Source organism: Coptis chinensis, chromosome 2, assembly GCF_015680905.1.
Source record: "Coptis chinensis isolate HL-2020 chromosome 2, ASM1568090v1, whole genome shotgun sequence".
NCBI classification, from domain to species: domain Eukaryota; kingdom Viridiplantae; phylum Streptophyta; class Magnoliopsida; order Ranunculales; family Ranunculaceae; genus Coptis; species Coptis chinensis.
In genome coordinates, this window is record NC_141457.1 from 76,642,571 (window position 1) to 76,708,637 (window position 66,067).

A 66,067-nucleotide genomic window follows, 5' to 3' on the forward strand; every position below is an offset into this window, starting at 1 on the left:
ATTTTCATATGCAAATTTAAATTTACATAGGATTTAGGACAAAATTAAAATTGAAGTGGACTTAGGGCAAAAATATTTGGGAAAATTGGTCTCCTTGCCCAATTACTTGTTTCATTTTTGGACGGAGGGGTAGGTAGGGTTTTAGGGAAATGAAACAAGAAAAGGTTGTGCGTTTAGGACTTTAGGGCCTTGTGCTTCTTTGGGCGCAAAAGAACAAAATTCGAAGTTACAAAGGTATGTTCGTTGAACTGGGCTCACATTAGCCTTTCTGGAAATAGTAAGGCCCAAACGAGTAAGATTGGAAGCCCACAACCTAGCAGTTTTCTTTTAAGCCCATCAAACTTCAATAGAATCCCTGGCAGATGAAATCAATTGATACCGTTTCGACAATGGAGGAATTTTCAATGTTGTGTAACGGTTTGCCACATTGCATTCTCTTCAGACCACATACCACCACATCAGTTTTACATTTCAACCAATTTTGTTCTCATGGGCTTCGGTCCTCGACCATACTTGTGCGTCTGGCAATTATCAAAAAATGAGAATCCTAGTTACCAGCCCAATCCAAGATATCTCCTTAAATTAAATTCCTAGGAGTCTCACAAGTCACATCTGCCCAACCAGTGCAACATTATATTGCCATGATATATCTACTAGCCATGCAGCCCGACTTGTGGCCGGGCCTGTTATTCTTAAACCCATCATGTCTGGGCCTATATTTAAGGGAAGCACTTGGAAGTTTAACATATCCATATCCAATAAGTAATCCATATCCATATCTATTAACTAATACATATCCATATCTATTAACTAATACCAAATACCTGCATTGCATAGGGATAGTGAGATACCATTTTATTCCAATAATCCTCCAAATCAATCCACATAAATCACAATTGCTAAAGAAATTGAGATGAATAATTTACCCCCATTGACCTTCTTTATCATATTGTTTACAAAGTCCAACCATAACTTTTTCTTCATATCATAAACAAAAAAGCATTTGAGTGAAGACTGTCTATCAGATGAATCGGTTGACGAAAGAATTTTCAGAAAGAAGCTTCACTCTTTCTCTTGAAATCTCTTGTTAACTACTATTGTCTAAAGAAGTAGTCAATTCTTCATCATACACCATTTTATAGCTAAGAACGTATTCCTAAAGCATATTAGCCACTTCCTTAATTCGAAAGAAGTGTTCTAGAATTGAGTTCCAATGCTACTTCATATCTAGGCGAAAGTGCAAGTGCTGCAACAATAAGATTAAGTACTGTAACCATCTCTAATTGATCTTGTGTTGCAATAAGAGCTCTTGCATCTTTGACATTTCTATCTAGATCTTATTCACATCATAACAAACAAGAAAAATTTTGTTTCTCAAGTATTTGAAGCTTAACAAAGCCAAACGTACACTGTACCTTAACAAAACCAAGCTTAAAACTTAAAAATGAAGAACACCAATTCTCATTTACACATTAAATCAAAAGCCCAACATCATAAAAATCTAACCTTTTTCTTGCTAAGCCACTAGTGATTCCTTTCTTCATTACCCAAACATGGATAACAAATTTATGTTACCCAAACTTTTTCAATTGATGAAATCACATATCACGATCTCAAACTCAATAAAAGAGAGATTTTTCGAAGACAAACTACAATAAAAACTAAACAGAGAAGAAAAGGGTAAATTTGGTATTAGAAGAAGCTAAAGGAGGTGATCTAATTGGGTCAATGACCTTATTCCATAATTTTAACGTATGGAAACTTTTAATTCACAACTTAAAAAAAGGGGTGGGCTTTAGCCGTAATTCAAAAAAGTCAATGGGTTTTAAGCTAATAAAGACTCAAATCAGGGTTTTTACCCCAGTTTTATGTTTTTTTTTATCCCATGCGTACATTTGAAATAATGAAATAATGCGTAGCTTTGTTTTTTGTTTTAGCATAACACATGAAATGACAATTTTAATTTATATTAAATTAGAGAGCAGGCCAAATTCAGGGTTAGTTTGGTAAGAAGGCAAATAATTATTTTTCAAATAGGGACTATTTTAAAAACTTTGCTGATGTGGCTCACTATAAGCATTTTGGGAGAAACGGATATTAATATACTGGCTTTTACCATTTACGGATCAACCTTCAATAGATGATATATCTCTCATATAGCTTTGCACACTAATTGACTTTAGCAGCAAGCAACTGTGTTCAATGCGTTGGTCTGTTTATTTGGTGGAGACTCCTCTTCAATATCAGTTATCACAGATAGTTTAGATGGTCATTAGACTTCACGAATACATTAATTTATCAAATTTTCTTTTCCATTATTACAATAAATGCATGTGAAATTTTAAATCACACTCGGTAAAATATCTCTTTATAAAATCCGTGCCGAAAGCACGGGAATTAACTAGTAAATTTATATATGAAAACATAAATTTATATAAATTCATGTGTAAATTTATATTTTCATATGCAAATTTAAATTTACATAGGATTTAGGACAAAATTAAAATTGAAGTGGACTTAGGGCAAAAATATTTGGGAAAATTGGTCTCCTTGCCCAATTACTTGTTTCATTTTTGGACGGAGGGGTAGGTAGGGTTTTAGGGAAATGAAACAAGAAAAGGTTGTGCGTTTAGGACTTTAGGGCCTTGTGTTTCTTTGGGCGCAAAAGAACAAAATTCGAAGTTAGGCTAAGTCCAATGGTGCTGCAAATCATCAAATTTAACGTAAAATGTGATCCAATGGTACGTTAAAACGTTATACCGCCAACGCTATCTTCATAAATTTCTCTATTTTTGCAGTCAATTTTAACGTTATAGCGTATGCTCAGAATCAATTGCCAATGGCGGGCAATCAAAAAATCATTATTAGTGTTGCATGCCAGGCCGGGCGGGTAGGAATGTGAATTAATTTAAATAATAAGTTACACGCCACTCACAATGGCGTACAGAATTCAATTATTAATTCAAATAATAAGTTACACGCCACTCACAATGGCGTACAGAATTGATTCTTTTTTTTTTTTGTTTTTTTAATAACTTAATTTGTTCAATTACCATTCTATCCTACCCTTTTAAATTTTTTTGAGGATTTTATACATGGAATTTTTTTGTATACCCTTTTAAATTTTATACAAGTTCAATAAAAAACATGGAAAAGAACCACTGTGAGGATTTTATACAAACTATGAATTAATTTGCAAATTAAAATTGGAATGTAAATTGTGAAATTGATTTCTTTATTGTCATATCTACTTACCAACGTAAGTAGATCGAACCACAAGTCTCAAAAATGGCAGCCCACGCCAAAAGTTGAATTTCTTCAAATGTAACATATTCTCAAGTAATGCAAATTTAAATTACGTAAACCTACACAAATTCTTCATCACTAAATCCTATGTAACAAAAGTAAAACTAGCTTGATCTTCCTAACATATTGAACATAAAACCAGTTGCTTAAACAATGACAAAAAACCTGTGATATCGAAGTCACATAAAGACATAATTACGGTGTGTGGAACACATGCACCGTGATATGGTTTTGGTTTTTGGTTTGCACTAGACATAATTCGTGTGTGAACACATGCACCGATACCGATTGGTTTTTGGTTTTTTTTTTTACTTTATGGCGCATAAGGTTTTTTGGGGTTTTTTTTACGCCACTCGGTGATGGCGCATAAAAACTTTTTGTTTTTTGTTTTTTTTTTTTTTTTTTTTTTTGTTTTTGTGTTATGGGGTTTTTTAAAGGGCAATATAGGAAGATAAATAACTCCACGCCACTGGTGATGGCGCAAAAAAAGTTTGGTTTTTTTTTATTTATTTCTTCCCCGCCACTGGTGATGGCGTACAAAAAAACTTGGTTTTTTTTTAACCGATATTTAATATTTTGTGTTGGACGCCATTGTCACTGGCGGCTGGAAAAATAAACCATTGGATTTGATTTCGCTATCTCACTAACTGTATCTACTGTGTTATTGTGGTTTGGTGTTTTGGCGCACCAAACCATTGGAGTTAGCCTTACAAAGGTATGTTCGTTGAACTGGGCTCACATTAGCCTTTTTGGAAATAGTAAGGCCCAAACGAGTAAGATTGGAAGCCCACAACCTAGCAGTTTTCTTTTAAGCCCATCAAACTTCAATAGAATCCCTGGCAGATGAAATCAATTGATACCGTTTCGACAATGGAGGAATTTTCAATGTTGTGTAACGGTTTGCCACATTGCATTCTCTTCAGACCACATACCACCACATCAGTTTTACAGTTCAACCAATTTTGTTCTCATGGGCTTCGGTCCTCGACCATACTTGTGCGTCTGGCAATTATCAAAAAATGAGAATCCTAGTTACCAGCCCAATCCAAGATATCTCCTTAAATTAAATTCCTAGGAGTCTCACAAGTCACATCTGCCCAACCAGTGCAACATTATATTGCCATGATATATCTACTAGCCATGCAGCCCGACTTGTGGCCGGGCCTATTATTCTTAAACCCGCTCTCATTATTTTTTAAACTTGTGCGGGCAATTATCAAAAAATGAGAATCCTAGTTACCAGCCATCCAAGATATCTCCTTAAATTAAATTCCTAGAGTCTCACAAAGTCACATCTGCCCAACCAATGCAACATTATATTGCCATGATATATCTATTTTCATGATATATTAATTCTTAAACCCATCATGTCCTACCTATATTTAAACCCAAGTTTAACATCTGCTTGTGGCGGGCCATATATTTCTATGGAAGTTTAACATATCCATATCCAATAAGTAATCCATATCCATATCTATTAACTAATACATATCCATATCTATTAACTAATACATATCCATATCCATATCCAATAACTAATACATATCAATTAACTAATCCATTGTTTTTTAGATTTTTTTTTTTTTTCCCACGCGTACATTTGAAATAATGAAATAATGCGTGTAATTTGTTTTTTTTTTAAAGATAACACATGAAATGACAATTTTAATTTATATTAAATTAGAGAGCGCAGCCAAATTCGGGGGTTAGTTTGGTAAGAAGGCAAATAATTATTTTTTAAATAGGGACTATTTTAAAAACTTTGCTGATGTGGCTCACTATAAGCATTTTGGGAGAAACGGATATTAATATAGGTAGGATTAGAAGTTTACCAAAGGGGTTAATTACTTTTCAATAGATATTTCTTATTTGGATAAGGTTTGATTTCGAATAAATAAACAAACTGATAACGATGACCAAAATCCTCTAATACTGTTATTATACTAGTAATAATCAGCTTTCTTTTTCTATATGGATAACATTTTGATTAAAATAAGCCTGAGATGATATTATCCTTCGAGAATTGAGAGGTTGTATATGTCAAACTATTTTTTAGATAAATTTGGTAACTGAAAATGACTCTCCATCGGTAAAATGAAAATTTTACAATGAACGGTATATATATATATATATAGAACGTGAAAAAAAAAAAGAAAAAGGAAACCTACTTAAACACTTAACAGTTTGCAACTGTTCAAACTTGTTACATTTCCTTCTCTCTCCTATGTTTTTTGAAGAACCAATACGATGATGATCTCTACTTCTCTTTTCATGATACTTTTATTGTCAACAACTTGTTTAACTAGCTCGGTTCGTGTGCTACCTTACCTTGAAATTAACGAAAAGCCTTCAACTCTTAAGTTATTCGACACTTCCAATTATGGTAAACTGCAACTCAACAATGGATTAGCTCGAACTCCTCAAATGGGGTACCTCATTTTTCTACTCCTGTTTTTTTAATGTTTATTCCCTTAGATTGTGGTTGAAATATTTACTCCTTCCAATGTGGATGCAGATGGAATAGCTGGAATTTCTTCGCGTGCAATATTAATGAAACTGTCATTAAAGAAACAGGTTGCTACTTGTATTTTACTTGGCGTGTACAATTTATTTTTGTAATTCTTGTCTAAATTGCTAACATTTTCTTCCTTGACAGCTGATGCACTTATCTCGACAGGGTTGGCTCGTTTGGGTTATGTTTATGTCAATATAGGTAATTCATTTGAGCTAACATTGTTATCTAATCTGAAGTCAGCTTTTACTGCTTTTTAATACTTATATATTTATGTCTAAGCTCATTTTTTCATATTTGATTGCAGATGATTGCTGGTCTAAGCTAACAAGGAATTTAAAGGTTCATTTGTTTCATCAACATCTTATACTTGTTTACTTTCTAACAATTTCAGAACTGCAATTATCACATAAAAAACTTAACCGAGTATAGATCATGTGTTCAATGAAGAATTAAGTGTTTTTAGTTGTATACGGAAGATTGGGTAGTTTAAAATTTATACTTTAACCAATGATGATGCTTTTAGCTTAGTTCAATCTTGAATTCTATTTAGGACTCACAGAGGTTCTACTAGTACTCTAGCTGAGCATTAACTTTGGTAGTTACTATTTTTTGTCAATAGAGCTAGTCTAAGCTGTTGTCTATATCTATAGGATGAGTTACATAACAAGAGATTTAAGTGCCTCCAAACCATAACGATAGAAACTTTCGGATTTACCTATTAATTGGTGTTCCTAATTACTAAGTTTGTTATGCAGGATGATTTGGTCCCTGATCCAAATGCATTTCCATCTGGTATTAAAGCTCTTGCTGATTATATACATGAGAAGGGCCTCAAGCTTGGTATCTATTCTAGTGCTGGGTAAATAACTCTTACTATCATACGTACAAGCATCAACATAGTTCCAGTTTAGACTTGAAGCAGTGAACAAAGAATGATATCGTGTGTCTTGTTTTTGTTGTAATTTTTGTTTAACCCTACTCAAAATTCCAGGATGTTTACATGTCAAGTCAGACCCGGATCTCTTTACCATGAACATGGTGATGCAGAACTTTTTGCATCTTGGGTAAGGATTCAAATGTTGTCACAGCGAATTTCAGAACCCACATCTCATTGGTTTTAGATGCACACATAAAGTAGAGTGGAATTTTTCTCTATGTTATGATTTGAAACATTTTCAAAATTTGGGTTTTGAAATTGTTTTGCTTTAAAGTTTAAACTTGAGTATTAATGTATATGGTCACCAAGTTGTTTTAGTATTTTCACAGATGTAACTGCATCCTTGGTTGTTCCATTCAGGGAGTGGACTATTTGAAGTATGATAACTGTTTCAATCTTGGGATTGAGCCTAAAAAACGGTTTCACCTCTTCCTTAAACTTTACATTGGTTGTTTAAGAGGAAATTATGTATCTCCATAAGTGACTTTGTCTATGCCTCCATTCTAGATATCCCCCAATGCGTGATGCTCTATATGAAACTGGTCGCTCAATTTTTTACTCACTGTGTGAATGGTAATTCAAAGCTCCATTAATTTCTTCCATTCAAGTTTATTCAACTTAATGCCATTCCATATCATAATTTCAATGTTTTCCTTTTGGCAGGGGTGTAGATGACCCTGCTCTGTGGGCCTATAAAGTTGGCAATAGTTGGAGAACGACAGAGGACATCAATGATACATGGGCAAGGTTAGAATTTTGACTTATGTAGCCATGACGTGTCAATCATGCACCTCATTTAAACCATTTAACTATCCATCAAAAAACAAACAAAAAAAGTCTACCATTTAACAATGTGTCGCTTCGCGGAGCTTTTGTTTCGGTAACCAATATTGCTAGTTGTCAGCCTATTCTTTGCACTCCTATTTGACTAAACCACTACCATAAGAACCACAATGATTTGTATTGGCACAATAGGCTCTACTCTACAGCACAGTATTCTTTAAGGAAATTTTTGCTAATTTCACAAAAACTTGAGAATTTTACCTTGTCTTGACTGGTCTGTAAAAAAACAAAAATCTTACCCATTACCCAGTAAGTTGAAAGAAATAATACCCAAAACAACCATTAATGGTTTGCATTTTAATGTCCCTCTTCTGGAAACCTATCTAGGAATCTTTTATCCTCCTAGTATCCGTCAGACGAGCCCATCATGGCATCACCAAGAAAAATCTTCTCACATGGCAACAAGATACGGAAACAGATTTTTCGCAACACATTGATGTAATATTGTCTTTCATGTACCCTGATGTACAAAACTTATGGTTGTTTGTCAATATCAGATGTAACATTGGTACCCTTATTTCTTCCAGCATTGCGCCAACCTTGCATATTCATAATATGTCCATAATGCAAGCCCATTTATGTCTAACTTTTCTTGTTTGGGTAATATTGACATTGACCAAGTTTGTTTTTTGCCCAGTATGACCACTATTGCTGATGAGAATGACAAGTGGGCTTCATATGCTGGACCAGGTGGATGGAATGGTGAGAATGTGATTAATGCAAGCTTACATTTGTGTAGTTCTTTTGCCAGTTTTCCTCTGGTCATTGTTCCCAAACAGATTTCACTTTCTTTCCATAATTCCTTTACTTGGTATCTAATGGTTTCAAAGTTTTTCCATCATTCTTTCTGGCAGACCCAGATATGTTAGAAGTTGGCAATGGAGGCATGACACTTGAGGAATATCGTGCACATTTCAGTATTTGGGCTTTAATGAAGGTAGCCTTTGATTTTTTGTGTTTCTTTCCTGACTCTTAATTCGAGAAAATTACTTGTCAATGTTTGTTAGTGGCCATTTACAACTCTTTCTTATATAATGTACTTTGTACTGGGTATAAAATTCCACATTCCCATTACTCGTATTAAATATTTGAAGTCAAGTAATATCTTTTTAAGATTAAAGGCAAATGCAAAATATTATAACAAGCCTTGGCAATTCAATGTATCACTATGAGAAAGATTATAGCCCGTTTGTACAAGTTATCAGCCTTTGGCCTTTTGGCACTTTATAAGAATTTGGAAAGTTTAGATTACACGTTATGAAAGTGAATTATGTAAAGTACAAGAAACCGACACGACTTTGAGCTCCTTTGACGAACTTTTATGTTTGCATATGTATGCAGGCTCCACTTTTGATAGGTTGCGACATAAGAAACATGGCTGCAGAAACTATGAAAATTTTAAGCAATGCCGAGGTCATTGCTGTAAACCAAGGTAAGTTTTTCTCCATAATCTCTTGCTGTTTGTAAAGAGGTACAAGAAGCAACTAATTGTGTTTTACTTTGCTTCCGTGGAAAAATTTATTAGAGTTTTGTATAGCTTGTCGATACGTAGAACTAAATGGAAAAGTTGATCTCTCAGTCTTATTGCTCCCTTATAGCATATTGTGTTTTACAAATAAGAACCCTTTTAGATTTTGATGGTAAAGTAACTTCTGGTTTTTGAGTCTCTCATACCTTTTTGTCACTAAAAACATTCATATGTCCACACTGCTTTGCAGATCCACTTGGTGTTCAAGGGCGAAAAGTTCATGTGGAAGGAACAGACAACTGCAGTCAGGTGTTCACCTAAACACATTAATTTTGATACCTCTATTTTTAATATCATTAGGATAGCCATGGTTATTTCGTTGCGAGCATGACCCTTAAGCACTTTGTTTTGAAACCTTTCATAAGTCATTAATCTACAAGTTTCCCGACCTACATTTGTAAAGTAGTTTTTCCAGTTCCTCAGTTGACTTGGTTGAGATTTCTCAAGATTGGGAAAGTGACGTAGCGGAAGCGATATTAAAAGTTCATTAGAACATTAAAGAGATAAATTAAAACATAAGTTTATTGATAATATTGAAGAGTTGATTACAATTTTCATCCATGAAGCTTTTTATATAGAGAAATCCATCAAATCATCTTAGAAACCTACTAAAACACTAAGAAACACTTTCCTAATCTATCTATATCATAATACTAACCATCTAAGACTACTAGAACTCACAAACTAGACTTCTAGACACTTCTAAATTACAAATTATGCTTAAAGAATGAAAACGAAAATTACTTGTTTTTAGTAAATCTAGATTTACTAAAACAATTAGACAATAACCATAGACTCTATGTTCTACATCATTCTCCCTTTCTTTAAAATAACTCGCCCTCGAGTTATGCATAAGAATGACAATTCTTCGATTGGAGCAAGGTGAAGTAAACACAATAGCTTGATTTTTCTATTGTTTCTTTTGATAATCCGACACAAAATTTTTGAGGCAAACACAAACATCAATCAATTTTTCACAAAATTTCAAGTATCGGTCTTCAAAAATAAATTTCTTTGGAAAACTGAGATATACCATATTCTCCTCCTCTTTAACAATTAACTTGTCCTCGAGTTCTTGCTCAAGATAAGAAACATTAACAACCTCTTTAGCAATAAGTGACATTATCTCATGCAAATCAACATCTCCTAAGACTTTAGCAACATTAACCTTCTTTTGAATATTTTTCTCATCCTCAAAATAAATATCTATAGTTTGTTCATTCTCCACAATTGATTTGATACTAGAACAATTGTAAGCACTTGAACTTCATCTTTCTCGAGAATAGAATGCACTATACAATTGCAAATTTCAAGAGTGGATGTAGAAAATACCTTTTCACATGGTGGTAGAGAGGAAGATGACTTAATAGTAACAGAAGCTTGACTTTCAGAAATCACTCTTTTACTCATGTCAAAAAGTCATTGTCTTTGTTCCTCTTGTCTTCTTCTTTCTTTTTCTTTTTGCAATCTACGATGATTCTCTTATTTTTCTTGTTGCAAACGACGATAATTCTCTCCAGCAATTTGTTGTGCATACATATGTTCTTCAGCAACTCTTTGTGCATAAAATTGTGATTGTCTAATACTTTCTTGACAATGAAATACATAATCTTGAAGTGCTTGAGAATATTTTTTATAAGCAGCTTGTAAGCGAGACAACTTGTAAGAACAATCATAGTAATCATGGTGAGGAGATTTATAACACTCAAAATCAATATCTCGAAGATCGTCTTGTAGCTCACATATTTTTATTTCAATAGCTAAAATTTGAGCGTGAAGTTGTAGATTTAACTGAGAAATTTCATACATTTTTTTTTTGTTTGCGTGGTGGTGGTGGTTTAATGAAAACAATAGTGGGTAAGGATCGTTGGTGGTAGGGTGACGGAGGTGGAAGATGAAAAACGTGGATGGTAAAAAATCAAACCTGAAGATGTAAAGGTTGCACTATGGTTGGTGTGTTGGAATTGATTGAAAATTCCTACCTTTGACTTCTTGTTGATCTTCAATGGGGAAAATTATATAAACACTATGGGTGGTGAGACACAAATAATTTAATAAAAATCTTCAATCCAAAGATACTCTGAACAGAAAAAAAAAAAAAAAACTAGTATTTACGTCCTAGGAACGTTCTTCAACTTCGAAGTAGATATCAACCCTAGAGCATCGTCAGAATCTGATACCAATTGTCGTAGCGGAAGCGATATTAAAAGTTCATTAGAATATTAAAGAGATAAATTAAAACATAAATTTATTGATAATATTGAAGAGTTGATTACAATTTTCGTCCATGAAGCTCTTTATATAGAGAAATCCATCAAATCATCTTAGAAACCTACTAAAACACTGAGAAACATTTTCCTAATCTATTTATATCATAATAGTAACCTTCTAAGACTACTAGAACTCACAAACTAGATTTCTAGACACTTCTAAATTAGGCTTAAAGAATAAAAACGAAAATTACTTAGTTTTAGTAAACTTGGATTTACTAAAAACAATTAGACAATAACCACAGGCTCTCAACATCAGAAAGTGTGCTGATTAGTATAAAATTTGAGTTTGAAGTGACTAGGCAAGTAGCTAGAAAGAGAAGCCTAGCCAATTTCCAGCTTGGCTATTTTTTAGTCGGAATGGGCAGAAAGAGAGCCTGTAAACTTTCATTGGGGTTTTGATCAGCTGCACAAGTTCTTTGACATATTCTCCATCTGTGTATTCTTTCACTCGTAATTTACAGTCATGTCTCATGTTGTTCCAGGTGTGGGCAGGTCCTCTGTCTGGAAATCGTTTAGGGGTTGCCCTTTGGAACCGATGTCCACAAGCAGTCACCATAACAGCCAAATGGGAAACACTTGGCCTTCATCCAGCTACTAATGTTTCTGTGAGGGATCTATGGGAGGTATGAACCCTTACCTTTAGAAACTTAAAGATGTACAAATCCGTGCAAATATACTTACTGTTATGTTACGTTCATGCATGGAGAAAAATTATTGTGAGATGATAGCAGATTGATGCAGAGGCTTTATTGAAGTCTAAAAATGCCGTTTATTTATCAGAATTAGGTCTACATGTTATCTCAGAGATTTCATTCACAGATCTAAACTAGTAAAGAGATGAGGTCCGAAATCAACCATCACTATCTCCTCTGTAATGGAACTATGGCTCTAACTACCCGTCATTGACCTAATCTTAGTTCTTTATTCTATCCTCTGGTCCTATAATGGACAAAACCTCTACCCCTGTAGTTGACAATGTCGTCATGAGCATTTGATACAATTTTTCTAAGATCGAAAATTTTGTCGTTGTGATCATGTTTCCCAATTTCTCTGACTTTTATAGGCCATTTACAGCATAACTACATATGAATTCGTAGCTAGTATGCATAAATCTTGAAGGACGTCAAGACTAAAGAAATGGTGGAAAACTAGGCGTGTAGCCATTCTACCACTGTGCCAAATACCCACAAACCATTTTAAGCTATTTACACCTACACACCATGCAAACCTGTAACAACTAAGGTCCCCGTGACACCTAGTTAATAACCTGAGTACCTGACATTTTCTGTGGAATGTTTACGAGTCCAAGGCCGTGGGTAGGGAAGGTGACAAATTTTAGAGCTTGCTGACTTGTAAAAGAGTATGATTTCTCAACATACTTTTAACCAACTCTGAAATGTACGATTGCAGCACAATATGGTATCACGAAATGTGGCGGCAGCTTTTAGTGTTAAAGTTGATTCACACGACTGTAAGCTGTACATCTTCACTCCAGTCGCTCTGTTGCATTTGCCAATGTAAGTTCATTGATTTATGGCTGAAAATGTGGCTTACTGTTCATTGCAAGTTGCAATCTGAAGGTTACTGATCTAGTCCTCAAAATGTTAAGAGGTTGGACCGTTGGAGAGGGGGAAATCTATGTTTACTTTGAATGTAATACTGATGACCAAAAGAAAATGCCGAGTGTAAATGTTTAATACTGAGTATGCCCGACAGATCAATCTCATGTTATCATACTTGTACAAGTAAATTAGGAGTCAAGTGAAAATAGAATGTGATCATCCTGTTCTATGCAGTTCTGGATTTTTTTTCCCCCAATAACGGTTGTAAGCGCAATAGTACTCTCATATGTTCTATTACGCTAAATATCGAGTGCGGAGATAGAAACCAGTTACTGCGGTACAGTGTTAGTGTGTATTCAGCCCTCTCCCTTCCAAGTTGCCTATGCAAATTTACTCTGGCATGCCTCTTTAGACATCCAAGCACATGGGCTATAGGTGCGCTTCGATTCCGTTGTTTCAGACTAAGCGAGCGGATTCTTTGGTTGTTTTACAGTTGGTTTGGAGAGACTTTAAGGTATTCGAGTTAATGGAAAGATCAACTATCAGTCGCCAATGTCGTAGTAAGTGAAAATGCAAAGCAAAGGAAAAACCACATCAGACTATCCGAGTACCAGCATCCACCATCTTTTTCTAAATGCATGTCTGTAATGTTAAGCCACAGCTCCACAAGGCTATAAAAGTAATTACAACTAATACATTCCTAATTAGTATATGAAAAATAATACAATATGCTCACTAATACCAATTAACAGTTATGAATACTACTTGGAACTTCTAAGTAGGGGTGTTCATGTGTCGGTTTCGGGTTTCGGGTTCGGTTATATTTTTAACGGTTTCTATTAGGTTTGGTTTTTTCTTACATTTAGAAAACCGGAACCATATCCATTAATTAAGTCGGTTTCGGTTTCTTTTCATGTTATACATTATTATTGTTAAAATTACGTTTTTAATTACTAATTACGTAACCGGATATAAAAGTTGGTTTTTTGTACGACAATAACACTTGTAATGGTTCTAAATTCAATAATCTTTGAAAGTTTCCTAAAAACTTTAAATACATCTCATAAATTGTACTTATGCTGTATTAACTTGCATTTCAAATCAAACACGTGCATATTATATACTATACTTACATACAAATGTCCTATATAAATATATATCACACACTAAATTTTAACATGTAGAATAAGTACATAGACTACAATTGTTACCATTGCATGCATTCATTTTCATATATATACATGTATATACGTGTAATATATCAAGTACGTGCACTTATATAAATATTATCATGTACACATTTATTAGTTAATATATGCAGCGTATTAATTAATTAATAGTATACATGCGTGTAGTCGTTGATATTATTATAATATATTTATAATACACATGTTCAATGTAATATTACAAAATATGCATTTAATAACATACATTCACTATTATGCTACTTTTATATATTTAAGTAGATTTTTACACTTAAAAAAACAAGAAAAAATTATATATTATAATATTTGGGTTTGTATTCATTTAGTGTAATATAATACTAAACTTTATATATCAAAATCATAATAATCGGTTTCGGATTCGATTCAGGTATCCATTGGTTCTTTTACTATTCGGTTCTAATGGGTTCAATTCTTTATCTGTTCGGTTCCGGTTCGGTTTCGGGTAATCGAATACCCATACACACCCCTACTCCTAAGTAGGAGTGATAATTTGGCTCTTAGGCCCTCAACCCGACCCTCATGCCTATTAGGGGCGAACTAGGGCCTAGGTTCTGGAACATGAGCTCGACCCTCATTAGGCCCTCACCAGCCCTCACTTGGCCCTCATAATTTTTTTTGTTATTTTGTGTTTTATATATATTTCTAACTTAATTATCTAGGTTATATCAACTTTTTCACTACAATTAGTATTCAATAAGGAGTATATTAGAACATAACATATATATTTTTCGTAATTAAATTAAAGAGAGGTATATAGGTCATATAAAGGTAAAGTAAATATGCAATTCTAACGTAGCAACATGGTTAAGTATTGAAAGTGTAAGACTCTCATCTTTTCCACCATCTCTATATCTTATTTTCTAAAAGTATAAGAATAAGTTTTATATCCTTAGTTGAAATTGATATACATAAAAAAAATCTTGTCCACATGAAACTAGTTTGGATGTTGATGTGGGCTATGACAAAGGACCAGGCCCAAGCCTAGGTGAAAATGGTAATGGGTTTACTTATCAGTGGGTAAGTTTTGATCATCCTTCTAATGGGGCTAAAGAAGTGGGTTGTGGACTAGATAAAAATGATATGTTGGGATCTTTGGGCCATAATGATAGGGCTCTCTTAGACAAGTTGGACTTTTTGGCTAACAAGATTAAAGAGAAAATATAGTTATAGAGATCTTCATGCAAGAGTCAATGAGCTTATCGGAGACATAGATGGATGAATAAGATAGATAAGTTGGAGAGAAGAGCCAGAAGTAGTAAACCGCAGGAGAGTACATCGATTATGCTACTTAAGCAAGGCAGTACTGAAACAGATTTTGGGGTGAACACGGAAGGTGAAGCACAGTCTAAACAACCCTCTCTTTTTGAACCAGTCTCAAGAATTGTGGGTGATGTTGCTCTGTCACGGGTTGTTGGCGGTATAGAAAATGGAACCAGTCCAAAAGACACGTGTTTTAGTACACAATTATAGGGGAGACCTGGCTATGAAGGTGAGCAAAACATGGGTGTTGCAAGCTACTGAGTTTGAGGCAAGTGAGCATAACATGCTAATGTTATCAGGCTTTGTGGAAGTTGGTGAGGTGGCTATTGAAGGAGTGGGTGAGATTGAGCTATGCGGTGGTGCTAATTTTGCTAAAGTATCATGAAGTGGTGGTGTGGAGCCATAAAATATTGGAATTGGAGGAGGGATAGAAGCTAGCTCAAAGGACAATATCGGGAGGAATGATCACTCTCAGGAGATGTGAAATGGAAATCTTAATGAAGGTAATGTGGGTGATATTGCGAGTAGTATTTATCAAAACATTGACGACCCTCGTGATTGGATCAAGTACATGGTTGTGCCACTAGCAGGGGGTTTGGGGACATCATCTGGCATGGGAAGATCAGGTCTTGAAAAAAAAATTGGCGAATTACATGGAAATAACATCAATGAGTGTGAGATTGGGCATACTGGGGATTGATTTGGTCACTAATCAACCCATTATGGAAAGGGAGAATGAAGGCTACCAAGTAGTTTAAATATTTTATAGTATGTGGTTTCACTTTCGCTAGGGACTGGGTAGTGGGTAGTCAATTGGGAGCTTGTTTTTGGGTTGCTAGGGGGGTGTTTTTGTTTTAAAGGAGTGTTTTAAAACGAGCTTTAGGTGGTGGTCTCTCGGTAGTACCGGGTTAGTGAGATTTTCTATCACATCTGTATTCTATTTTTTTTTTTTTTTTCATCCTAATCAATAAATATCACTTATAAAAAAAATGATATACATAATCAAAAGTATAATAAAAAAAATCAAAACCACCAAAAAAATTAAGTAAATTAGTAGTGTATAATTTGATCGGACCCGGTCCAGCTCTCATTTGACCCTCAAAATTGAGGGCTGAGGGACAGGTAAGGGCTTACGTATTCATGTCATGGCCCTACTCAACCCGGCCCTTAACACTCAGTCACGAGGACTTTTATATATAGTTTGAGGGATGGGTCGGCCTTTTTAACACCCCTACTCCTAAGGGAGCACGAGTAAAACATCTAAACCAGAAGCTTTTCTCAATTAGCGACGCAAAAAGCACATGGAGTGGAAGTACGACTACATGGAGAGGAAGTGCAACTCTCTATGTACAAATAGTGAAATACAATGAGAGGAGTGAGAGAAGCAAATTTTGCAACTGATATAGATGCAAAGCGTGGGGATACTTTATCGCTGGACTCCATATATAGTGTACGAGGGGAGACCACCATTAACCTATAAATGGGAGGACCCTGCTTCTTTCTATTTCAGATTTGTAAACTCTTATTAGGTGCATTTTCTTTAGAGTCTAGGAATCTCTGTAAACCTAAAAGTCCTTGGAACACCTATCACCTCGTGCTTTTTATTCGATATTATCTATTCTAATAAGAAAGCGAACTCCCTGGAATAACCGTTTTTTGGTTCAAAAAGTTTGGTTATAAAATTATTCGCCTAATATTTCGCCGAACTTATTACATATATTTCCCAAAAATATCGTTCTAAAAAAGCACCTCTTGCTCTTTCAAAAGATAAACACTCTTTCACAAACTTATTAGTTATTACAGTTTTTTTTTTTTTTTTTTTTTTTTTTTTTTTTTTTTTTTTTTTTTTTTTTTTTCTAAACGCCACTTCTTCATGTTTTTTTTTTTCTTCTCTACTTTTGAGCGATGCACTCGAAAATGGTAAATATTACCTCTTACTCTTTAATTCTTTATATGCCTTTTAGAATTACCTTTTAAATTTTGTTTTATATTCTTCATTGTTACGATTGTTTCCTTACCAAAAATTTCAAATTCGTCATTCGTGTCATTACAAATGTCACTTTTACTCTCCTTCTTATGACCAGGTCGATTTCTTTCAATAATTTTTTCTATTGTTATTGCTCCATTAGATTTCCTATTTTTTAGGGTCAATGAGATACTCCAATTTAAATAAGAACTTTTTTTGGGTACGTATCTCAATTTAAGGCTTTAATTTCTTTTATGGGGGTTCAATCAATAAATATTTTCATGCTCTTTAAATTTTTTCATTGTTACTTATTTAACTTTTTTTTGTGAGTCGTCCATCTTCTTTTGTTCCAACTGAATTATTTAATTTTTTCATTGTTGCTGATTTGTATTCATTGTTATTTTCTTCTTCTATCATTACCAATTAACTTTTAATTTAATTTCTTCATTCATCTATTTATTTATTTGGAATTACTTCGACCTTCATTTTGTTTCAGATTTTTTTTTGCTACGTGGGATTGTATTGTATTAAAAACAGAAGAAAAAGAAAAAAGCTACAGGTATATATAGAAGTAGAGAATTCAATCTTTTAATATCACACCCTAAATTTCTAGAAAATTAAAATAGGGAATTATTTTCAAGATATAAATATCTCAATCGCCACCCTATTTAATCATCTGAAAACCCAAGGCGAAACGAAACCCTAATAACATATTATCAACCACGATATTAAAAATCTGATATCAAATTAAAACTAAAATGAACAATCCTTCATTCACATTATTAAACTACAAAGAAACTAACCAACTCTATTACATCTGTCTCAAAACAAAATCGTACACTTCAGAAAACTTAAACCAGAAGACCCAAGAGCAACTCCAAACCACGTGTCCTCATCCACTGCACTCTACCATCTATGTTCCCAAGAACACACCCACGTTGCAAAACAAAGCAAACATGGGTCAGCAAATTGAATTTGCTGGTATGAGTAAAACTAAAATAAAAACAACATATTCAACATTTCTAATAAAGGAATATACTATTACAATTATTTCAACTTGAAAGACAAGTTAGTTCCATTTTCTCAACACGGCATGTAGTTTCTTCCCAAGTAATATTTCAACCCCCAATATACATTTCCAAAAAAACCTCATATAACAATATTCATCATTCTCACTTTCCAAAACAACTCACAATATAATTTCCACTTACATTCCACTTATTACATACACATATGATAACTTATTTAAATATGAGTTTGGTATACTTTACCTTTAAGCCAGCACGTCGTCTTAGGGTAGGACAATGTCTCTGCATAAAAAGTTAATAAGGCCTACCCTTCTGCAAAATAAAGTTAGATTTCCCAAACATAATCATTTATAATATACATCTATTTCACTCTCATTGCAACCATCATAGGTATATATAATCTGGCATAATATATCGCCAATATTAACATTCATATCACACCACCATATCCATTATATCATAATATATCACCAATATTAATTAACATTCATATCATACCACCATATCCATCATACCACGCTAACCCTATTCACATTCCTTCGTAAGAAATTATATGCAACATATCATAATATATCATCAATCATATCCAACCGCTCGCTCATACTTAAAGCCAATATTTTTCTTAAAAACCACTCGTCTACTTATGAGAACGAGGAAATATATCACAACTAGGGAGTACATTCATCCCTCGTGAGTATCAACCCACACAAACCATGCATGCATTTCCTTGTAAGAAAATCATGTACATAATAATGCATAAATATTCATATGCATGCAATAACTCAGTCACACATAAAATCAATATTTTACTTTAATATCACTCGTCTACTTATGAGAACGAGGAAAAAGTCACAACTAGGGAGTACATTCATCCCTCGTGAGTATCAACTCACACAAACCACATAAACTACATCATATGCAATAATTCCATCACACGTAAAATCAATATTTTACTTTGCTTATTAATTATCTCGTTGACTCATTTATTAAAAGACACAGCCCAACCTTTAGTTCCTAATTCACGATTTACACTTCACACATTTGCCAAATCACATATATCTGTGTGCCTCACTCACACCGAGTACCATTACAAGACATATATCCCAAGCGAGGATATCGCCTCCAGGAAACATATTTTCATCTTGTAAACTCGTAACTTGTGAGTCACAGCCATCTCTGGGCTTTCCATACACATAATCACAAAGCCTCTTTTGGGCATAACAAAATATTAGGTCATTCATGGCACATTCAATGAATACCTTGGGTTATTCCCGCCACATTCAAGGAATATCCATCATAACACTAACATGTCATTCATGGCACATTCAATGAATAATTTGGGTCATTCCTGCCACATTCAAGGAATACCCATACCTACATTCTCGTACACTCAAGGAATACAGCCCACCCGCAAGGCGAATGCCTTAGTTCCTCTTTAAGGCGGCTTTTCACATGACATCATTAGTCATAAACATTTCTTTTCATCAAAGAGGCATGGAGAGATCTAAAGATGTGGGTGACACATTAAATTTTCACCGGACACTTTTACACCAGATTTTAACACTCAAGAGTTCTCATTTATTATAATATTTTTATTACAAAACAAACACCGTCTCAAACAATAATTCCTTACTAAAGATTCCAAACACAATAACTAATAAACTCACCTCATTATCAATTATATAAATCATAGATATCAAAAGGTTCAATCAGGAATAAGGCATTTGTTAAATGTCTCGTGAATACATTTTAAACAACCACAATCACGTACATAATTAAGTACTAACATTGTTCACATATAGTTATCACAATAACTAATATATAATATAGTGTAGTGTAGTGGCTGCACTCTGCCTACGTATCCAAATCTTTCAAGATTAGAATCAAGCCTTTGTAGTTCTTATAAGCCACATTGTCAAAGTCAAAGAACAATAATAATTCATGCTTTAAGGTTGCACACTTCATTTCCCTTTCATTCCTCAATTATATATATATTAAATATAAACTTTAATGTAATATGTCACGTGATATAACATAAATCTATACTAATATTTAGTGTATATGCAACAATTGTACTTGGAATATAATACAAATGTGAAATTAAACAATCAAAATTCAAGACACTCGTATGTCTAAGTAAAATCATTTATCTCATTACAGTAAGAAAAATTAACTAGACCTCCCCTAAAAAGAAAACATGGTAGGTTATCTAGTTAACTTGCCAAAACAATAACATTAAGTTTCCTATAGCCATCCAAATGATACCCCACTTGATTATTTGAAAACTAGGATATGTATACTTACTTTTTTATGTAGAACTCGAAGTCCCAATGTTATTCTATCTCGGAGTAAAAATAGTTCAAAGTTGGTAAAAATCTTAATTTTCAGCAAATTAGATTTCTGATGGACTATCTTCTGAATGACACAATGCTTTCCACAGGTGTCCAAATGCATCAAGGCTTTTTGATTTGAAAAGCTAACACACAGAAATTACTTTCTTATGTTTTACAAAAATACTCAATCTGATTCTAAATGTTGGAAAACTAGGCTCGAACATAGTGCGCAGAAACTGATTTCTGACGACTATTTTTTGCCAGTCAAACTTCCAGACACCATAATTAATTCCACAAGCCTTGGAATGCGATGAGGCCAATTGGAATAGAAATAAGACTTCTAAATCTTACTTTTTCATGTTTTCATAAAAATTTAGTTCAAACTCTAACTAAATTAAAACTGGACTTGAACACAGTGCGCAGAAACTGATTTCTATCAACCAAACTTACATACATCATATCTACCACCACAGACCTCGGAATGTGACGAGGCCAATTGGGTTGGAAAGAAGACTCAGAAAACTCATTTTTTCATGTTTTGGCAAGAGTTCGAATCAGACCCTAACTAAGTGAAAACTCAATTCCAAACTAGGCACATATTCGGCCCAAAACAAACTCTAACCCAAAGCCCATCTAAATTAATAGAATCCAGTCCACTTAAAATAAAAAGGACCCGACCCACAAAAATAATAGAAACTAGACACCTCCCATTTATAGAGCCATGGTTTTATACTTAACTTCCACGATGCAAACTCAATCAAATCTATAGTAAGTTAGATCAAACACCTCCCATTTATAGAGCCATGGGGGTTTACCTTCACATAAAAAACTATTGTTACTAATACTTATAATGTGAAATACAGATTTGTAGCTTTGAATTTGAGGAACAATCTGATGAATTGTAGGAAGTATGTCTGATGAATGGTAGGAAGTATGTCGGGCTGTGGGCTTAAGTAGTTGATTTTGGAGTTTACCTCAAGTAATGGTTTTTTTTTGTCCTATAACCATTATATCTTGCCCACCTCAACAACACTATTTTTTTATTATTATTTTTTTTTTAAGTGAAAATTTTATTGATAATAAATGATAATGAGTTTTACAAAAATTATGACAAGCGTGCAACAAACTGCGCCGCAAGTCTTTTATTTTTTATTTTTATTATTATCAACATCAATACATGCTTGTCTCCCTTAGACCAACTTTAAATCAAGACATCTATTAGTTGAAGTTTAAACTTTAAAATGTTATTATATTTTTCGATTGAAATTTTATTTTGTTATTAGAGCATTGTTAGTTATATTGTTTTGAGCTAAATGTTGGAATAGACATATTGACAACTAACACACTTGCAATGTATAATTTGTTAACCATTTAGTAATGTGTAAAGGGCATCGTGACGAAGTCATGGGTTGTTTTTTTATGTGTAAAGGGTATTGTGACAAAGTCATGGGTTGTTTTTAGTAAAAGCACGTTAAAAAAACGCAACAAAGTTTAGCTTACCATCAAATTATTGTTATCATTTAGATTAAAAAACATATAACATACAAAGTTATGTTACAACTGATGCAGTGCAGGAATGTGCATTCCCACAATGAAAGAACATTGAAGTAATTATTGTTTTGGGTGTTAATATAAATTTTAATGCGAAATAGGGTACCATGTATCGCATCGTAGGGTATTTGTGTTATATGTCTAACACTCTAGCAGACTACTAATTTGCCCAACAATTTGATGACATGTCACCATTATAACATTTGCAGATTTGGAATTGAAGACACATATGCAAGACACAACATTCTCCACAATAAAATTGAAATGCCGTATTTTTTTTTCCATCAATTAAGGTGAAAGGTTAAAATCGGCAATTTGAAACTTCCAACAAGCTAATTAAATTCCCCAATTCATATTTATTTGATTCATGAAAAAAAAATCTAATATGTCCAATTTATTTGAACTCTATTAGATTTTTTCAAAATCAATTACTTTCTTAATTTTGGAATACAGGTTACATTTCCAGCTTGCCTCATCAGATAAAGTGGTGGTGTTTTGAGCATAAATGATAAGAATTGTTCTATTGTCTAAAAATATGTGGAGCAAATTAGTTAATGATAAGGTAATTTTTTTGTTCTTTGTATTTTAAAGTATATGAGTGCCCATTCTAATGAATTTACCATCTTTGTTTCAGATTGGAGCTTTTCGAGATGATGATGTGGTTAATGTCTCTAATCATTGATATGGCAGTAAAACTATGTGACCGGGCATAAAGCTTAGCTCCTGAATTGATTCTACTATGCAGAGTATGTTTTTACATATTTTTTTTTAATATATAATTAGTTATTTTGTAGTAGGTTTTATTTGGTATAATTTTTCTCTCTTTCTATAGGATATGAGTGTTCCTAAGAATTTTGATATAACCCGCTATTTGGAGATTGGTCTCATGCCATGCCATAGTATAGGCAGAAGGATGTCGTAGTATAGGCGGAAGGATATGAGTGTTCCTAAGAATCTTGATATAATCCGCTACTTGGAGATTGGTCTCATGCCATGCCGTAGTATAGGCGGAAGTAATGTAACCAAATAGAACAAGATATGTTTTTTTTTTTTGGTTTTTGATTGTATCCACATCAACACATGCTTGTCTCCCTTAGACCAACTTTAAATCAAGACATCTATTAGTTGAAGTTTAAACTTTAAAATGTTATTATTTTTTCGACTGAAATTTTATTTTGTTATTAGAGTATTGTTAGTTATATTGTTTTGAATTAAATGTTGGAATAGACATATTGACAACTAACACACTTGCAATGTATAATTTGTTAACCATTTAGTATAACTTGCAATGCAATTAAACGTGTAAAGGGCATTGTGGCAAAGTCATAGGTTGTTTCTAATGTGTAAAGGGTATTGTGATGAAGTCATGGGTTGTTTTTAGTAAAAGCACATTAAAAAAATGCAACAAAGTTTAGTTTGCCATCAAATTATTGTTATCATCTAGATTAAAAAAAACATATAACATACAAAATTTATATTACGACTAGTGCGGTGCATGAATGTGCATTCCCACAATGAAAGAACATTAAAGTAATTATTGTTTTGGCTGCCAATATAAATTTTAATGAGAAATTGGGTACCATGTATTGCATCGTAGGGTATTTGTGTTATGTGTCCAACCAGTGGCGGAGCCAGGGGGCCAGGGTATGCCCTGGCATACCCTCACTTTCCAGTTTCCACCAAAAAAAATTATTTGTCCAGTCACTTACTATTCCCTAATAGCTAAAACCCAAGCAAATAGGAAAGGAAAAAATAAATCAAACCCAGCCCAAAAACCCACTGGTTTGCATACTCTTTCTCTCTCCCAAAAATAATAAATTAAAAGTAGAAACCCACCCCAAATATTAACCTCACGCACTCTCTCTCTTATTTAAAACTAGGTAATGCTTGTGCCTTTGGCACGGATTGTTTTTGAATTTCTTGATTTGCATTGATTTTTTTAATATTATTTATTTATTTATTATTATTTTTTCTTGTTTAGATTCACTAATATTTCTCCTAGCCACAGTTTTAACAAACATCATCTCTATGTTCGTCTCTTATTTAAATAATAATTATTGATTCATTATTTTATGATTTTGGTACAGTTTTTTGTCTTGAACATATATATTTTAATTCATGTATTTTTCACAATTTCAAGAAATAAAACAAAACAAAAAGTACTTGTGAAAAAAAATTTATCCAACCTAAACAATTTTGACTAATATGATACATTAAATGTGCTTGTCCACAAACTTTATACATCACACATGTTTTGGCAATATGTATCCCTAGCATGTATATACACCCTCCTAATGATTTAGTTTCCGATATTAAAAAATAAAATAAACTACAAATAATAATAATAATAATAAATAATAATAATATAAAATAAAAAAAATAAAATATATATATATATATATATATATATATATATATATATAATTACAAAATATGAATATGATATACGCTCCAGCTAGCCATGAAGGCACAAATTATGTTGTCGTCTTTTATCTTTGGTGCTATCTCTACACGTCTATGAACACCATGTCGCAAAGAATTTTGGCAAAACCTTCTTTGTGTTTGTTATTTTGGGATATTGAAGCAATACAACCACTGTTGACATTGAAAATGTAAACAGAAAACCTATGCAAATTGCAAATATACCAAAGTTATTGGGCAGGTAATTGAACCATACTATACAATTGAGAATATTCACTGCAACAGTTAACTACACTTTGAGCAATCCTTTGCACATTGTAAGGTATATCAACAAATGTTAATTTGCTCTTGTTCGACTCATGACGCACACCACACTCATCTCTTACTTCAACAGAAACGGTAAAGTATAAGACATGAAATAAAAAATAGAAAAAGATTTGTGTCAAATTCACTCTACAAAAATTATTTTGAACATACTTCAACGGACTGAACATGAAATTTTGTAGTTCAAAAGAAACTTCAATATATATATATATATATATATATATATATATATATATATATATATATATACAAACGGTGACTACATGCACGTGAGGTAATGTACTTTCCTAAATTTCATAATTTGATTTCATTTTATGGTTTTGAATTGTTTTTGTTTATTTCATTTTCGTTAACTCATAGTCTTTCTATAATTCCAATCGTTCATCGAGACGATGTAAACCAACTATCCATTTTAAAGTGTTGCATAATGGTTTTGTCGTCCTCATATTTTAACGTCTCGCATGTTATTGACTCAGATTGAAATCCAACTATTTTAGAGTATGTCTCATCCTATATTTTAACCAATTAACTCTGTAGTAATATCCAATTCATACTTGTCATAACTTTCCGATCCGTTTTTAAATTCTTGTAAGCTATCAATTAAGAAATTAAAATACCCATGAAAAAACCTCATTGAACTGTTGATCATCTCTGTAAGAACTTCTCAATAAATTTGTTATTTTTTATTTTGATTTTTTCGTAGACTTGTCTTTTAATAAATTGCTTTTGGAAAAATGGTAGAAACCTTAAATAATTTGCTAATTTTATTTTAGTATTTTAGATAGTCTAAATCTTTGGCATATAGTGTAATACCCGGCCCGTGTGGGAATATACTGCATCGCCTAGCCCGTGAAGCGAGGTTGAAACAGGTACTTGGAAAGGTGCCTAGCCCGTGGGGCAAGGGTCGCCTCATGTATGAATTCTAGCATCTATGAAGTTGTTTGAGATATGAGACATAAGTAATTCATTCGCCAAATCCCAACATAGAGATTTTTTTTTCCGGATTTATGGATTCATGGAAACTATGTAGTGAAGTTTGCTCATGTAGGAGTAGTCATAGGATGGGTGGCCTCTTGAAAACTTGTTGTCGGTGTAAAAAAACCTTACACTGTGGTGACTATGTGGGAACAATCGATGTGTAGGATTTTTGATTCCTTAAATATCAACTTTGATAATAAAAAAAAATTTTGAAAATTTTGGATAATAAAAAAAAAAATTTGAAAATTTTGATTGAACTGAGTTCTTTATTTTCATTTTTGAAATATTGCAAAAGCATTAATTAATTTGATATTATTGGAAAATTATTTTTTGATTACCTAATTAAACCATTATTTATTGATTTGCAAAATTAATAAAAAAAATTTAACTATCATTATTTATTGATTTAATAAATTAATGAAAAGTTTTAATTACCAATTAAACCATTATTTATTGATTTGCTTAATAGAAGTCTTAATTACTATTATTTGATTTGGTAAATTAATGGAAAGTCTTAATTGCCATCAAACTCCAACACGTGGCAGAACGGTGGCCCTCGATTTATACCCGCTCATATTGAATCCCAGCCGTAGGTCATAAAACTTCCCTCCCTTGTTATATTAGATAAATAAATAAATAAAAACCAAAAACTCTTCACGTACTCTCTCTTTTGGTCTTTTGGTGACTCGGTCTCTCATTCTTTTGAGGACGCTGTAGTAAGTTTTAAATTAATTTTCTAAACTATTGGTGTTTTTTTTATTATTATTATGGTATTTTGTAGGTTTAAACTTGATGCTTTATTTCTCTTGAAATTTAAAGTAATAGATTGCATTGATTAATTGCTACTTAAGTATTGTTTAAACAACTATGTTAAAATATTTGATCAAAGAAAAGTCATTGCTAACTCAACCAATGCTGAACTCGAAAAATGTTAGTAATGCTTAAATAAGATCCTTCTCAAAACGAAATCACCAAGAAACTGAAGATGGTAGTTGAAATATTAGTTAAAAGAAAAAATAAACTTTGTGATTGGGTTGAAATATTAGTTTTAAAAAAATTGTATGCTTGGTTGTGGTGGCTCACCCTCATTTAATTTCCTGGCTTCGCCACTGTCCAACACTCTAGTTATTAAAGAAACTCAACTGGCTCGAGTAACAGAAAGTGCAAGCGGCTTTTAGGACCTCGCTAATGGGTGGCCAACAACTATTCGAAAACAGCTTGTGCCAAGCTCATTTGCCAGGTCTGGTGACGGCCTTCTGGAGAAAACTTCTGTCAGAGAGTACAGCAGCCAAATCATTGCCACGGTTTGGTGTCTGTCACTGACCCTGGTGCCAACAGCTTCGGCGATTCCTCCCCCTGCAAGGCAAAGGTGCGTACCTTGTAACTATGATCACTCTGCAAGATTTCAAGCGTGAAAAAAGTTTTACATGGGAGTCCATTCCGACAGTTCAACAAGACATTAGAAGAATTACCACAGGTGAATCATTTTTACTCATTCTTCTATCTATATATGTCTATCCAGAAGGATTATGACAAGCACCACTCATATGTGACTTATGCTTCATCTGTTCACTACTTCACTGTTGCCTAAAAGGCTAAAAGTAACTATCAAATGATCATATATGTAGAAGTTTGTGAAGATTTATAAGTTTCGGGCAAAGGAACGTAAACATGTGACTCATGTAAAGAGTAATGTAACTTTTCATTTATATATCCCATACTGGGTTTTTTTTTTCGTATAACATTTTTACAAAATTGGGTAATGCACCCTCATCAATGAACAATATCCTCACTCAATTTTGGAAGCGGAAAATTGTTGGTGAAAAAGGAAACACAAGCGACTTATCGTGCCACGATCAAAAGAAAACGAATCCTCTTTGTGGAAGCTTCATATATATCATAAAGAAATCTCAAACTTGAGAAGCACGTTCGTTCGGTGGTTATTGTGTATTATCTCCTAGCTGGTACAGCTACCTCCTCTTGCCCTTCCTCATATTTTCAGCAGACAGTGGGGGGAAGTCATCTTCATTTTTCAGATGGTATGACTGTCCTGCATCCCTGGATTGTCCAAAAGAGTCATCAGTTAGTTGTATCTTAGATTTGTACATGAGTACACAATCAAATATAAACCGTGACTACATACATTTCCGGATTTTCTGTTGAATCCGTTCTGGTTTCCTGCTGTTCAGGTGAAGATGGTATGCTTGTTGTAGAATCTTGTAAGGTCTCATGACTTCCTTCTTCAGGGGATCTCTCAAGCAGCTCGATAGCTTGATCATTGTTATAAGTCTGCCCCTGCGACTCATCATGATTTTCTGGCTCTGGACTCCTTATTGTAACAAGCACACGCTTCTCGTTGCAGAAATCGTTTTTCTACAAAATTGGAAAAGTGAACAGTTTACTATGAAATCAGCACTCAGATGTTTAAAACGTTAGAACAAATCAAACACAAGTAAAAAAGAATGAAAGATCTAGAGTAGAGCTTGCAAATTAAATTTCAACAGAGAAACTAAATTGCAAGAAATGGAATTAACTTTCACCTTATTGGCAAAGAATGTTCCTATTCCTCGCGGCTTTGACATTTTCTGACCATTGAAAGCTACACCAGGATATGTGGATGGGTAGAATGCTAATCCCCGACGAAGAAAGCTACTTTCATCTGATCTACTGGGAAAACCAAATGGTGACGTGGATGCTGGACCAAACCAATTACTACCGAAAGTAGGCACATGAACTTGCACATCTAGCCTCTGCCCATTGCCATTCCTAACCATTGTGTTCTTGAAGAACTTGATCAGTTCATGCCCATAGTCTTTAGGGAACAATAGAATCTGACCAAGCTCTCTTGCCCCATATGAGAAAGCACTACGTATTCGATAGAAATTGGCTGTAATAAGGATAGTTGGGATGTCAGTAGTTGATTTATAAGTGAAAGGCATCATCTAAATTATATGTCTTCAATATAATAAAGACTAGAGACATAATACAAGCTTTAGCACCCTAGAAACTTGTTTAACTAGCAGAACTGTCCGAATATTGCTTAGGTCAACCTAATAATACATTGAACACTTAGGTATCACATAAAAAAATCTTGGAATTCTATGAGAGTAGGTATCTGCCATATGCTCACACCTACAACTACAAAAGAGCCTAACTGGATATTGGCAGCGCGATTCGTTTTTTATTCAGTGAATCCTTGCTACCAAATCGAGTCTTTAAGATTGTCAATACAGTTAGCTAAAGACTCATCTTTTAAGCTGATTCCTCAGTAGGTAAAACAAGTTATGGACTTCTTATGGTTGCAATGATCCAGAACATTTCTAGGTTTTCTATTGGTAGTTGAGACCAAATGGTTTCCAAACCGGGATCAGGGGATTTTTGACAGATTGAGATACATAGACAAAGTATGGATAACTTCTGTAAAGAGTGCAGAGGGGAAGGAAAATAGATAAATAAATTGAAAAAACCGCATACCTTGGTTCACACTGCGTCCTAGGTTGTTGTTTGCTCTCAGTGGATCCATGATGTTAAGATGCTTCTTCGTGAACGCCTCTTGACAGATATCAGGCGCCATTCTCTGAACGCTTTCTACAAATCGCCTGAGACCTTTGTTGAGCAACGGCCCACCCTCATCATTTCCTGGTTTCTCAACTAAAAACCAATAACAAGAATGAATGAGTACATAAATAAAAGTCGAGATTTCATGTGAACAAGAATCAACTACGTACGACTATACTCATTAACAGGACCAACCTACTTAAAGCATAAGCAAAAGTAAATGGTACAAGCTACAAGAAAATTATCGCTTACCCACGATTTGTGGCAGAGAAGATAGGCAGACTGGACCATTCAGACTGATACAGTATTTATCCCAGTCAAATTTGCTGAAGTAGTCCAGAAACCTATACAGCACCTGCAGAAAAACACTAGGCAATCAATAAAATTTTCCATGTCCATGTACCTTTCTACATTTGCATATTTAACAGGAATATTTGCTTCAAATACACTTACCTCTAGAGGGCCTGTCAAAGATGCCCCAAAGAACTGGAAGATGTACAAGACCATGGTCTCTAACGCATATGTAGAGATTAAACCATGGTGAGCGCCAAGAATGTGGCTCTCGTAATAACACCATGCTTTAATCAGTACAGTACTGCGTTTGAAGAGATGGTCGTGGCCAACAACAAAATCTGCCTGCAATTGAAATGTAAAACAATAAGTACTCAAGAATAGGGGGGACTGTTATTTCAACATGATTTAAAATTTTACATCTAGTAATGGGTGCATTCAATATTTGGATAAAATACTTAGTATTATGCGTACCTGCTCGAGAAAGCATAATGTACTGAGTCCTCCGTATTGATTGAAGGAAATGTCTATGACAAGACTCTGTACAATGCATTTTACGAGCTTTACCTGCCAACAGAAAACCCAAGTTCAATTCTAAAAGTTGAGAGCCTAATTAAACCCTAGAAGTACAACTATTTAGATAGAAGAGCATATATTTATACAAATTTACTAACCCTTTATGTGCACCTCTTGCAAATATGTTAATATAAATGAAGAAGTGTGGGAATGCTTCCAATGGTTTGTAAGGCTATATACATATAAAGGGAAATTTCATACAAACGTAAATTCAGAGGTTCGCACTGCCCTTTATTATGATAATCTCACCCTCATGACAGATGCTTAATTTATGTTGATGGAAGTTAAATGGTAGTGCCTTGTTCAGGAACATTTGATAATTTTCTAAGACAATGAAGAGTGATTAATAGAGTAGATTCTACAGTGACAGTAACTACAGAAAGGAAACTGAACTCATATTTCAACTTTAAGAACAAGAAATTATCATTTAAGTAATATAAACTTATAAAGTTGTAGGAGAATGTTAGAGTTAAATACCTCTGCTGCACTAATGTATTGGATGTCCTGTACTTCGAGTACAGCAGCAGGGTTTTGCTGTTCTCTTTCAAGAACAGCAAGGACGTTGTTGGCCACATCTCCCACGTTTTGTCTGCTGAGAGCAGTCAAATCAATATCTCCGTCAGGGAGGTATGTCTTCAGGGGCACCGATCCGAATGGGAGTACCTGTCAAAAATAAGTATTAATCAAAATCCAAAAAAAAAAATGATTATATAGGATACTGCAGGTTGAAACTAGCTGAGACATGGTGAACAAACAATGACCAATATAACTTAATAGTTGCATGAATATGATGTGTTTGACAACCGTAAAATTAGACAAAAGTAAGTCACGCGATATGAAATGTTTGAGAACTATAATGGCCAATGGATATTCGAGTTAGGGCAGGTCAATGGAGAAACCTCCTGGAACTGTCATTATCATTATCATTATCAAATCAAATATATATGAACTCAAAAGCAAAAACTTCCTGTACTCCTTTAATTTCTTTTTAATAAAACAGTTCTGCTTTAAACATGGATTTTTCACAATTACTGATCTGAAAATTTTCTGTCTAGAAAAAAGCATTTGAATTACAAGAGCATTGCTTGTTCGGCACTTCTTTTTTCTAGCTTTTTCAGGTTAACAGTAAAAGGAACAATATATTACAAATTAGATATGCATTAAACTAATTGAAAAGACATAAGCATATATATATATATATATATATATATATATATATATATATATATATATATATATATATATATATATATATATATATATTGGAACAAAAATGACAACTATACATGCAAGAAGCAGTCCCAAGAATCCATAAAACAACTCAATTATCACTGAAAGGTGAAACAAGCATCTCAAAAGCATACGAGAAAGGAATAATGTGAATAGCTCGTAAACATTTATAAACTTATATACAACTAGTAAATTCAACACAAATGTGAATGACTGAGACAATGTAGGTGGAAGTTTTCACCTGGATGACTAAAGGGCCATTAATAAGCCTTTGTACATGATTGGCTATTGCCCTCCTAGTATGCTCAGAGTGCTCTGTTGGTAAAATCCGACATAGTATGTGTTTAATTGCTTTTTCTGCTCTATGCCAATATTTTCGAGGAATCGAGAATGGGTGTGGATTTAATAAGGAGTGAGGTGAATATGAAGACGAAGTCGATGGGCCGTCTTCAATTGAGAAACCATTTTGTTGTGGTAATGGAAATCGAATACTGTCCATTTGGTCTTTAGTTTAAGTGAACCAACCACCCCTACAACGAAAACTTCAAACTATAGAACAGAACACCCGAGTGACAATTTCAATGCCACTTGAAAATCAAACAAGCTATTAGAAAACAATTGGAAGTTGGTAGTTGTTTTGCATGCAAAGATCAATGAAGCCTGAAAATGGTAGAAAAAAGAAGTTTTTAACCAAAAAAATTAATCTCTGCAAAAAACAGAACAACGTAGTGACTATTTCAATGTCACAAGTGAATCTAACAGCTTTGAAACAACAATGGAGACTTGAAAATGACTTGTTTTAGATTAAAAATATCCAATGCTAGTATGAAATGATGCTAGAAAGTGATAAAAATGACAAAAGAATTTCAAAATTCTGCACGAGGTTGTTGAAAAGAAGTTTTAGAGAAGAAAAAAAAACGTCAGAGAAGCTCTGAAGTTAAGAAGAGAACAAGTTGACGGGTGAGGTACTTCTAATGGCGTTTAAAGACAGAACAGAATACACAGGACAAAGCAGCTTTCTGTCTTTGCTCTCACTTTCTCAATCTGTCTCTCTTGGTATGAAAAACAGGCTGACTTCACTACAAACTACACAACGTACCCACACCACATCACTCTTCAGCCTTTTATAGACACTTCAATCCCCCCTGCCCCACCTAACGGGTACTTTTGTACGTATTCAGACAGGGTCTACTGTATGTATGCGTATGTATACCATGATATACATGGATAGCCTTGACTCGATTTTGACTTGCGCTTGTTTGATTACTTTGATAGACATGGCAATGTTGCCTGAATTCTGTGGAAATGATATTTTTTCAAATTATAAAATTATAGATCGTCTTGACAAAAAAAACATAAAAGAGTCATGTTTGAGTTCCTGGTGTTTATTTTATTGTAAATGAGTTTTCATTGTTTTAAAAAACACAGTAAATTGAATTTCCTTTTAGTATTGATTTGTCTAGACTGTTAATTTATAGATGCTTAGTTTATAATCACAATTTAGACTCTCAATTTCACTGCAAATTACTTGATATTTAAGAAATAACTTCAATACATTACTTCATTCTTACAAAATAAAACAAATTCATTAATTTTCTTAATGCATTTTTTATGCTCAAAAGTAAAGAATATGGTCATTTAACACCTATGCAAGTATGATGCCATACATAGTGTTTGCTTTCTAGACATATGGATATACATAGATGATAGATAGATACATACATACATACAGGATACATATTGTACTTACATATGTACATACAACAAATTTCTAATGTTATTATTTATTAACCTATTAATTACAATTTTAAATTGACTTAATAAAACTTATGATATAAGATGCTTTTGACATGCTTTGCTGCTGCTATTAGAGAATCAAAATTGTCAGTTTCAGAGGAATCCTTGCCCAACAGCATCTCTTACTTGTGGGGCTCAACTTTTTATTTGAAAATTAGGCGTTACTTTTAATGTGTAATCTTTTGGAATTACTGCACAGTAAAAATTGTATTTGTCACTCATGCCCAACTCGTGATTCCTCATTCTACATGTGGGAAAATATTAAGAGTTTCTATTTCCTTTTTAGATTTGACATATGTCAAAATCTTGCAAGATTGTGTATTATTTATTGTTTTAATTCAGGAAATTTCTATTTTAAAATTAAAAGATAAAAACCATTTAATGTATAGAATTCATATCTTTTTTTATGAAATAATAAAAAGTTCATATTTTGACAAGGCAAACATTCTAAACATTATCATGTCTTAATGTGTGGTTCATCTAACCTGTGATGTTTTTTTTTTTTTTTTTTTTCTAAATACATATATGACACCTTAGAATACCACATTTATAAGATTGAACAATGTCATATTTAGACATGATGACATTCCACGAGGTTTACCTTTTTCCAATGAATTAGATGAAGCTATATATTGAACCTAAGCCATGGACATTGTAATAGTAGTTGATAATTTAGAGATGATTTGATTTTAGCAATAAATACTTCATCTTATTAGAATTGAGGATGATATATCTAAAAGAGTCTTGACTCAGTTTTGACTTGCGCTTGTTTCACAAACATGACAATGTTGCCTAAATTCCGTGGATATTATCTTCTTTACAAATAAGCACAAAAGAGTCATGTTTGCATCTCTAGACTTGATTTACAATAAATGAGTTTCCATTGTCCTAAAAAAGCACAATGAATTGAATTTCCTTTTAGTTTTGATTTGTCTAAAAGACAATGTTTAATTGATAATCACAATTTGGACTCTCATTTTCACTTCAAATTATTTGATATTTGAGAAATTAAAGAACTTCCATACATTAGTGATTCTTTCTAAATAAAACCAATATTCATTAATTTTATTTCCAACTTAGTGCATTTTTTATGCTCAAAAGTAAAGAGTGGTCATTCAACACCTATGCAAGTATGATGCCATACATAGTGTTTGCATTTAATTTTTGACATATTGATATACAAAAATAAATATATACATACAACAAAATGTCATTGTTATCATTTAATCTATTAATTACCATTGTAAATTGACTTAATAAAGCTTATGATGTAAGATGCTTTTGACACGCTTTGTTGCTGCTATATCAGAGAATCAAAACAGTTAGTTTCAGAAGAATCCTCACCTAGCAGCATCTCTTACTCGTGGGGCTTAACGTTTTGTTTGCAAATTAGGCGTTATTTTTAGTGTGTAATCTTTTGAAATTAATGCACAGTAAGAATTGCCTTTGTAGCTCACGCCCAACTTGTGATTTCCCATTTTACTTTTGGAAAAATATTAAGATTCTCTATTGCCTTTTAAGAGTTGATATATTTCAAAATTTTGCAAGATATTGTGTATTATTTATTGTTTTAATTTAGGAAAAACATATTTTGAAAATAAAAAGACAAAAAACCATTTAATGTACAAAATTAATATTCTTCTATAAAATACTAAAAAGTCCATATTTTGAATAGGCAACCAAACTAAACATTGTCATGTCTTAATGTGTGGTTCACCATCTAACATGTGATGTTTTTCTAAATACATGTCGTCTTAGAATATCACATTTATCATATTCAATAGTTTCATATTGAAGTATGATGGTGTTCAATGAGGTCTGCCTTTTTCATTAGATAAAATGAAGCTATTTAACCTAAGCCATGGACATTGCAATAGTCCATGATTTAGGAAGGATTCGATTTTACCAATAGAGACTTCATCTAATTAGAATTGAGGATGATATGCATAATAATTTTGATAATTTGGAGAAAGAAATGGTATTTCATTATATACACCAAAAAGGAAATATCATACAAAAACCTATTATAAACTCCTAATTATGAATTGTCCAAATCAAGCTAAAAAAATAATAGCTATTGATATTAGTGGATTTGGGCATTTTAAATTTAGTCACTTGACATAGTATATGTTCTTCAAAATACTACAATGATGTGAATTATAAGTCAATAAAAATTTTAGATTAAAAAAGAAAAAGTTGGTTTGGATGTCCTTACCACCGAATGGTTGGGGAAACTCGGCAAGTGGTTCCTCATCTGGATCTTTGGTGATCGCCCCCTCATCAGAAAATGACTTGAATCTGAAAAGAAAGAAAGAAAAATTAAATCTGAGTTTATAGTATTTGATGTGACAAAAGAAAAAAAAATGTAAAAGTGACAAAACAATACATACATGACATTATGGACAAAATTATTCATATTGATTAATATTATAACCAAACAAGTCTTACTTTGTGAGAGGGGATATCGCACGATCACCATATGTACCATACCCCAATTGCTGGAGATGGTAGCATAACTCCTATTTTGCCATTCAACTCCATTTTGATTAATACTTTCAAAAGACACACAAATATGCATATCTGGAAGGTATATACTATCAAACGAAAAGACGTCTCTAATAAACTATACCAATAGTGTACCCGTCCCCCTGAAAAAAGGGGGACGAGACAAAATCAGATCAAAAGAAGAAGTGAATTTAAGGGGACGGGACAAATCGGAGCAAAAAGAAAAGGAGAAAGGGTGGAAAAACAACTTAATTAGAAACAATCAACTCAACTTTTTAGGTTTCAATAACATCCTAACTCGTTCAATCTATTTATCAACCAGAGACTTCTTTCATCTATCATTTCACTGGACGGAAGAAAAAGAGGTTTAGTCGCTGGGTTGAATGTGGATGCCTAACTAAGAAGAAGTGGATGGATGAATGCTAAACCAAGAGGCCAATTTAAAGCGTGAGGGGCGAGAAACACGAGGCGAATATTAAATATATAAATTAATAAAGATTCCAATACTAGCCGTTTAGATTTTGACGATCTAAAAATTAAAAGACTTCCCTAATTTGTTAATGGCAAATTGTATCTTCTTCATATATCGTGTGTGTGCATTCACTTTGAATTACATTAGTATAACATGCCCGTTTGAGAAAATTAAACTACTATTATTGTACACAATGGTCAATAATCATTTGTTCATCTCTGTTTACATCTGTGTGTACTTAGGTTATATGTTAGGGAACCTAACACACACCTCCGAAGTACATCAAAAATAAATAAATAAATAAATAATAATAATAATTGGGCTTTGTCCTTGGGCCGTAATCTCTGAATTCAGTTATCCATCTAGACACAGAAGAACCCAGATATGTCAGTAATTTATCAGAAAATATCGAGAAATTGCATTTCGTTATATATCGAAAGTCTTATTATCACTTGACCCAGTTGACCAAACTTAAGTAATGAGTCCAATACAAAACAAGAATTTAACATTCGCGATCTCTTAACAAATCCCCCATCATCATCATCATCATGGCAAGAACACCAATCAAACCCACAACAATCTTCTCGTTGTTGTTTTCAATATGGTGTTGTTTCTTTGCTATTTCTCTTGCATATAGACCCGGAGACGTTGTTCCTATGAGCAAAATGGGTCAATATCACTCGGTAATAATGATAATAATTATAACCTTTTCATAATTTCTTTTTGATTATTTTGATATATAATTGTTTTTTAATGTTTCAGTCGAGAACTGTCTGGTTTGATATGATTGGTCGTCAATGCCCCATTTTTGGTGTCAATCGTGAGGTACTATGTGTATATTTAATTCCATTGTCTTTATAACTATTTAGAAACCTTGTTCTTAATAGTTTATGGGGTGATTTACAGGTCTTTATTCGAGTAGAGAAGCCTGTAGGTTACACTGGTGCTGACCCGTATAAAATGTACGCTTTTATTTCCTGATTATTATCTTGATAGCGTTTTATATTGAAGCATGTAAGATTCAATCAAGTGTTTGGTAACAAGAAATATTTAATCTTTATGAGTATGGAAGTTACCGACTAAACCATGTAGTCACACTTCTAGTTGCCAATGCTGAGCCTAGCACCTATGCCTATTTTCCTAGAGCCTACGGGATTGTTGTTTAGTTCACTAAAACTAGGCCTTGTCTTGTACATGTTCTCATCATGAAAATAAGGTTGTTGGAGTTCTTGAATCATTTATCTTTGCATAACTGTTAGAATTTTTTGGCATGTCTTGTTCCATTTTTCTAGATAATGATGAAATTTACAGCAGTGTACTGGTACCGATGTGTTTGCAGATCATTTCAAGTTGGAAGGGAGAAATTTCTTATTCCCTGGCTTCTCCTTATAAATAGGAAAAGCTCTGAAGTGCCAATGATTGATGTACATTTGGTAGGATTGCTCTCCACTTTAATAAAATTTTCTTTTTAGATGAGTACTTAAACAAGACATTGTGACTTATTACATGAATTAAGTGATTTACTGTGTTGGAGGTCTATTTGATCATGATATTGTTGTTCAGCCATTGAATCTCGATTTATAATGGAACCTTATATAGAATCTGTATATTCTGCAGAGGTACTCAGGAAGTGATTTACATGGGGTCACAGCTAAAGTTATAGACATGCCCCACCACTGTATGTGATACTTCCCTTCCATCCCTTTTGTATCATTCCTTCTTGTCCAAGTACTAAATATGGTTTCGTGCTTTTCATTTTGTCGTTGACTTTTTGTTTTCAAAGGAACTTATTGGTAGACATTAAACTATTAAAGTATCCACGTGTTTTGGGTACATATCTATATAACCATTTGAAAATACTTTGGTACATATTTAATTGATCTTATAGATAATATACTTGGTATCAGCCGATTAGAGTATTACTTAGACGATGGTTCAGTGCATATTAGCATAGGTTGAGTAAATGGAACATCATTATCATATATTGTTTTAGGTTTCATGGCCCATCACTTCAATAAGGTGTTCACCTGTCTCCTTAGTGCTTCGAGCTCTTGAATGCACATTGTGTCTGAAGTTCTTATGATGTGAGCCACATAGCAATCCATATTGACCACGCTTTGATTGGGCGTCTCTAGATTAAGTAACGCTTCTATGTGTATTTCTCTCTTGAGATGTAAATTTGTGGGTTTATTATGTCGAATGGCTTTGATGTTGAAATCCTATTGATGATTAATCTTGTATTGCTTCCATGCAAGACTCACATTACTTTAACTGCAGGAGAAGTACTTTTCTGACTGTATTGCTGACTCTCTCTTCAAATAAAATTTTAAGCTCTCAACTTCGTTTATGATGCATCAATCTAGTATTTATTCACCTTCTGTTGATTGTGCAGTTGTTGAAACACATCCTGGCTTACGTAAGCAGTTTTGGGATCCAGAACAGTGGCCAAAACATGTTCTTATCAGATATACATGGTTAGTATATCAGTACATGCCTTTAGCTTTGCAAATAGCCAAATACATTATGTATTCTCTCTAAGTAGTAGTTGATTCTCAGCATTTTAGAAGTTAGCTGATCTGTGTTTCATGCCATGCCTTGTTATGGTGTTAATATGGTGTTATATTTCCATTCTCCAAAGTTGATGGTTTGGCAAATATTACAGGCAGGAGCAGTCTGAGATAGATGTTGCTGCTGGATTTTATGTATTGTTTGGATCAGGTAAAAGACATGTCATGCTTATCAACTTATTAATAATTGTATTTTCTATATAGCAAAGAAAGAAAGCAAGTTATTGAGGAAAATGGACATTTTGAAACTATAGTACATATGTGATACCTCTGCTACTCTCACGGCAATTTAAGAATCAGGATTGATGTTTCCAAGAAACTGGAATTAGTGGAATTTGGTGATTAACTCTAGTGAAATAAGCTCCCTTTTAGCTACAAACAATCAGGGATGGAACGGAACTGTGCATCAATAGGAGTAGAGTTAGGCTTCTGTGAACAAATGCTGAATAAGTTTCTGTTTTTGCATGTGAAACAGGACTTGTGCTATCTTTCATTCTTGCGATCTATATCTTGCAATCCTCCCGAGACAAACTAGCAAGGTAAGTGTATCTGTCACATTTATCAAGAAAACGAATTGCTCAAGGCATTCATGTATTACTTGTCCTTTGTCAGGTAGTCATTCTTGTGGTAATGCTCTATACATCTGATCCAAACTAAAAGTCATCTTATGGCATTTGTGTAATCTAGTTCTCCTTTTATCTGTTCTTGCTTACATTCTTGAGAGAATTTCTGGACGTTTTTTTTTTTTTCTCAGGTTTGTAAGGGAGACTGTTGCTGAAAGCAGCTTGCCTGGAGGAGGGGTGGCCAAGGTGGAATGATGTTGCAGTCAGATCTGCCAGATACTGTTTATCTAAGAGAATATGGTACCTTAAGAGATTTGTGCAATTGTACACTAGGTACCTGGTGTGCTAAAATTTTCACCTCATGCTAGGTTGCCCATGTCGTCATCTGTATATTCTAGTCATTTTTAAGCTAATTTAATACTCTTCTTACCCTGCTGAACCAAGAAGGAAACCGGTATTCCAAGTGATGTAATTCCTTTTTTTGTCTACTCAAGGTTTTACCACTTGGACCGATGAGTGTGCTTATTGGGTTATCTATCATTATGAGCTTGTATCTTTTGTTTCCTCTACGAGTTCATATATATTCTACCAATTCACCTTCTCCAAAATCCAACTCTTCCCAATAGAAAGAAAAACGAAAATAGAACATACCATCTTTTTTATACCTTCTTTTCAATAGACGATTTGTACTTCACTAATCACCGTCTTTTGCATAATTGCATAAAATGGAAATTAGACATTTTTCCAACCTATTAAGCTTGGTCCTTCGAGAACAAGAAAGTTATGGTCTTGTAGTTTCCCTTACGTTATACTGTTATCTACTTGACTAAAACCTGCAACTACACATGGCTTGAGCATTCAATCTATACATTTTTTTGTTCTATTATCGTCAGTATAAGTATGTATATATGATAATTTTCCGTATATTTTTAAATTAAAAGTTAGACTCGAGTTAAGTGCTACACGCCTGCTTTGTGAAGGGAGAATAGTGATATTAGAAGGGTTAATTAGAGTACACCCCCCAAGACGCCTGCTCTGTGAAGGGAGAATAGTGATATTAGAAGGGTTAATTAAATTCAATCAATGCAGTAGGAGAGCAAAACCCAAATCTGACCCAAATTAATTTTGTCAAACCCATACCCAACCCATTATATAACGGGTTACCCACCACAGTGACCCGCTAAGCCCGACAAAATCAATTCCGATGGTTTGCAAAATATTTAGTATTTCACGTTTTATTTATCAAAAATATATATAAAAATATATATGTATTAATTTTCAAAACCATCAATAATTTAATTACATATTAATGAAAATTGAATAATGAAACATATCTTTATCGAATGAATCAATATGGTAGTTGAGATGATAGATATCGGATTCACAGACAACCCAGATTGTAAAATATTTAGTATTTCACAATTTTATTTAAAAAAATATATATATATATATATATATATATATAGCTTAGGGGTGGGAATTTGGCCCTAACGACTAACCCGCACCCTATAAAGCCCTCACAACTGCCTTGAGGTCTCGACCCAACCAAGCCCCTAACCGCCCCTCGTTTCATACTTTTACTATAAATACACATACCATAATTTCAATCTATTTTCAATTAAAATAACACATTTATCACTTACACCCAAGTTTTGTTTTATATAACAAAAACTTGTCAACTTAAAAGCAAACCTAAGAATAACAATGAAAGCACTAGCCTAATAAAAATAAGACTTTTATTCCTTTGATCATCTCAAAGTCCATAACTTATTATATTTTCTCACTTATTTCTTATAAATTATATTTTTATTCACATCCAAGCCAAGTCTAAAACTAAAGGTTTCGTTTGTAACATAGAAACCAAAACACCCTTTGTCTAAAAAACATCCAATCCAAGTCGTTTCAAAATTTGACATTTGTAATCTCAAACCTTTTCCATCACTTGTTCAAAAGCCAATATTTTCATTTCCATACACAAAGCTTGAATCACTTTTAAATTAGAAGAAAGGTAATATTATATTTGTTTGAATCTATTATAGAAATAATTTATGATATTACAAATAGTTTAACAACTTCCATGACCCTTTAACCAAAACTATTATGTTTCTTCTTTATATCTATTACTTTTCCTTTAAAATGATAATATAATTATTTGTCTATGTATTTCAATGTTAAATGTAATTTCAAAAATGAGGTTTGAGTACAAGGAAGAACAAATTCAACTCTCGATGTACTTCCATTCATTAGATTGTGGATGTCATTTTAAATTTTGACTTATACGAGATTATTACTTACTTTGAGTTTGTAGATTATTGTACATTTTTGTAATATAAATGAGTTTTAAACCGATATAGTAAAAAAAAGAAAATATATAGGCCCGCCCTAAAGCCCGACCCTAAAGCCCCGAAAAGAGGGCTACAATATCCCAAAAGGCTTTAAATGTTTAGGGCAGGCTAGCCCCTAAAAGGACCTTAAATAAATACCAAATCTAAAACACCCACAACTTCACCTACAAAATGATTTAAACCCTAATCTTTTGTGCATATGATCTACTAACCATAAAGAACATCTCTACAAAAATTGAAAATTGAAAATTTTCAGAATTGTGAAATACTAAGTATTCAGAATTCTCTAAAAACTATATAGTTTTTATATATATTAATTCTCTAAAAACTATTCAGAATTCAATTACATATCAATGAAAATTGAATAGCGAAACATATATTTATCGAATGAATCAATATGACGGCTAATCCTTCTTCTTTTAGTCGTTTATTTTAGGTTGTTGCCTTGTTGGGATAGTATGAGATTTTAAAAAATAATTAACTTATCTTAAAACAGGTTATACATGTCACAGGTTAATGACCCGACCCATTAGACCCGAGAACTAATCGGGTCTACCAACGGATTACTCGGGTTAATATATGTGACCCTAACCCAACCCATTTATTTGACGGGTTCGGCGGGTCAACCCTTAAATGACCCAAAAGTCTTTTTTCCCAACCCAAATCCGCTAATTTCGTGTTGGGTTAGTGGGGCGTGTACAAAACTTCCACCCTTACCCCTACCCCCTCCTCCCCCGAAGACACCTGCTTAGATTAAACCTCCTATTGTTTAAATCAAGTGATTTTTTGTTCTTCCAAGCGCTCCAAGGGAATTTTGAACCATATACGCCTCATCTTTTCCACAGAAAAAGGGAAGTTACAACCTGCACAAAATCCTCGAAATTCCCAATTTTACTAGTTTGTCTCTTATAAAGGAAATAAAAAGAAGAAATAAAAGAAATGTAAAGTGGAATAAACTAACAAACGTGTGTATTTCTTCTTCATCTTCTTCCCGCAGAAACATGTTAATAACAATAATATCATCTTTTTGTTAGTTTGTTCTTAATGTATCCATCGTGTTTTTTTATATTTTGATTCCTATTTTTTCTTTTGTTTCTTTTCTAGTTATGACTTTTGAGGGACAAACTAGTAAAATTGGAAATTTTGAGGATTTTGTGTGAGGTGTAACTACCCTTTTTTTGTAGAAAAAATGAGACTTGTGTGGCTAATAATTCCCTTGGAGCGTTGGAGGAATCAACACTGGGAGCAAAAATTACTCGTTTAAATCATTAAATTTAAATACCCATTCTTGTTGATGTTTCACTTAATTCCATAACTATCCCTTATTATTTTTTTCCTCGATCACTCTCCTTACTCCATTTTTGCTCACATTGCCACCATATCTATACAAAATTATAACCCAAATACCAAGAATTTGAAACGATACTTACTTGGTAAATTATTCAAAGTATATTATAATCCATTTGAGTTTTCTTGGAACGGAAGATTTTAATTTTTAATTTAAACTCACTCGATCCAATTTGTTTAGACTGATAATCAAAGGAATTGAATTGAGTATTTAGAGGTTGAAATTGAGTATCATTGAGTTTACTTAAGTTGGGTATGTTATTGTTGTTGGGGTTATGGGATTTGGGTTGTGATTGATTGTTGTTGGGTTATGGGGGTTTAATTTGGGTTGTTTTTGAAAACAATTTTTTTAGATTTTAGTCACTAACTCATTTTAATTTTCTAACAAATTGTTTTAAAATTAAGTTTTAAAAATTCATTTTTCAAATCCCGTTTTAATGGGCCCTTTTCAATAGGGAGAAATTTCCATTTTTAATAGGAGAATGATTCTCGAGAAGATTTGTTTTAATAGGAAGTGTCAAAAAAAGGATGGAATAGTGGTAGTTTTAATAGAGCTAGAATTTATATTTTTTTTTAGAAAATTGGGACTACCGAAATGTTTTAACAACCAGAATTGAGTATTCAAGTCTAATGATTTAAACAATGAGGGGTTTAATTTAAACGGGTACATACTTTGGTGGGTGGGTGAGTGGGTGGGTTTAGTCTAATTATCCCCATATTAGAAATTTAGTTTTGGCAGTTCTACATAAAAGGAAAAACTTTGGAAAAGATTTAAAAATAATAATAACCGAGATTTCACTTGGTTTGGAACCTGAAAAAAAGTAGATAACATTTTACTGTTTTGAAGTGATAATTGATGCGGGATATGATAATTCCGGAATCAGAGTGCACTGTTCTAGAATGTAGTTTATAAGTGACAAGTTAATTCCTGCATCCAAATTACATCCCACTTTGTTAATCAAGTATTTATCAAACTCTGGGGAGTTGCAAACTTACACTACACACTTGAATAAAATGGGTTCTCTTGGTTTTCTCTCCCCCATCCTTGTTTTTCTGTTCGTCCTCTTCACTTCAGCAGAGACAACTGAACCTTCCAAATTAGTTGATAACATCTGCAAACAGACATCGAACCAGACTTTTTGTCTTGATGCTCTGAACTCAGATCCTCGTGCTCGTACCCTGATGTCGATAACTACCTCCTTGCTTACATCTCTTTCGGCCTAGCTTATATCAATGCAACAGATACTTCATCGCAGATTACACTCTTGCTTAAGAATGCAACCACTGTGAGGGATGAATACCTAATTGCCGGTCTTACGAAATGTGGCCGTAGTTACAAGATGGCAATCTCGGCAACTGAAGAAGCTTATAATGACTTGAATTCTGAGACTTACTCTAACCTCAGGGACTTGGCCAGTGTTGCTGCTCAAAGTGCAGCTAATTGTGAGGGTGCTTTGAATGGAACAGCAAGGCCTTCTCTATTGACTCGGAGAAATAAAGGTTTGAGGGGTCTTTGTGAGATTTGTGTTGTGATTTCAAATCTTTTTACGTAGTTATATGTACAGTGTTGTGATTTCAAATCATTTTACATAGTTATATGTACTTTGTCATATATTTCATCAACTTTTAACTCACTACTGTGATACTGTACGTCACCTTTATCCTTAATTTTCTTCTTTTTTCGTGGTTTTGATGTCAGAAAAATTGAAGGTTTATCCGGTTTGTATCAAAAGCTATACATGCAAAATATCGGTTGATCTGTGTTACAAGGCATTAAACAATTGTTATAGTTGCCTTTTTTCTCGTTCTTTATTTGTTGTGGTTGTTGTTGCTGTTGAAACTGTAGTTGTGTCCATAGACAACATATATCATATCGGGTATTGACGATAACTTGGATGAATAAAATTTTGTCAATTTTCCGAACTCTTTTCCAAGAAGACAATTAGTGAACACAGACAATGAGACAAACATAAAACTTGGTTATTGGCTTATTGCCATTAGGATTGTGGACCATGATGAGTAGTGACGTTTGTTCCTTCGCCATTATGATTGACAACCAGAACTCCAGAACATTGCCGTCCGGAGTAAGGCCACCAAGATTAGCTTGCCAAAACGTGGGCTCTCGAAAGATGATTTTCAGAGTAGTTTCATGCCGATGGGAATAGCAAGGGTGGTTTGCTCCTAGCCTGCTAGTGTGCTTGGAACTACAGTCGTGTTTGGTTTAGTATTGCTACTGCACGTCTGCAACATACCTCAGAGAATCGAGAGTCATAATGATTGACTGATTGTAGAAGTGTACTGCACATACTGACATTTTTTTTTCGATAATACTCACATAAAGGCTTTTTTTTCGCTAATAAATTGATCTAAGTTAACTTTTTGGATGGATTTGTCTCTCTGATTATATAGAACCTTGCTGTCATCGACTGGACTTGAGGCCCAACTCCCAAGACACCCAAACAGCCTTGACAGAAATCCAAAATATACTCATCGAATCTAGGTACTCGCTGTGGGCCAACTAATTTTAATTTTGTGTTGGGCAGACCGAAAAAAAAAAAAAAAAATTACAAGTTTGCTATTATCCTAAAAATCATGTTTTGTGTTGGGCACCCTATAACCATATCAAAATAACCTATTGCAACCTCTTCTAGCCTTTCACTATGCACCCACTAAACTCTAACTAGTGATAATAGTGATAATGAAACTTGGAATCTTTTTTGCCCTTTCCAAATGTATTCAATTTCTCTAACTTTGATGTAATTTATTTTCCTTCTCATCAATATTATTTTTATACTTCTTTCGAGCCAGCTTTCTAGAAGATGGGTTATTCATGTCGTCATCATCGTAAGTTAATAATCACCATGAATTCCGGTCAAACTAACTCTCTCCTGATTAATCTACTAATAATAATTTCCATCCTAATATCCGGCGTAATACCACAATCAATTCTCATCTCAGGTAATCGAAAAGTCGCAGTGGTCTATTGTAACAGTTGGAGGTTTAGTGTTGAAGCTAATGACGATGGGTCATGGAAACAAGTTCCAGAAAGGTGTCTTGAATTTGTGAAAAACTATGTTACTGGGGATTAGTGTGTTTATGATTCTGGATTAGTTGCTGATGATTCGTTTCTTCAGTAAAGATGTACTCATTGTTGGAAACTAAAGGATTCTTGTTAGTTAGGGCATCTCCAATGGGGGGAGGGGGGAGTGTGTAAAATTACACCTCCACATAGGCTTCACCTAGATGCCATTAAGATTTTACAACTCCAATTGCAAATTATTGTATAGTCCATAAATATCCACTTTCTATTGTTTCCAATGGAGAAGTGTAAAAACGTTTAATTTTAAACTCGGGATGACACTTGAAGTGACGTCCCTTTTTAAATTAAAGTGGGACGTCACTTCAATGTCGTCCGAGTTTAAAAATTTCAAATTGTGACTTTAGAAATAGACATGGACGACATTCCAAGTGACGTCCGAAATGTTTTTTACTCGTACGTCTGTTTGAGTGTCGCCCGGATTTTTATTAGCTGATAGCGAGAGGGAGAATTCTCCACCCTCTCTATCAACTAATACTCTATTACCTACGGTATAACACCCACATTGAAAAGAGTTTTTTTACATTTGAGTGTAAAATTTCCACTCTATACGGTTTACACCCCCATTGGAGATGCCCTTAGTATTTATATATGCTATTTATATGTCGGGTGAAGCAAGTTTGCAAACTCAACACTAGTCTAAGCTCAGTTGTGGGGTACTTACAGACTAACCCCAGCTTTTTCAAAAGAAAGCTTCCATACATCCTCACCGTGCACCCACAGCTGTTGTTTATTGAGATCAAGTAGTTTGTAAATATCTACACACATTTAACGAACAAAAAAAATATCTACACACTTGCAAGGCTAAGAGAGTTTTGGGACAGGCGTGTAAGCCTGATTCAGAATCATTAAAGTGACAAGGGATGGGATGGCAGTATGGCACTCCCATATTTCAAAGAAGCGGATGTTTATCACAGTTTTTGTTGCATTGACAAACATCCCGAGATGGTTTCAACCCGAATCACTTCCTTTACAGGTGCTAACATCCATTTTAGATTTTGAGTTTGAAATTACTTTATATAGAGAACTTTAGATGAATACACTTGGGCTTCTAAGCTAGGGAACCTTCACCTATTCAGTTATGCAGAGAACACCACTGGCAGCAATAAGAGGAGCTTTGCCCTGAATCTTATAGCCATTGCTATCACCTGATTAGTATCCGCAACTACATAGCATATTGTACACCATTTTGAATACCAGACTTACCAAGATTGACATGCGATGAAGGAGAACAGAGACCCACATTCACCTATTCTGATCACTATGACAGTGTGACTACAAATAAGTATAAAATAATGCAACCAATATTCCAATACTATTATTACTTGAACAAAGAATCGTACAAAATTATTAAAAAGTACGTGCATGACATATCCAGATTTCCCGCAACAAGGTTTACTCAAGAGTGTACCTCATGAAGCACAAGGTTACAGCTCCAACTCCCAATATATAATAACAACAAATACCACTAATAATGATACAAAACCATTCCAATTCGCTAGAAGAGTCGTAGAGAGTGATATCACAACATACAAACAATCTCTAAAAAGTAATTACTACACTAAACATGCAATTCGTAGTGAGGAGAGAGTAATGGAACATATACACATGATAGAAAGTCCAATTTTCACATAAACTACAATTTCTACTCAAACTACAAACATTCACTTAAACTAGTCAAGAGGAGGGGTAGACAACCAACGATTTCTTTGGTTGGCTATTCCTCCACCATAGATAATAGCTCCAATCAATGAAATCCTAACTGATTTTCCTCAAATAAATGGGGCTACTAAACTCAAAGTGCGATGAACAAGATGATTTATAAACCTCCTTGGTAACCTTGGCTTGGATATTGGGAAGAACTAGATGAATCCCCCGGAATTCGAGAGAGGGAGACCGAGAGAGAAAACCCCATATCCCGTGGGTTCTATTGCATGCTAGAAATCCACCTTAGGCCCATTACTGGAAGTAATGGCCCAACTCATATAAAAGCCCAAAAATGTGAGGTTTTACCAGTGTTCTAAAAAACGCTAGGCAGTAGTCGGGCGGTGGGAGAGCCCTAGCGCAGTGCTTAGAAGGCCTAGGCGCTAGGCGGTTTTTTTCCTAATATATCTAGTAATACACACATATACTACAAAAAATAAACACAAACAAAGATACTTACTACAAAAATGCGTAATAGTTGAGAAATAATGACTTCATATAAAAACATACTCTTTGTTATAGTGGTATATAATTTACATTAGATTTAAGTCTTTTACTCATTCAAATCTTAAGCCTACATGAGCCTTTATGTTTCGACATTTAATCATTTAAAAAAAAAAAAAAAAAAACTTGGTCAGCTTTAGCCCTTTTAATCGGGTCCGTCTAGACCCGCCTAGTCGGTCCACCGATTTTTTAAATGACTAAGGCCTAGGCGAGTTGGTTGGGCACCGCCTAGCACTTAGAGACCGCCTAGACCGATTTTTAGAACAGTGGGTTTTACAGATGGACCGTCCTTTGTGAGCTATTTTGTCCTGTAGCAAGAAAAAAGAACCCTATCTTATTATATAGACTATAATTTAACCCGTGGCTACGCCACTCAAGTCATTATGGGTGCCTTTCACACTCAGCGTGTCAACACTACAAATTACATCTAGTCTTCGTGGAGGCGATAAAAAATTATATATGTTTCCAAATAATCGTACAAAATTGATCTAACTTGAATGACATTTTTACAATACGAATGTATAGTAACGTAATCTAGAAATTACCTTTGTCTTCAACCTGAATGATTCTTGATTTTGTTTCTCACCATTTACTTTGTATCTAACAAAGTAATATAAAACCTTGTAGTTCATTTCCTCTTTTTTCTCAGCTCACAAAGCTTTATGGATAACAGCCGATGGAACTAAGCCGATGAAACTAAGTTATCTCAGCCCACACCGAGAGCAAACTCAGATGAAAGGGGAGTCATTAATTTCGATTATTAGGAGCATACCCAAAAGAGTTCTTGGATTATTGGAGGCATCTTAAGTCTCCAAACCTTAAGTAGCAAATCATTTTAACATGGATTATCATTTTCCTTTCTCTATCAAACACCTATATGCACACTTGCACTGCAAATAAGATCAACATATTGAATATTTGCTACACATTTTCATAAAGATTGTTTCCTAATTGGAATTAACTTACTCTTTCATCATGCTGGTCTACCGTTAGATGTACTGATTGTATTAACTATTAGACATCCGATATAGGAGTTTGTCGATAAGAAGGCTATGAGGATTAATATCATCACTACATTAGAATTTAGATAACTTTAGATAAATTTAGATAAGTTAGAATTTAAATAAGTTATATAAGGTTTCATAAATTGTAGATAAGTTAGTAGTAATTTCTTTGAGTATGTTTTCATAAAGATTGATTCCTAATTGGAATCAACTTACTCTTTAATCGTGCTGGTCTACCGTCAGATGTACTAATTGTATTAACTATTAACTATTAGCCATCCGATGTAGGCTTCTCACAAACCACTTAAAAACTTGAGAATTGGATTATCCTCTTCTTTCATATTTCTTTGCATTCCAATAAACATTCAGCTCAAACTCTCTCCCCTACAAAACCATAGTGATGTTCAATATTTACTCACCGTTTTCCAAGAATCATGACTCTAACCAAACACACCTCGATTAATTTTTTCGCAGAAAAATTAGACACTACAGTTGGTTAGGCCCAATGACACAAGTTATGAAGCTAACAATCAATCAAAATCTTTACAAGCTTTTGAGTAGTTTCCTAATTGGAATCAACTTAGATTAGATTTATATAGCCTTGGATCCCGTGGATATATATATCCAAATGAAGATATCATATATAATTTAATATATATATTTATGAGGATTAATATCAATCAGTATCTTTGAGTAGTTTCCTAATTGAAATCAACTTACTCTTTAGTTGTGTCGGCCTACCGTCAGATGTACTAATTGTATTAATTGTTAGTTGTCCGATGTAGGCTTCACACAATGCGCTTAAAGACCAAGCTGTTTTATTATATAGATAATGCTCTTAACCGTCTTTATATTGTCCTATGAGGCAATTGGGTTGTCCTGCAAAGTCTATTGTGATGGTCACACTTAGTTTTTGGTTGATGGTGTTTATGAAATGGTGAACATATGGGACTTTTCAGGACCTACTTCTCTATGTTACTGGTTTTATAACCGTGGTATTCTCTTTATGGGGCGGTTAGAAATAGCCAAATTATTTGGATAATTGTATTTCATCAGTACTCTAACTGTATATCAATAACCGTTTGATACTATTATCTATAATGCCCTTAACCATCTTTATATTGTCCTATGAGTCAGTTGGGTTGTCCTACAAAGTCTACTGTGATGGTTACACTTGGTTTACAGATGGACCACGCTACCACTTTAATTATAATGTGTGCGGCGTACCAGATAACATCGGTTTTGGGGGGAAAATACCATTGGGAACTGAGATGTACGCTTGTTCGACACATCAACTCTAGCCCCTCCAAATTCCTCCTTAAACTGTGACCAAATTTGTTCTCGAACTCAGAATCGCCTAAATCATGACAAACCCTAAAACGATACGCCCCAAAATTGAAAGGTTCGTTTTTTTGTTCCTTGCTTTTATACAGTTGACTTTGATTACTTGTTTTTTTGAATAAAAAGAAAACCTTAGTTGGATTATTCCTTTGTCTGGTATTTTAGTTTTTAATTTAATACTTTAGTTCTCTGTGTTTGATATTGGGTCAACCTGAGAGAATTTGATTATATTTAGGCAGTATGCGTCTAATTAATTTAATTACCTATAGCCATAATTGTTTTTACCCATGCTTTGTTGTCTTAATACTATCACACTATGGCTTGATGTTGTAGGAACCGTTATGGTTTCATGTAATGGTCGACTATAAACCGTGAAAACCCATGCGCAACGGAATAAGGGCGTTCACGATTTTGTTTAGAATCATACCTTTGATCGGATGTGATTTCTCTGAAAATCCAAGCTCCACGAATCAGCAACCCCTTGATCTTCTCTTGTATTCCTATCTTTAGAATGGACGTTGTGTGGACAACGATCTACCAGCCCTTTCTCTCTCTCTCTCTTTGCCTCTCTTTTTCCAATCACTGAATGATTCGACCAAGAGAAAAAGGTTTCTTTATATAGGCTACAACAGGGACCACGAGGAGAAATTAGGGTTAGGTCTCCTGACGGGCTTGGGCTTCCCATGTTCGCCCAGAACACACGACCCAAGTCCGTCAACAAATGACTTATTCCACTAAAGGCCATTGTTGCACTACCGCCATAATCCCAAATTACGTGTATGGGCTCCATATTATATGCTCGTTGATCTCCCCGTGTTAAGATATCGAATGCCCGTTGATTAAGTCAAGTTACTGACAACTGCATTAATCAACTTCTTATGTCCTTGAGTAGTACCACTCAACCTCATTGTCATGTCGGATTAAATCCACCTGCAGGGTTTACATGACAATCCTTATGAGATCCTCAAGGGGACATCATCAACCTGACTTCTTGCGGGTCACGGATTCCTTCTATAATCAACAACACACCTTACATATAATGTCATTAACCAATCCATCGAGTTTGTTGATTCACAAATGAATCTCACTCATTGATGATTTAAAGCAATGTACAATGCACGTAAGTGCCCATTATTATATCCGGATTAAGAGGACAAACATCCATAATAACAGAGGTGTTTATTTCCTTATATAGTCAGTATAAAGAGAAACAACCTCACTTGGTCCTGTTCAATACACACAAAGTGTACTAGTGTAATCTTGTAGTCAAGATAGACTAATACCAGATTATACTACAACCTACCAATGGTTTGTCCAAATCCATCTAGGTTGTGAACATTAACTTATACTTTATAAGGTACTGATGATATGATCTTCTGTGTGTCACCACACACCATATCATCTACAACATAAAGTATTAAACGCATGTATATAACTAATAACATATATAATATGCATAACATTTGCCCATATGATTCTCATTCAAAAAATGAAGAATTAGAGTTAACACAAAAGTAATGATTTTAGTATATAACCCTATCAGATGTGTGCTGTTTAGTGGAAAGAGGAAGAAACATGAAGCACTGGCATGGATGCCAAGAACAAAGATTACTTGTCGCTGCTGTCCAAAAATGCTTTGAGAGAAGCTTTTCCAAGGGTTTGATATGGAGGAAATAAGTAGGTTTGCTTCATCTCCATTTGGGTTTCTAATGATTGTTGATGGCAATGTGGACCCTTTGGATCCTAAACAAAGGAAGTACAATCATTTTACCCACCCCCAATTGGTTGTCTACATTTTGAAAAGACGAATTGCACCATTGACTTACCATATTGGGAACAAATATATCAGTTTTAAGTCTTCCGATTTCTCGCTACTCACCGGGCTTTCCACCGCCCATCCAAGCAACAACTATTAGGTTTTGAATCCCAAGAATCCGACTGATTTTAGATTGAGGTATTTTAAGGAAAGTCGTGGTTCCCTACGTGGTCAAATTCGACTGACTGCTATTGAGCAAGCTAGGGAGGTGGCAAAGGCTAATGCATTACACAATGTGGAGATGAAGAATGACATACATTGCCTTAATAGGCTGTACCTTAGAGCTTTCCTCATACCTATTGGCTCGAAAGGAGTCGATGTAAAATGGGTTGACATTGCTGCTGATTTGGAGGTGTTTGATGCTTTTCCTTGGGGGTATCTTGCCTATGAACTCCTTTGTAAAAAGTTGGAAGAGTTGTATCATAATATTACTGACCACTTTCTCCAAGGCGCTACCCAGCAGTATAATGGCACACTCCAGGGTTGTACCCTTGCATTCACCCTTTGGGTATTTCTCTACATTCCATATCTGGAGGCTAGAAGGTTGGATCCACTAACCTTTCCATGGTTTAAAAGGGTGGGTGCGAGTTGTTGGACACAGTTGCCGGGGCAGTGCATGGGATAAAAAGCTTAGTAGCAAGAAAAAACTAGTGGTTCTAGAATGGTTAGACATTCCCCTAGTTGTTAGGGAAGAACCGATGGTCAGAGATGCTTTGGAGGTGTATATTCATATTCATTTACCCATGTGTTCACAGCCTTCTAAATTCGTTTATGTTAAACATATTTTCATGCTTGTTTTAATACTTTTATGCTTTATTGTGACAGTGAGAGAGGGTCAGTCCAACTTTGGCATACAATCTCCTGTTGGAAAATAGAAGACTAGACTAGAAGACTGAATCGGTATGGCTATGATGCAGACCTTTTGTTTGCCTTGCTATTCTTATACCATTTTTGCATTTTGTTTCTTATTGTTTCCTTTACGTTTATTCATTTCAGGTGATGAACAAGATTGCAGAGGAGTTTATTGTTGCTGCTCATGCGACTGGCTAACCCAGTATAGTTGTCAGGAAAAAGGCTAAAAGAGAACTTAGCAGTGAAAATAGTGAGGGTAATGGGGAAGAAGATGAAGAGGAAGAATGGGTTAGAAGTGAAGAAGAATCCACTACGAAAAGGTGCGATGTCCCACTACTAGGGAAAGCAGCTCCACAAAACTGGGGAGTCTGACTAAGAAACAACATACGGTCATCACCATGAAGACACATGTTGCTGCTGTGACAAACAATCAAGAAACCACAAGTTTGAACAAGAAACAAGTACCACCACCTTTGAAGAAGACACCTCCAAAGAACTCGCGAAGAAGAATGGAAACCCTCCAAAAATAAGGCTACAACCCAAAACACAAATCTAAATAGGGTGTGCGGTATTGCTTCCACTCGAGAGGTCACCACGGTCGTGATGAAGGTCACCACGGATGCTACAACTTCTTCAACTAACAGCTTGCCCGACACAATGCCTCAAGGTAATATGTCCAAAGCAAACATAAACCATTGTCAAAGGTAGACGAGAACTCCATTTGCTCCTCGTGGTTTTGGGACTGAATCGAGCCTCTATCCCCTGGGAAGTTGAAGACAAAGTCTTGAACTTCGAATAGGCCAAACTAGCCTACCAAAACATGTCAACAATCCACTACCGGAAGAGGAGCCCGCTATAAATCGTAGACCGTGGAAGCCAAGTGAACGTTTGGTGAGTGAAATGGTCATTTTCACGACAAAAAGTGGGACATGGTTTGTTGGGTGTTTTGCAACCACCTTAGACCCCACCTCGTGGCTAGGTATGCCAAAAAAATAATTCGTTTCTATGTTTTATCTCTAACAGGATTTCAATCACATGCCCAACGCATCTGAACTGGGTCACAGCACTAACCACCAAGTGCCAACTCAACTTCAACTGATTCAGATTGATAACCCTAGTGAAGATACTGAGGCGCAACAAATAATTATCTGCACTGCTCTTGCCATTAACTCCTCTGTCCCTCTCGATAAATTGGAAGGGCGGATGTCGGGGAGTCAGCCTGATGTTATTGATAGGGGAGGAGAAGACTTGTTGAAAGATGTTTCGGCTGAAGAATTTAACAAGTGTTATACTGAGCATAGTCAACCTGAGCCGGCTGTTAGGGATGGTGAACACTTGAGGGGGAGCATGAGTGACATGGAATTCTACCAATCGTATGTGTCAAGGAATCAGCAATTGCAAATAGAGGCAGTGGGTAATGAGAAGACGCTTCCTGAGATTGAGACAGCGGGTATCGATGGAGAACAGACTCATCTAGAGGAAAATTTATGTAATGAAATTGCATGAATTTTGGCTGTGGATGTCATAAGTGCGTCCAAGGTAATTGAAATTTAAATGTGTCCCTATGACTTATTTATCTTCTTATTGGAGATTAAATGCTTTGTATATGAGTGAGAATTTATGTGGCTTCTTTGAGACATCATATCTACTTTCTGAGCTTATATAAAGTTTGTTTATTTATGTTGTCTGTGTGACTCCGAGTGATGGTGAAGTTGAATTAGTTCTAATTTGTGAGGACAACTTAGAAGATGGGGAACTAGAATTTGATTCTAACGAACAATACACTGATGATTTTGCATTTGATATGGTAATACCGATGCTTGTGCTTCACTATTAATTACTTTTTTTTAAATATTGTCGTGTCTATAGGTTATTATTATGTTTTTTTAGGCTAATATTTTGAAGGAATTGGGGATGCAAGTGATAAGTGCTCAAAAAGTGCTATTTAACCCTCGATTATGCCTCTTGTTTAGCCATCTTAGTAGACTAATAGTGTTTGTAAGTTATGTTTTATGATTCTACAGGTGAAAAAGAGAGTTTTGTGGAATATTAGAGAAAAATGGGTAAAACGGAGCAATTCGGAGCGTTAAGGATCACATGGGAAGCCCGTGGACAATCATGGAGAAGGCCAAGGAATTGAAGCTATTAAAGATGCGACTTGGACCTATTTTAAAGCCTATTTGGAAGCCCAAGGCAAAAGGATTCGTTGGTTGGATAAAATCCCGCAAAAGAGGATCGGATAGAAGGATAGAGCAAAAGAGGGAAAATAGACTTCGCGCTGGTCGGGACGCGATGGATCGTCGGGCCCATATGCTCACGTCGAAAGCTCAAATTTGACCCGATGAATCGACAATCAGCCCTTCTTCCTTCTCAGTTTTGGAGATGAAGTTGGACTCTGAAAGAAGTTGATTTGTATTAGGAAACAAATGGCGTCGCTGCCATTTTAAGTTGTTTTTGTTTAACGTTTTCTTTCAAGATTAGAAGTTTAGATCTTGAGGTAATTTTAGCTACATCATCCATCCTTTTGAGAAAGAGAGAAACTTGAAAGACATCTCGAAGACAAGATCTACCATCCAGGTTAGTCGAATCTTCATTCTTTTTATTTCATTCTTAGTATAGTTGTATCGTAGTTTAGTTTTATTGCTTTCTAGTATAATTGCATTTAGGACCTTTTCAACAATTGAAGTTGTAAGCCAACACAACGAAACATCAAACTCTAGTGTTTCTTGTTTGAATCTTGACAAACGGACTATCGTCTGTGGGCCGTGGTACTTAAGCAATCCAAGTGATTCACCATAACCCTAGAAGAGACAGCTTTAGACAATGGGGAGATACTAGCTGCAAAGCCCAACCCAGTTGAAGGAAAGCAATTTTGCATTCTAGTATAATTTAGAATAGTTGCATATTAGTTTAATTGCATTCAAGCATAGTAGGATAGTTTTTCGTCATTTTCGCATACCATTTTCTAGTGTATGCCCCGTTGTCCATATCATCGTCCGGTAAGAACACAACAGTGGACAAGGTTTAACAACCGACTTACAAGAATACTAGACAAGATTGATACAATGGCCGCATGCAATGATGGAGGTGTTTTGGACCCAAATAATCCTGAAGCTATCCCACCCATGCAAGCACAACAGAGGAAGAAACTGAGTGATTTCTATTCGCCAATCATTGGAGACCCACCCAACGGTATTGTTTTTCCAGAGACAGAAGCTAACCAGTTTGAACTTAGAGCATCAGTAATCTCTATGCTTCCAAAGTTCAATGGTTTAGACAATGTTCAGCCTTATGTTCACATGAACAAATTTCTATCAGTCCTCAGAACTTTCAAGAACTAGAATATCAGGGATGAGAGTATCAAGTTAATTCTTTTTCCACTCTCACTCGAAGGTAAATCATCTGAAGGGTTAACTGCACAGCCGATCAATTCAATCAACAACTGGGAGAAGGTGAGAACAAAGTTTATAAACAAGTTCTACCCACCCCAGAAAACAGATGCCATGCAGCAAGCCATTAACAATTTCAAAGGGAATGTGACTGAGAATATCATCAAAGCTGGGAGAAATTCAATAATCTGCTAGTCTCATGTCCACATCATGGTTATGATAAGAGCACACTGGCTCATTTTTTTCTTTTCGAGGACTTTCTACTATGAACAAGCAGATGATACAGTCAATGCATCAAGAAAAGTTTACATCATTAGATGGAGAAGAAGCTTACAACTTTCTTGAGAATTTAGCTGAAGACACTCAACAATGGAGTACTAGTAATGAGGACGTAGCTAGAGTGGAGGGGGTGCTAAAGCAATTTGGTAACCAAATTCAAGAAGACCCAAATCAAGCGATGCTATCAATTATGGCAAGCTTATAAACAGGACTTGAAACTCTGAACAAGAAGTTTGATAAGTTCTCTATGAATCCTCCAAAAGCACACAATTTCTAAGCTAAACCTCAACCATCCAAGCCTTGTTATGCCATTTGTAAGCTATGTTCTGATAAAGGCCACACCACTGAAGAGTGTTCGTACTATCTAGATACTAATGCAGAGGCATGTAGTATCAACTCTTTAGGAAGAAATAACCAGTTCAATCATAGACACTATTGGAAGCCACAAAATGCAAATCGAGGAATTTTCCTCCGTGATTCCAAAATCACCAAATCGGTTCGAGAATAACCGATGATCGGTTCAAGACCACCAACAACCATACAAAAATCAACAGTCATACCAGAACCAGCAATACCAAGCCAACACAAACAGAGAGTTAGTACCAGCATCTTATGAGTGGATACATTGCCCCTACGCCTCAGTCAAGCAAAGTAGTTATCCCACATCTAGAAGAAGTTATCACCACCATTGTCAATGAGCTGAAACAGACAAATCAAATCAAAGAACCCAAAAGTTGGAGAATAACTTTAGTGTCATTCAAGGCCGATAGGCAAAAAGGAGCATTACCAAGCCAGCCAGAGTCAAATCCGAAAGGAAGATCAAAAGGAGCATTACCAAGCCAGCCAGAGTCAAATCCGAAAGGAAGAGGTGTCCTGCAGGTGGATAACCTGGATATTACTCAGTCGAATGACCAAGTTAATGTTGTCACCACTCTGAGGTCAAGCAAGAAAGTTGATAACAAGATTGTCTATGAACTAGGAAAAGATTTTGCAGAGCCTAAGGTAATTTATGTCCCCACCATCCCACCCAGTTCTAACATTCCAGATATATCTAGTGTTGTGCCATCTGCTGAAGAAACTATTGCAAAAGAAGTTGAAGGAACTATTGTGGAAGTAAGTAAGAAAAAGATTTATTCTATTCAAAGGCCATATATTATTTTTGGGATGATCTATACTTATTCAAGAAGACACTTTGTTCGGATTACAATTATTTACAAAGATTCTATTGGCCTACTCTTTTTAAAGATGCAAATGTTTATTGCAAAGCATGTTCGAATCCATTCTTTGGGTCATTCGAGTGGCCTCAACAACCGATCCTTATCTTATAAATCTTTGATGTATGGGGTATAGATTTCATGGGACCATTTGGCCTTCTTTTGGTCACACCTACATTCTAATTGGGCTGTGGACTATGTTTCAAAGTGGATTGAAGCAGTTCCTACAAAAGATAAAGTCGTCGTGGACTTTATGAAGAAGAACATTCTATCAAGATTTGGAGCACCGAGAGCCATCATCAGTGATAACGGTTCTCACTTCTGTAACTGTATATTTGGGAATCTTATGGCAAAGTATGGAGTAATTCACAAGCTAGCTTTACCATATCATCCTCAGACTAATGGTCAAGCAGAAGTTTCGAATAGGGAAATTAAGAGTATTTTGGAGAAGACAGTTAATCCTTCTAGGAAAGACTGGTCTCTTAGATAGACACCAAGATGCACTATGAGCATACAGAACAACATTCAAAATAGCCATAGGGATGTCACCCTATCGCTTGGTATATGGAAAGATGTGTCATCTACCTATTGAGTTAGAACATAAAGCCTATTGGGCAGTGAAAGAGATGAATTTCAGCCTAGATCAAGTAGGAGAAAAGGAGGAAGCTTCAAATTAGTGAATTAGAAGAATTGAGAAGTGATGCTTATGATAAGTCAAGGATTTACAAGGATAAGACTAAAGCATTACATGACAAAAGAATTCTGAAGAGAGAATTTAAACCTGGACAAAAGGTTCTGGTCTACAACTCTCGTCTATAAATTTTCCCTGGAAAGTTGAGATCTAGATGGACGGGACCGTTTGTAGTAAGACATGTCACATGTAACGCCCGTATTTAAAATACGTTTTTATCTATTTAATTTATTAATTTATTTATTTAAAATTTGTTGAATTGAATTCGGGATACGTGGGCATGCTTTCTGGGCCCGAGTCTGCGTTGGGCTTGGGTTTCAAACCCAAGTATATATTCGTATTGTTCTGGAAAATAGGGTTCATAGAGAATAAAATATAATAAAAATGGAGGCAGAGGTAAAAGCTGGATTTTTAGAGCGTTGGAGCGCGACGATTCGAACGATGAGGAGATTCGTCGAGTTGAGTTTTAATACAGGTGAGTAGCTATTTTTGCTATTTCACCGAATTTATCGTTTTTCGTGTATAGGTGTATACTGTCTAAAATTCCTGCCTATTGATATTGTTTATTATCTTGTTTTATTCGACGTTGTGCCTGTCGTATTATTAAACTTAGTTAGATATCGGAAATTGGATTTGAACTGTCGAAGCTTAAGCTTGGAGGCCGTTAATGGCGGCGAGCTGAAACAAGTAGTTGTTCTGTATACGGGTTGGAACTGTTTGTAGATTATTGAACACTATTTATATATTAAATCTTGTTTGGGGTCGTTGGTTGATGTCGGGCTGTCGAAGCTCTGTCAAAGCTTGGAGACGTTAATGGCGTTTGATTTGGTTTGAACTTTTGGTGGTGAGGTTAGCTTTGTTGGTTTGAGGTTGGTTAGGGATGTTTAGAGGGGGCTGTTGAAGCTTGAAGGAGCGTCCATGGAGGCGCGAGCCCCAAACCTCCTCCCCGATAAATTTTCATTACTGTGATACTGAGGGTTGGATTTTTATGGGATTTTGTTGTTGTGAACTGTTTGGTTTGTGTTGCGGGTTGTTGGTTTGATGAATGGTGGTAATAGGGAGTTTGTGGGGGGTTGAAAGCTTCAATAAGCCATTAATGGCGGCGGGAATTGATCCAAATCTAGATTTGAGGAAGGGTATTGATTTAAATGAGTTGGGGATTTCATTTTTATTAAAGTGGGAGGGGTTTTTACCCTCTTCATTTTCTAGTTTGTTGAGAGGGGTGGCGATCGGAACTGGTGGTGGCTGGTGGAGGAGAGAATTGGTGAAGAAGATGACATTGTTGCTATGTCTGGGCTTGGGCTTGGGCCAAAGCCAATGGGTTTTGTTTTGTCTTGGGCCTTAGTTGGTTTTTGGGCCCGATTTTAGTTTGTTTTGGTTTGGGCCATTTCCAATTAGTTGTTATGGGGCCAGTTCTAATTTTTTTGTAATCATGGGCTGGTTTTCTTTTATTTTGTGGGTTGGGCTATTATTGTTTTAAGTGGATCTATTCCCTTTAGATATTTCTAGTTGGGCTAAATCTATTGTTGGGCCGGTTTCTGGTTTGGCTTTTATGTTGGATCCGGCTAGCATTATTCGAATCTTTGGTTGAGTCATAGGCTTGGCTAGTTGGGTCCGAACCATGACCTTAGTCATGAGCCCATGAACCATGCACCTTTGACCTTAGCCACGAACCATGGCTATGACCTTGAACCTGTTGAACATGAAAATGACAGTTTGACTTTGAAATATTTGACCGTTGATTATCTAATTAAGATTTGACGTAATAGATCGCTGAACAAGCGTTTTTATAAGAATGTTGACTTTTTTTTTCCAGATTTTCACATATTTGATTATATGGACAAATGTAGTAATAAAATATTGTCGTAAATTGTATAACTTGGTTGGTTATTATCTAATTAAGATTTGACGTGAGTAGTGTGTAAAACATATAATATATTGGCACGTAACAAGCGGGGAATTTTTATAAGACGTAGATATATACGTTTTTATGAGAATTAAATTTTATATGGACTTAGATTCATGGACTTTAGATCTTTGGGATTTGATTGTGGACTGTTGACTGTTTAATTGTGCTACGTTTTATGTTGTATATTATATGGACAAATGTAGTAATAAAATGCTGTGGAAGCTTGTATAAATTTGGTTGTCATTATCTAAGAAAAATTTGACGTTGATATTGTGTATATTTTGACACGTGACGAGATAGAAACTTTAAGAGATATAATATTCCTAAAACGCTATAAAAATGTATGCGATACGATTGAAGCAATTGTGGCATTATATAATATGTTGGGATACATATATTAAATGCAATAGTTTGGAGAAATAAATTTATAAACGCTCCATTATTTTATCTGTGAGATGCTACTAGGAGGTAGTAGAGTATTTGTGGATATTTCCCATGGGAGTGTGGCGTAGTGCAATAATATATTGGCATGTGAAAGAATGAAAATGGTTATGAGATATATTGAGATATTTCTAAATATTGTGGCTTAGTGCAATAAGGTATTTGACCTGCACATGATATAGTGGAATTATTATGAGTCATAAATGTATGACACTTGAATAAACTACGTAACGAAAATCCTAGAATCTAGCTACCACAACTCATGTGATTTGGCCCTCGCTTCGTTCGATGAATCTGAATGGCCCTTATGGCGTAAGTGTGATTGGCCTTTGAATGGCCCTTTTGAATGGCCGCATAGCCGAATGGTGGCTTGATTATTCCGTTAAGCAAAATTAGAACGAGATCTTGCGATATTTTATGCGAATAATGGCGATTTACATAATGACTTTCATGTGAGGGTTACCCGGTGTCGCGACATCTCGCTTTTAGGTAGTTACGCCGCGGAGTGGTTCATTATGTAAGGAGAGGCATGTGGATGTACATGTTCGGGCGATGGGAAGCGATTGTGGTAGCCAAGGAAACTAGGTAAGACATAGATACGACATGATTTTAGGGACACAAAAAAAAGCCCGAAATAATCTAATTATGGTAATATGTTGGTTAATGATGTATCTTTAGATAAATGATTGTATATGGTTTTGCGTAGGGTGGGGTCAAACTAATTACTTGGGCGAGACGACCCACTCTATAATTGAGCATGAAATGCGATGCATTATATAATATGCTTGGTTGGTTATTTGTTTAGTTCGAACCTAAAGCCTCCGATGGAGGAACTACATGCCTTATTTATTATCGCGATAGTTTTGTTGTGTGGTTAGTGGGAAGTTAAGGCGCCTCGATGGAGGAACTACCTACCTTAATTATTATACTTAAGGATGTTATATTAGTCGCTGAAAGTTAAAGGCCCGGTGGAGGAACTAACCGCCTTATGGATTGTGTATGTATTTGCATAAGTATATGTTGTATTTTAGAGCTACTCACACCAAAGATTTTATAATGTCTTGACCGATTTGCATGTTTGCTTATCGGTGTGTTCATTAAATAAACATAGTTAATAAGTCTTGACAGTTTAGTTTAGTATTGAAGAAGGTTGGTTCTTTGCTTGGGTTTGCGTTAAGCGTTGATCTTAGGATATGTTTTGTTTTCCTTAAGAGGTGATATAGGTTTTCAGTCTAGACAATGTTTTTGTATTTTCATTTGTAAATTTAATTAAAGAGTTATTGAAAAGAGATTTGTAACCTAATCTTATTTGTGAATTTTTGTAATGAAGAGGACTTTTGTTTAAGTTAAAATTTTTATTAGTTTTTAATTATCCGCATATTTAAACTGTTTATAGGTTTTTGGAAGTGGAGAGTGCGTCACACCTCGGAGATCGAAGAGTCGGGAACAAATAATGTTTTTCCGAATTCTGTCGAAATTTGGGGTGTGACATCACACCTTTTGGAGCTATTGAAGTAGAAGACATAAAGAGAAAGACTCGTTTCAAAGTCAACGCTCATCGACTGAAGCCTTTTCTAGAGTTACCTACTGTAGACGTGGATGCCATTTTTCTCAAGGATCCGGTTTATCAGACCACTATTGAAGCGGAAAGTTGGGGTAAGTTACCTACACACCTTAAAGATTACATTCTATGTCTTGATGAACCTGTTACTCTGTCTAGTTTAAATTTTTTGCATGAGGAAGCCAAGCGTCGTAAGCTTGATGCCTTAGGATCTCTTTAGTATAAGTGCCACCGATAGCTGGGCCCTCAAATTTTCATAACTTTATCCTTTACTGAGAGGAGTTGCAAGCGCCGGAGTCAAAGTCTCATAACTCTACAGGAAGTAAGCATGTTGTTGAGAGATCAGTTTTGAGATGGAAACCTAAGTGTTCACCACCTGTTAGTTTGTGGGATTTACTCCCCCGTTGACCTTCAAAGGAAGATTATTTCTATCGTTCATGTAGGGTTTGGTAAAAGTTCATTTGCGCGTAAGAGGAGAGTGCGTAAGCTAGGTTGGTGTAAGAATTACCATTCTAAAACTTGTCCTGGGTTACAGCCATTAAGAAAAAAATGTTGGTACAAAGTATACTTTTGTCAATCACCTGTGAGAGAGATAAGAAGAATTCATACAAAGTGAAACCTAGTGGGTGGGAATACTAGTCTTGAGGATCTGACTATAAAGGACTCAAAAGTCTTGAGATTCTGACTTTAAAAGACTCACATTACGTCTTGGGGATCTGGCGTAAAAGACCTAAAAATTTGATTTGAACTAATTGTATTTGATTTTCTCTATTTTTGTAAGCTTAACCTTAATATGACACGAGAAAGATCAAAATAATCGATATTCGCATCAATGGTAATATCCTACCTTTTTCTCATCCATTTCATTTACTTATTTATACATTGAGGTCAATGCATGCATAAGTAGGGGGGAGGGTGTACTTGAAAAATGAATTTTGAAAATTAGTTTTCAAAAATAAAAATATTTTTGTTTCTATATCGGTAGCATGAGAAAAATGAATTTTAATGATGAGTCTGGGATATAGATTCTATACTGTTAGTGTTGAGTTTGATAGATAGTTGATATTATTGATTTCATTACCGCTTAGACTATTTATTATGCTCGGACATAGTTCTTGTTGATAGATTTCTTTATCAAGGCATCACCATATAGTACTTGGTCAGTTTTGTGTACTTTTGCTAGAAGAGAGATTTAACCCCTAGTAAACTGGAAGTAGATTTTTTAGGCTTAGCCCATGAGACTTGAGCTTTATACCCATTCTTTGGAGAGTTCTTACAAAAAATCTAAGTCTTAGTGACTCAACATCTTTCAGTTCTTTATGTCGTTGTAATATATAGTCTCATTATTCGTTGATTTGGTTAATCACGAAGTGACATCAACTGGGGAGATAGTCATTAGGTCTTTTAGGCTATTCAAAACAGAGTATCATACTGATAAGTCAAGTAATGAACCCATTCGGCCTTTATCCCACCTAGTAGGACCATCATGTTAAACCCTTTTGAGCCTTACATCAAGCCATTTCTTCCAAAACCCTTTATCCTTTACCCAACTCTAGACAAGGAATATAGCCAAAAACCTTTATCAGCCATACTCATATGTTTCTGAGTATACGAGGGGCACAAGGAGGAAGAAAGAGCACAAAAGGAAGATTATAAAGAAATATCAGAGAGATACAATGAAGACCATCATTCTGCTATAAGTGAAAGAAACTAGTGGAAAACAAGCATATCCAGTACTAATCAAGGATATACCACTGAGCTAAAAAAATAAAAATAATAATAAAATAAAAAATAATGGATGGAAAAGCTAAGACAAAGGAAGAATTTTCTCTGCAATACAGAATTTGAAGAAATCTTCCAAAGAAAGAAGCAAAACCCCTAGTGTTTTTTAGAAACACCTTTGAATCCGTTTTACCTTTCCTTAATAAACCAATACCCAAGCCAAGTTACAACCCATGACTTATCACTACAGTATGATACAAAGTCTAGAATAGGTGAGAGGATGCTAAAGTGAAGGACCCGACACTTCATATGTGATTGACATTCTTTCCATGAGACTACTTTCATTCATAAGTCTATTTTTCAAGGTAGTATGTGGGATGTTTGTATGTATTATTCTTTTCCCCACATACATGAGGTAAAATAGTAGACCATCTTCTGAGAGATTCTTTGCTGAGAGTATGACCAGTAAAGATTGAAAGTCGAGATTATCTGCCTATGGTAAACTAAGGATTCCGTTTCTTGGATAGGAGAGTATATGAGATTGACGGAGTACACACATAAGCCTTGATTGAGAATTTTGTCAATTTTTACTATCTCCCATCATAATCTATGAGTCTTTGCAACAATGTAGTTAGCAATGGAGACCGTCTGTTGGAGTAAGCACTAAGTGGGTAAGGAATTTCTCTCTCTGAAAAATACTATCATTCTTGAACATGCTATTGATTGATTTTGTGGGTATATCACCTGAAAACCTTCACGAGACTATAACTCGTCCTTTTTGGGGAACTTAAAGGTTTAAAGCCTTGTTGCATATGGTAAATGTAATCGTGATGCCTGTGAAAGTGAGTTAGGATTTTATTTTTGTTATTAGGATGTGATTTTGATCACTTATCTATTTTTTTTTATCTTATTTGCTAAGAGACTTGCAAAAGGCTAGTTGGGAGTTGTGATAAGTGCTCAAATTTAACCCTCAATTATGCCTCTTGTTTAGAAATCTTAGTGGACTAATAGTGTTTGTAAGTTATGTTTTATGATTCTACAGGTGAAAAAGAGAGTTTTGTGGAATATTAGAGAAAAAGGGGTAAAACGGAGTAATTCGGAGCGTTAAAGATCACATGGAAAGCCCGTGGACAATCATGGAGAAGGCCAAGGAATTGAAGCTATTAAAAATGCGACTTGGACCTATTTTAAAGCCTATTTGGAAGCCCAAGGCAAAAGATTCATTGCTTGGACCAAAGCCC

The 66,067-nt window shown here is 34.7% G+C and overlaps 3 protein-coding genes and 2 long non-coding RNA genes across 5 annotated transcripts; 4 read left to right on the forward strand and 1 right to left on the reverse strand.

The window, feature by feature from the left end:
* Positions 1-5,442: 5,442 nt before the first annotated feature.
* Positions 5,443-13,197, forward strand: LOC147517925 (Melibiase family protein). Its single transcript, XM_086589963.1, has 15 exons — positions 5,443-5,735; positions 5,822-5,880; positions 5,963-6,019; positions 6,126-6,160; positions 6,577-6,680; positions 6,813-6,885; positions 7,119-7,177; positions 7,266-7,331; positions 7,422-7,505; positions 8,239-8,303; positions 8,456-8,538; positions 8,943-9,033; positions 9,320-9,378; positions 11,885-12,025; positions 12,813-13,197. The coding sequence occupies exons 1-15, from the start codon at positions 5,554-5,556 to the stop codon at positions 12,921-12,923; spliced, it is 1,269 nt and encodes a 422-aa protein (XP_086446089.1). The 5' UTR covers positions 5,443-5,553; the 3' UTR covers positions 12,924-13,197.
* Positions 13,198-22,782: 9,585 nt separating this feature from the next.
* Positions 22,783-23,436, forward strand: LOC147517926 (uncharacterized). Its single transcript, XR_015213965.1, has 3 exons — positions 22,783-22,890; positions 22,963-23,074; positions 23,161-23,436. It is a non-coding gene; the product is annotated as an uncharacterized LOC147517926 (long non-coding RNA).
* A 3,731-nt stretch (positions 23,437-27,167) lies between these two features.
* LOC147517927 (uncharacterized) lies at positions 27,168-36,364 on the reverse strand. The gene is made up of 10 exons (XM_086594714.1): positions 35,952-36,364; positions 35,719-35,801; positions 30,954-31,139; positions 30,375-30,467; positions 30,063-30,245; positions 29,862-29,964; positions 29,526-29,702; positions 28,592-28,938; positions 28,195-28,424; positions 27,168-28,109 (listed from the first exon to the last, which is right to left on the reverse strand). Exons 1-10 carry the CDS (start codon positions 36,079-36,081, stop codon positions 28,022-28,024), a joined length of 1,620 nt encoding a protein of 539 aa, XP_086450840.1. The 5' UTR covers positions 36,082-36,364; the 3' UTR covers positions 27,168-28,021.
* A 575-nt stretch (positions 36,365-36,939) lies between these two features.
* On the forward strand, positions 36,940-40,174 carry NPU (ATP-dependent helicase/deoxyribonuclease subunit B). The gene is made up of 9 exons (XM_086589964.1): positions 36,940-37,163; positions 37,243-37,305; positions 37,387-37,442; positions 37,820-37,913; positions 38,098-38,158; positions 38,873-38,954; positions 39,143-39,198; positions 39,523-39,586; positions 39,802-40,174. Exons 1-9 carry the CDS (start codon positions 37,029-37,031, stop codon positions 39,863-39,865), a joined length of 675 nt encoding a protein of 224 aa, XP_086446090.1. The 5' UTR covers positions 36,940-37,028; the 3' UTR covers positions 39,866-40,174.
* A 3,869-nt stretch (positions 40,175-44,043) lies between these two features.
* LOC147517929 (uncharacterized) lies at positions 44,044-45,225 on the forward strand. Its single transcript, XR_015213966.1, has 2 exons — positions 44,044-44,802; positions 45,002-45,225. It is a non-coding gene; the product is annotated as an uncharacterized LOC147517929 (long non-coding RNA).
* The last annotated feature ends 20,842 nt before the right edge of the window (positions 45,226-66,067 follow it).

Bases quoted from the DNA above. Each gene is read 5' to 3' on its own strand.
- LOC147517925 (XM_086589963.1), top strand. From the start codon at position 5,554: ATGATGATCTCTACTTCTCTTTTCATGATACTTTTATTGTCAACAACT. The intron at 6,681-6,812 runs GTAAATAACTCT...TCAAAATTCCAG, and splicing joins GGTATCTATTCTAGTGCTGG to GATGTTTACATGTCAAGTCA. The intron at 7,178-7,265 runs GTTTCACCTCTT...CCTCCATTCTAG, and splicing joins GGGATTGAGCCTAAAAAACG to ATATCCCCCAATGCGTGATG.
- LOC147517927 (XM_086594714.1), bottom strand. From the start codon at position 36,081: ATGCATATTTGTGTGTCTTTTGAAAGTATTAATCAAAATGGAGTTGAA. The intron at 35,802-35,951 runs GTAAGACTTGTT...CTTTCTTTTCAG, and splicing joins GCGATATCCCCTCTCACAAA to ATTCAAGTCATTTTCTGATG. The intron at 28,425-28,591 runs GTGAAAGTTAAT...CCAATTTTGTAG, and splicing joins GAACATTCTTTGCCAATAAG to AAAAACGATTTCTGCAACGA.
- NPU (XM_086589964.1), top strand. From the start codon at position 37,029: ATGGCAAGAACACCAATCAAACCCACAACAATCTTCTCGTTGTTGTTT. The intron at 37,306-37,386 runs GTACTATGTGTA...GGTGATTTACAG, and splicing joins TTTTTGGTGTCAATCGTGAG to GTCTTTATTCGAGTAGAGAA. The intron at 39,587-39,801 runs GTAAGTGTATCT...TTTTTTTCTCAG, and splicing joins TCCCGAGACAAACTAGCAAG to GTTTGTAAGGGAGACTGTTG.